Source organism: Vigna unguiculata, chromosome 2, assembly GCF_004118075.2.
Source record: "Vigna unguiculata cultivar IT97K-499-35 chromosome 2, ASM411807v1, whole genome shotgun sequence".
NCBI classification, from domain to species: domain Eukaryota; kingdom Viridiplantae; phylum Streptophyta; class Magnoliopsida; order Fabales; family Fabaceae; genus Vigna; species Vigna unguiculata.
In genome coordinates this window covers 15,834,280-15,895,227 of record NC_040280.1, presented here as the reverse complement: position 1 = coordinate 15,895,227, position 60,948 = coordinate 15,834,280, and the positions used below count along the sequence as shown (strand labels likewise).

At 32.5% G+C, this 60,948-nt stretch overlaps 2 protein-coding genes across 2 annotated transcripts; one reads left to right on the top strand and one right to left on the bottom strand.

Annotated features, from left to right (window-relative positions):
* The first annotated feature begins 23,312 nt into the window (after nt 1-23,312).
* On the top strand, nt 23,313-27,684 carry LOC114174301 (SUPPRESSOR OF GAMMA RESPONSE 1). Its single transcript, XM_028059126.1, has 6 exons — nt 23,313-23,480; nt 24,255-24,396; nt 25,538-25,724; nt 25,804-26,294; nt 26,884-27,261; nt 27,340-27,684. The coding sequence occupies exons 1-6, from the start codon at nt 23,473-23,475 to the stop codon at nt 27,391-27,393; spliced, it is 1,260 nt and encodes a 419-aa protein (XP_027914927.1). The 5' UTR covers nt 23,313-23,472; the 3' UTR covers nt 27,394-27,684.
* Nucleotides 27,685-42,430: 14,746 nt separating this feature from the next.
* LOC114174210 lies at nt 42,431-43,096 on the bottom strand. The gene has a single exon (XM_028058999.1). The coding sequence runs from the start codon at nt 42,840-42,842 to the stop codon at nt 42,699-42,701; it is 144 nt and encodes a 47-aa protein (XP_027914800.1). The 5' UTR covers nt 42,843-43,096; the 3' UTR covers nt 42,431-42,698.
* Nucleotides 43,097-60,948: the final 17,852 nt, after the last annotated feature.

Sequence of the window (60,948 nt, the reverse complement as noted above, 5' to 3'; positions counted from 1 at the left end):
AGGAAAGGATTATTCATCAAAATAATTGAAGAAAGTTTGAAAGAAGAATCAAGCATTCGTAGTCCAATGGTTAGGATAATTGCCTTCCAAGAAATAGACTTGGGTTCGACTCTCGGCAAACGCATTAAAATATTATAAATTGGTAATTGGTTTCATCATGTTTTGATATTTTATGATCTTTTTTACTCATGGAAAAAACAATACATTTTCGTTAACGGATTTCATGTCTGGGTTTCTTTTCATTTCTTTTTTTTAGTCATATATCTTTTTTCCTTTTTCTTTCTTCTGAAATTTTGTAATTAAGTTGTTTATACTTTTTTTATAGGTTGTAAAAATTATATTGTTGTTTTGAAACCTTGTATTATTTAGTTTAAATGGCTGACAGTTCTTAAAAATTGCTTTGAAAAGCCTAGTGTGGATAAAGACATAACTTTTCCTAAGTGGGTTATTACGAGATTAGGTGTTGTTGTTGTTGCTAGGAAAGTTGATCATCCTCTATGTAATTCAGAGGAATTATTTATTCATCTTTTGTGTTTTCAAGAGAGGTGTTTTCTAAACTTTTAATTTCTTAATTTGATTGTACTATGATTATTATAGTGATTAAGTTAATCTCTTTATTTAAGAGATTAACAACTGGACGTAGGATCTTTTGATCCGAACTAGTATAAATATCTATGTTGATCTTCTTCCTTATACAACGAAATATTTTTTTAGTTATAATATATTTAATCTCTTCAAATTTATAAATCCCTTCAATTAACATTTTGACATCACAAAATATTTTTAAATAAATTTGATATTTCTTTTTAAAATAGTAACTAGATACTTGCCCATGATTTGTGACGTAATCTCCAAATTAATATTTTTTATTTCTTTGATGTAGTATGAATATTAAAGCAACAATTAATTATTTTCTTCGCTAATGTCTTTATTTGAAAAGTTATTAAAAAAGGCCAACACTTACAAATTAAAAAAACAGAGTCATTCAAGTGAAAGTTTCAAATCTATGATGTAATTTTCATTACTATTTTCTTAAGTTGGGTACTGACTAAAGTGTAGTTCCCTGTATAATAATCATATGTATAAATTTAGAAAACCTAACATCATCACTATGTTTTAGCCTTTACTTTGTGCATAAGGAATATTCATTAAAATAATTGAAGAAAGTTTGAAAAGGGCATCAAGCGTTTGTAGTCCAACGCTTAGGATCATTGCATTCCAAGTAATAGACCTGGGTTCGAGTCCCGACAAACGCAATGCAATATTATAAATTGGTAATTGGTTTCATCATGTTTTAATATTTTGTGATCTTTTTTCATTATGGAAAAAACAATACATTTTTGTTAACGGATTTCATGTTTGACTTTCTTTTCTTTTATTTTTTATTAAGTCATATTTTTTTTCTTTTTTCTTTCTTCTGAAATTTTGTAATTAAGTTGTATATACTTTTTTGTTTAGCTCTTATTTTTAAAGTTTGTGTAATTGAGTTCCTAAGATTAGAGGTGTAACAATTATACTGGTGTTTTGAAACCTTGTATTATTTAGTTTAAATGGTTCTCAATCTCATGAAGAAAAGTGAGAGGAAAACAAAGTTGGCTACCATTTTTGTATCAAGAAGGTTTTAACAAAGTATCCATTAGGCCTGAATTTTTACAAAAGTGCTATAAATTATTAGTTGCCAAAACATAAGTACCAAAAAAAGATCAACATTTGAGGTAAAAAAGTTCACTAAAATTAAATAGTTTAAGACATCAAAAAGGTTTCCTTATTTCACATAACATTAACAAACTCCTACATTGCACAACTAAAATTTGTCTTGAAATTTGGGTGTTGGCAAAAGAGGAAGATTTAAAGTTAAAACGATTTTGATGATGAGAAAGAATTTCAAGCAAATTGGAAGATATTTTGAAGACAAGTTGATTGATGTTTAAAGCTTTCTTGTAATAAGTTAATTATGTTTTTAGTAGCTCAAATTAGCTTAGAAATGGCAATCAGCTCTAAATCTTTCTAGGATCCTTTAATTTTCGTAAAATTCACTTGATAATCGATTATCACTTAGGATAATCTATCATCCTAAGCTATGTTCAATTTTCAGAAAACCCATTGAAATAATCAATTATCCCTAGCAGTTTGAATTTGTCTTTCCAACTTCTTGACCTAGGTTTTGAATTTCTTTAAATAGAAATTTTTTCGTCTTGCACAATTACCTTTTTAAGAATCAGAGTTCAATTGTTGTGACCGCAAAGTGTTTATCTGAGAGTTCTTAAAAATTGCTTTGAAAAACCTAGTCTGGATAAAGCGATAACTTTTCTTAAGTGGGTTATTAAGAGATTAGGTGTTGTTGTTGTTGTTAGGAAAGTTGATCATCCTCTATGTAATTCAGAGGAAGTGTTTATTCATCTCTTGTGTCTTCAAGAGAGGTGTTTTCTAAACTTTTAATTTTATCATCTGATTGTACTACGACTATTATAGTGATTAAGTTAATCTCTTTGATTAAGAAATTAATAACTGGACGTAGGATCTTTTGATCCAAACTAGTATAAATATCTATGTTGATCTTCTTCCCTATACAATGAAATATTTCTTTAGTTATAATATATATAATCTCTTTAAATTTATAAATCCCTTCAATTAAAATTTTGACATCACCAAATATTTTTAAATAAAATTGTTATTTTTTTAAAACCGTAACTAGATACTTGTCCATGATTTGTGACGTACTCTCCAAATTAATACTTTTTTTTTGTTTTTCTTTGATGTAGTATGAATCTTAAGCAACAATTAATTATTTTCTTCCCTAATGTCTTTATTTGAAAAGTTATTAAAAAAGGCCAACACTTACAAATTAAAGAAACAAAGTCATTCAAATGAATGTTTCAAATCTATGATGTAATTTTCATTACTATTTTCTTAAGTTGGGTACTGACTAAAGTGTAGTTCCCTGTATAATAATCTTATGTATAGATTTAGAAAACCTAATATCATCATTATGTTTTATCCTTTACTTTGTGCATAAGGAATATTCATTAAAATAATTGAAGAAAGTTTGAAAAGAGCATTAAGCGTTTGTAGTCCAACAGTTAGGATAACTGCCTTCCAAGCAATAGACCTAGGTTCGACTCCCGACAATTGCAATGAAATATTATAAATTGGTAATTGGTTTCATCATGTTTTAATATTTTGTGATCTTTTTTCATGATGGAAAAAACAATACATTTTTGTTAACGAATTTCATGTTTGAGTTTCTTTTCTTTTCTTTTTATTGAGTCATATATCTTTTTTCTTTTTTCTTTCTTCTGAAATTTTGTAATTAAGTTGTATATTTTTTTGTTTAGCTTTTATTTTTAAAGTATGTGTAATTGAGTTCGTAAGATTAGAGGTGTAACAATTATACTGTTGTTTTGAAACCTTGTATTATTTAGTTTAAATGGCTCTCAATCTCATGAAGAAAAGTGACAGGAAAACAAACTTAGCTAAAAATTTTGTATCAAGAAGGTTTTGACAAAGTATCCATTAGGCCTGAATTTTTGCAAAAGTGCTATAAATTATTAGTTGCCAAAACATAAGTACCAAAAAAATATCAACGTTTGAAGTAAAAAGTTCACTAAAATTAAATAGTTTAAGATTTCAAAAAGGTTCCCTTATTTCACATAACATTAACAAACTCTTACATTGCACAACTAAAATCTATTTTGAAATTTTAGGTACCCTAGAAAAATTTTAATCTTTGAATGTGTTTTTATTGGGTTTTTCTTTTCCTATTTGGCACTTGCTAGAATATTTATTATGACTCGTCAATGTCAAAAAGACTAATACAAAATAGAAATAAAGAAACATATAATGCTATTTTAAATTTAAAATTATTTATGAAATACATATAAATATATTCCTTTTAATTATTAATATTGATCCTCTTTTGTTAGATTAAGCTTAAATGTTCTAATCAAAGCACAAGTGAATATACGGAACAAACATTTTAATCAATTTTTGGAAGAAAAAAGCATAAGAGAGTACATTATTCCAAAACTATTGTACAAGATTTACATGGATGAAATGATAACTCAAAAGGTATCATGCCTCATGATCACACACGAAGATCAGTTGCTATGGCACAGAAAGTGTGGCCACATAAGCTTGAGACTAGTCTAAAGCTAGAGAAATAATGCCTCGTAAGAGGCTTGCCATATATGTCCTTCAAAGACAATCTTCTATGTGAATCTTGTTTCAAGGGTAAGCAAGTTCAAAGTTCTTTCAAAAGCATGAATGATGTTTCAATACAAAGTATAATGATTTATTTTGTCCAACAAGAACTAAGTCTCTAAGTGACATAAGATATGGTCTAGTAATTGTTGATGATTATACCAGATGGACTTGGGTTAAATTCTTAAGAAATAAAGATCAATCTTATAAATTCCTTTTCAAGTTTATTAAACAAGTTCAAAATGAAAAAAGGACTATCAATTGTTTTTATAGGACTTGATCATGGGGGAATTTCAAAATGGAAATCTCTATGAACTATTTGAAAGTTTTGGCATTACTCATAATTTCCCAACTCCAAGAACACTGCAACAAAATGATGTAGTAGAAAGGAAAAATATAACTTTGCAAGAAATGGCTAGAACAATGTTAAATGCTAACTCCGCACCAAAACGTTTTTAGGCAGGAGTATTAACAAAATTTGTTATTTACAAAATAGAGTTTACTTAAGACCTTTAATTAAGAAGACTACTTATGAATTGTGGAAAGATAGAAACCCAACATTTCATATTTTCACCATTTTTGTGTGCAATGCTTTATACTGAATACAAAAGATAATCTAGGAAATTTAATTCCAAAAGTGATGAAGGTGTTCTTCTTGGCTATTTAGAGACATTCAAAGCTTATACAATATTTAATCTTCATATACGCACTATGTAAGAAGCCTTACATGTGAAAGTTAATGATTTTAAGCTTGATAAGAAATTATCTAAGCTAGAACAATGTTCTAGTTTTAAAAGATAGGTTACAAAGAATACTATGACAGAATTACACTAGTAGACAATCCTTCACCAAACGAGAAGGAAGTAAGTGCTGAAAGTGACTCATCAGAAGGACTAGACACTCCCAAAGAAGAAAGGGAATCCTATTCTCACATGCAAAAATTACCATCCATCTAAAGAAATCTTAGGTGATGCCAAGAAAGAAGCCACAAGATGATTAAAGCTCAAAACCAAGAAGCAATGATATCTCAAATGAATCTAGAAATAAGGATGAAGCTTTAATAGATGAAAGTTGGATACATGTAATGAAGGAGGAGCTAGACAAATTGGAAAAGAACGTACGCCAAAATTATCAATAGACAACTCTTTATTTGTTCATAGACTACGCTTTTTATGCGCTTTCTATCGGAGCGATCTTTATTAATAGAGAGCGCTTACAACATTTCTCCAAATAAGTCCTCTCTATCTGCACATTAATACACAACGCTTCTTTGATTAAGCATTGTGAATTGAATATCAATAGACAATGCTTTCATTAACAAATGTTGTTTATTGGTTGCGTTTTTTTTATAAGTTATTTCATTTTCATTCATTTAAACAAATGTGTTTTACAATACACATCACTTTGAACAAAAAAGGCTCTCTATTGGGTTGATATTTTTTTTTTAGAATTTATTTTATTATTCATTCATTCCTTCTTAATTTTAGTGTTTTATTTGCATAAAACTTATATGATAGCTATTACAATCAATCAAAGGTGAAACAAAATATGATTTAAAAAGTATACGTGCAATGCTAGGCAAGTTTTCCTTTAAAGATAGTAAACAAACTACTATAATACACTTATACCAAAATAGTCTAGCAACCACTATCAAATCAAGTATCTAACCTAAAATGACCCAAGTAACCAACCAATATCAACCTTTAAGAGTAATAAAATTTAATACAAGCTTAAACTAACAGACTAATTCCATGGTATATATGAACCTAACATAGTCTTAGAATATTCCCCAACCAATTGATCGTGCAATAAAAAGAAATTATAGTTCTCGCCAACTGGATAAAACATTAAAATGAAATATAGATATTCAAATTAGCATGAGAAATGACATAATTTTATAAAGATGCAAGCATAACATACAAAGCTATATAAGCATTTACTAATGAGATAAAAATACCAATCTTCCCTAACTTTAATGATTTGATTGCCAGAATATTTTTGACATCTCCCCTAACTAACAACTATACACATTTCTTTCACGTATGAGTTGCTTTCCCTTATTAATGCTAAAGTGGGTTCATCTAGCTTTTCACAAACCACACAATCAATGAGTAAACATGCATGAACACATACTAGCCTTTCTTTTTTATTTTTTTATTTTTACATTCAACATATGATATGCTCTCTCATTCATTAATATGCAACATTGTGAATATAAATGTGTTGAAAAATTCAACATTGCATTGCCTCTGCCTCTTCTTCTACTACACAATAGTAAGAAAAAGGTGCAATTTCATTGCATATATAATTTTTGTAAGGAAAATAATTGTCAAAGTGAATTGATAACAAAATCTTGACATAAACTTATATTTCCACTTGATCATAAAAACTAGTACAACAGGTTTATAGTCAATATAATTGATTAAAATAACTGAACCACAAAAATTAAAAAAAAAATTATGTTTGAGTATATGAGTGTACGTTTATGGAAATTATAATACCATAAATTGAAACTTTTTAATTCCAAGTAACCGCAAATAAAACTCTTGTTTGAGAAAGGAAAATCAAGTACTCACATTCTTATTAAAATAAAATATTGATATGAAAATTGGTCTGTTCAAATCTCAAATGAACATTCTGATCATATTTTGTGGTGAAACAGACACTCAACTTGTACCAAAAGTACTTCAGAATTCATCTATGTATTTATGATACATACATTCAGTGCTAAAAAAATATTCTAACAATTACCAATTGAAATGATAATAATTACTCATTCATAAACACAAATTTTAACATAGGTAAGTTGTAGAAAATAGTATTTGATCCAAATTTGACTTCTTTAGAGTAAGAAGTGAACTTTATAAACATATTATAGTTAACATCATTGATTATAAAATTCACTTAATCAACTGCTATTATTACACTTTTTTCCCCATTGCATAAATTCCTCCACAAGTTACTAGCTCATTGTAGACAAAATATGAAGACTGAAAAGCATGTCACTAAAATGACTCTAAGTATAATAGATGTAAGAGAAACATGAGTGTACCATATTAAAAAAAATTACAACATGTGATTGTGACAGTGAACTCATTTGACCTGGTGATTGGTTTCAGTGTGGTAGTTTCAAAATTATGGAAGAAATTCTCACCAAACTAGTCTAAATCGAACTCCAAAGCTTCTTTCTTTGTACAATAGAATAGCTCTGCTTACTCACATAAATAGAACACTATGCAAATTCACTCCAAAGTTTGTTATAGTGGCTAGGTTCAATTCACTATGCAAGTTAAAAACAAGGACTAAAATCAAAGTCTTTTTAAACATAAAATTAATATAAAAAAGAGTAACTAAAATCCCTCCCTCCCTCTAACTTGTCCACAAAAAACAGATCACATGAACAACTGTGAAAAGCTACCAACCACATAACAATGTCGACCTTTAGATTCTTCATCAATTCCAATTGACCCACTGCTTGTTCACCTCTTGAATTGAATTTCAAATAGAAAATTTCACAAAAGTGTCCACCCTAAGCCCCATAAAAGTCAATAATCTCAAAAAGGTAGGCATATGACAAGTTCAATCGTGTGCACTCCTTTTCACCCTTTCCCCATAAAAAAATTGACTCAATCAAAAATTTCTCAATAATAGAAATCACATTACATGGCGATAAAATGTTACCAATAGCTTTAAATGGTACTTGTAGTTGACCTCACTGTTGGAGCTTTCAGCTTTCAATGTTTACAACACAAACACACATGAGTGTTGACGAAACACAGATGAACACAAGTGTTGACGAAACACAGATGAACACAAGTGTTAACGAAACATAGACGAAAAGCATGAGTGCGGTAGAAAGGAAAGAACATTGATGAAAATAGAATGGGCACAACAAAAATAGAATGGCGCTGATGAAGAAGGGAGTGTGAAGGCGTCGTGCATGAGTGTTGCGAAAAGAAGACAAAAAGCACGAGTGCTGTAGAAACGAACATTGATGAAAATAGAATGGGCGCTAATGAAGAAGGGAATGTGAGGGCGTGATTTTTTTTTATTAATAAAACAAGCAAAACAATAGACAACGCTTGATGAATTACATGGTCTTTGTTAGTATCTATGTACATGGCACTTATCTCTCCAAGCATTCTCTTTTCATCTACTAAAATTAAAAAAAAATAGATAGTGCTTATTCAAAAAAATGTTTTCTAAATTCAATTAGCTAGCGATTTTTTTATAAAGCACTCTCTTTTGGTTCCGTGTTTCTATAGAGAGTGCTTTTTTAATTAAGCACTCTCTAAAGTGCACTGTCTATTGATAATTTTGGCATAGTGTGTTAATTGCTAGGAACCTAAATTCACATGTTGTAAGATACATTCAAGATTTGAACCAAGTTTTAAACTAAGCAAATTGGCTAGAAATCGAAAGAACAATTGCATTTACAAGCAAGCATCAAATCACAAGTTGGTTATTTTGCATGTGAGAAAGAAAAGTTGTTGCAAATTAGCTATGTGAATTTTTAAGGAAAGAATTAAGCTGTTCAACCTGCTGCAACACGTTGAGATCATGAATGGACACTTTTAAAAGAAGAGGCAACCTGCTAGAGATGGCAACGGGTCAGGGTGGGGCAGGGACGAGTTTCACTATCCCATACCCATCCCCGTAGAAAAAATTCATCCTCATCCCCACACCCAAACCCAACGGGTATCAAACTTTTGTCCCATCCCCATCCCCACAGGGTAACGAGTATAATCTTGTACTCATACCCATACCCATTTTCTAACTACTTTGATATTAATTTTTATAAAAAAAAAAATTATGGTAAAAGAAACATAATATTATCAAATATTCAATATTAGGAGGATGATTGTTTCTTCCATATCAAATACTTTGAAATAAATTATAATTGTTTACATTTTAGATTAGAATACCAAATAAAATTTCATGGGAACCAAAACGTTTGTTAGATTTGCAAACTACAAACATTAATGAAATTTAGTTATAAAATTAAAAACTATTTAAAAAATATAAAAGGAAAACAAATATTCAAATTAAAATATATTTTAAATGTTTGTTAACTTCAATTTTTTAAATTCTAATGAATCTCTTTTTTATACACTAATAAAAGTTATAATACATCACTTGATCAAAATGACACAAAGAACAAATAATAAACAATAATAAAATTTTGATATAGATTTTATATCTTTTGAACTCCAATATCTATTGGATAATGACAAAAAAATATTCATGAGAATTACATTAAATTTTTGTATTGTAGTAAATAAAAGTTATTTATACAATTAAAGTGAAAAAATTACAGTATGATTGATAATGAGTCAGAAAATAAAAAATAATTAGATAGAATATATCGAAATATTACTCTACATGATGAAAATAAACAATAAATAAAAATATTAAAAAATTAACAAATGTGTGTCTTAGAAATAATTTGAGAGACTATTGAAAGAAATCGCACAAAGGAAATCAAATGTATAATTAAGGGTGTGATAAGATGAAAAATACCATAGAGATCTAAGTAAACTTTCTATTCCTGCGGAAAACAAATAAGAGATGTCAAACACGAATGTTACCTTACCTCAATCCGCAATCTCCTCAGTAGGCTCCTCTTCGGCTGATGTATGCTATCCTCAGACGTGTCGGCTACCACCGGTCCAAACCCAAGAGGGGTTACCTGCGGAGAAGACTCTGACGCTCAAGTCAGCAAGGAATTCCTCAAAAAGTCAAATCTCGTGATTAAGGGATTAATGAATGCGTACCTTTAATTCGTGGGGTCCATGCATATTTATAGATTATTAATTATGTCTGGCCACGTCATGGGTTGGGCTTTTGATTGGGCTGTAGATGGGCCTGAGCCAAGCCTAGGCCCCATATGTTGATTATTGTGGGTCTTAGTGGCCTGGTTAGTAGTGTTTTAAGTCTATCAAGTTCTCGTTTGATTTTCTTAAGTTAGCGGCTTAGGCCGTTTACTCTTGCTTGTTCGACATACATGATGTTCGTTTGCGTTCTTGAGGGGTTAGTCAGGTTAGGCCGCCTAGGTGTAGTACACCTTCCAAATATCAACACATATACTCAATGGTTAAAAAATAACGAAAAATATTTTAACGAAACAAAAGAGTTCTTCAAATTAAACAAAAATTAATAATAATAAGTAAAGAATTTTTTTATATTACCTTCAATTGAGAGTATTAAACATTCTCATGTGAAAGGAAAATATATAATAAATAAAAATATTAAAAAATAATAGAAATATTCAAATGTGAGGCATAAAAAATTTTAATTGACATACATCATTTTAACATAATTACATAAAGGTTATGATAAGATGAAAAATATATTGAAGATTTGAATGAGTTTCATAACAAACAAATAATTAGAAGAAATAAAAATAGAAAGTATATATATATATATATATATATAGATATGTATATATACATATATATATATATATATATATGTATATATATATATATATACATATATATATATATATATATATATGTATGTATATATATGTATATATATATATATATATATATATATATATATATGTATATATACATATATATATATATATATATATATATATATATATATATATATATATAGGTTACTTAATTAATTGTGAATATTTTAATAATTTAAACGGGGACGGAGATATGGTAGGGACATAGATATTGCGGGGACGAGTATTATGGCGGGGATATGTACATCCCCATACCCATCCCCACACCCAATTGAAAAAGTCGGTGATTCTTCATACCCATACCCATACCCAATCAATGTAGGGATTCCTTGTCAAAACGGGGACGGGTCTGGGCAATACCCACGGGGGCGGGTTTATTTGCCATCTCCACAACCTATTATGGCCAGTCAAATAAAAGAACTCCTCACATGGAAACCTGGAACCTGCTTCACTAAAATAAGGAGCATATCTCAAAGTTAAAGAGAACTACATATGACTTGATGTAGGAGGTTTTGTACTTATAATAGTAGGCTAATATGTAGTGCACCTAAAGAGGTATAAAATGTGATTTTTTTTCTAAAAATTGAAGTACTTTTGGATGGTTGATAGAAGTGAAGCTTGTATGAGAAGAAGGAAGACATCAAGGAGTTCAAGAGCTTGGAACACACACTTCATAGTGTTTCATTCTACTTTCATCAGTGCTTAGGATTTTATTCTTGAAGTTTCAATGACTCCTAGTCTACAAAGTTAGCTAGAGGAATTTGATCTTCATGTTTTGTTTTGTTTTTATAGTTTTAGTTGCTGAATTTGTAAACTGTGAACTACATAACTAGCTTTCAGGTTATGAACTTAGTTTGTTTTTGTAGTTTTGTGATTTCTTCCATCTATATACTGATTTTGTTAATTTCCACAGATTGAAGTTGTTAAATTCATCGCCTCATCTTGATTTTAAATCATTCCTTCATCTCAATTAATATTTTTCCTTCAATTTGATAGTCAATATTATGATTTGGTGACCATATAATGGCCAATTATTCATTAAAGATGAACAAAGAGATTCTTGAACAACAAAAGCATAATTGAATTTACAATGAATTTGAAAGTGAAAGTTGATTGATAGTTGATACCGCTTTTGCACTTTTCCATTCGTAATTCACGAATTTCGTGATTGTTTGTGTGTTGTAATTGTGAGGTTGTGTTGTTTCTATGCTTGTTTTGCTTCAATAAACTTCAAGGATTCAATTCCAATTGCATTTAAAGTAGAATTTAGTGAAATTCATTATGATAGTTTAGTTTATTAATTGGGGTTCAGATTTCAGGACTTTTGTAGTGCTTGATTTTACTTTGAATTAATGGTTCTCTATGTTGTTATTAGTCATATATGAATGTTTCAAACAATTTTCAGCATCTAATTGTACATACACACATCTCTATTGTATTAAATTCGTGATAGAGTTCATCTCATAGTTCGTTTTCGAGTTCATACGCATTGGAGTTTGAATTTGCATTTGTAATCATGTTCAATTGATATTAGGCATATATGCATGTCAGAAGTTACGTAACCTTAGTTTAGAATAATTCCATCTATGTGCATTCAATCATTTCATCAAACATCTTTAGGAATTAGGTTTTTATATAGGATTTTTGTCGAACGGTTTACATGCATATCCATTTCATTCATTACACTTTTACATTCAAACATATGCATTTCATTCATTGTTCATGTTAGCATTAGTTTAGGCGTTGCACCAATAGCTTAGTAAATTCTACATCAAATTCATTCTTAGTTTAGAATACACAACATAGTTTAGGAATTTTTAGATTACAATTAGTAGTGTTTCACCACTCAATTCACAACACATATACTTAAAGTCGTTTAATCACTTATCTTGTCTTGGACTCATTCTTGGTTATCCCTATACTACATTTAAGGGGAAACCATTATTTGTATGAACTTGAGGCGACTTAGGTTTTGTCAAAAGTTTCATTCACTATCAAATTGAAAATAAAATTTGAGTTGAGATGAAGAAATGAAAAAGAAACATGATTAGATAATGGATTGGATGAGATTGATCAGTGTAAAATAAAAGAAACACATCATACACGGAGTACATCATGAAAAAACACAAAAACAAACACTAAATTCCTAATCTAATCACTCACTATGTAGTTTATAGATCATGAATCAACAAACAAAGGTTAGAAACGATAAACCTGAATCACAATCTTTCCTAGCTAATTTAGTAATCCAAGAATTCTTGCAAACTTCGACAAAAAATGTACAAATGAAGGAAAGGAAATGGAATTTACAAGTTGTGTGCTTTCGTCTTCACTTTCTGTAAGACCTAAAAAATTCAAATAATTAAATAAATAATTATTTAATAAATGCGAGTAGTGGTAACATTTATGGCATTTAATGTTAGTTTTAATAACGTGGAATAGTACTAGTGCAAGTGGTTGAGAGTACTTAGTCATGTTAAGGGACTTAGGTTTGAGCTCTGTGTATGCCAATTGTGTGTTATTTTAATTATTTATTATTTTGATAATATGTTTGATCATGATGAGTGATAATATAATCCTAGGTTTATAGGAGAGATAGAGTGAAAGCTAGTTGTGGAAGGAGCAAGAGTAGGTCATCGTGGAACAAAAGTATACTCGAGGAATTTTGCAAATTTAAGCAAGGAAACCAAGTTAGGGGAGTTGTACGATTGTTTACACTAGTTATTTGTTGAATTTATTTGACGTTTCAAACGAAGGGACTGAAAACATATTTAACCCTTGATTAAATCTATGAAACATTCTTGTTATAAAATGTATACATCTAATTCAATTTGCATAAATGATTTTAGCAATCTAGTCATCTAAATTACAAAGATATCTAGAAGAAGATCATTATGCTCATCACACCAGAATGAGGGTTTCACTAAGCAAACACCTCCAAAGTCATCAAATGCTTCAAGGTTGGGCCATCTTGAAACCTGATTATATTCCTACATGAAACGAGTAGGAAGCACATCAACATTCTAAAGGTTCTTCACTTCTCATGGTTGAAAGTTGAAAACCTAGACAATATCTACAAGCTACTCAAGCACCAAAGGCCAAGAACTTTCTTGGAGTTGTCAAGAGATTTTTATCCAAACATGGTAAAGGTATTCTATACTAACCTTCAATTTGATCAAAATGAGCTTAAGTCGTCTATCAAGGGAGTAGAGATGAGTATTACATAAGATGTTTGGAAATTTGTGGATAATCTAAAATAAAAAAAAAAAGAATACAAGCAAAGGAAATACACAAGTTATGGAAAACTACAATAAAGTCCAATCCTACATGAAGTGTTTGAAAAGGCATGACAAAATTTATGGTTTTCATGTTGGTAATACAAAAATAGAAGAAAGTTTTCTTGCTTTCATTGTAACTTAGTAGTTGACCCCTTGTGGCGATAATCACTTCAGTTTAAATGAGGGTGATTTGGGGTTAATGTCCTGTATCCAGAACAAGATGAAGGTGGATTGGACCTTTGTCATTCATATCACATGATTAAGTCCAAAAGATTATCTAATTTTAGGTTTCTCTATATGGTGTTAATCTAAAAATTTCTGCAATATTTTGGAGTTGATCTTGAAAGTGAGTTGAAGGAGACCATTAGGACAACAAACTCCATCTCATGTTTCACATTACACAAAATGATTTTTACAAAGGACAATAACAATTGGCCCAATAATAGTTGGCTTGAAGAAGATGTTGCTACTATTGGAACCAATAATGATGAAGTTGGACCAAGCAATGTTGCAGGAACAAATGATGATGATATTGGTGGTCTACTAGTCATTAGCTTAATCCCACATCAACCACTTGAAGGCAGAAGTCATCCCTGCACACCATTTAAATGTCATGTTCATGGTTTACTTCACTCAATGGTTGCTGCAAATGTTGAACATCACACATTTTCCAATGCCCTTTTTCAAGATCCAGATGAGTAGATTACTCAAGTTCATGAGCTCTTGGATGATCTTTATTACTGAGACAATCCAACTTATTAGTTGGCTCATAATATTTGAACGCATCTTTCATATTTTGTTAAACTAATGTTGAAAGAATCACTACAAGAAAACAATAAATTACTGATGGGGATTTACCAACGAAATTATCTGTCAATATTTGTGATTTATCAATGGATTTAAAGATGGATATGTCCATCGGTAATGGTAGAGGAGAACACTTCCAACGAAATTATCCATCGGTAATTAAAGATGGCAAATAAACTTGTCTCGTGGGTATTGCCCGAACCCGTCCTCGTTTTGACAGGGAATCCCCGCATTGACTAGGTATGGTTATGAGTATGAGTATGGGTATGGGGAATCCCTAACTTTTTCAATTGGGTATGGGGATGAACATATCTATCTCGTCCCCATACCCGCCATAATACCCGTCTCCGTTTAAATTATTAAAATATTCACAATTAATTAAGTAACCTTATATATATATATATATATTACTATCCACTTTCTTTCTTTTACTTGTTCTAATGGTTTGGTTTGTCATGAAATTCATTCGCATCTCCAATATATTTTTCATTTTTACCATAACCTTTATGCAATTATGCTCAAATGATGTATGTCAATTAAATATATTTTATTGAATATTTTTATTTTTTTTAATAAATTTATATACTGTATAATTTCCTTTCACATGAGAATGTTTAACAGTCTCAATTTAGGTGTTTGATAGCATAAACCTTTCATTTACTAGGTAATATAGAAAATTTATCTTCTTTACTCTATTATTACTAATTTTTGTTTCATTTTGAAGAACTCTTTTGTTTCGCTAAAATAATTTTCGTTATTTCTCAACCATTGATTTTTGAAAATTTTTCTTAGATCTTTAAGGTATTTTTCATTTTATCATAGTCTTAATTATACATTTGTTTTCCTTTTTGTGATTTCATTCAATAGTCTCTCAAGTTGTTTCTAAGACACATATTTGATAATGTTTTAATATTTTTATTTGTTGTTCATTTTATCATTTAGAATACTATTTTGATATATTTTATATAATTATTTTTTTATTTTCTAACTCATTATCAATCATACTGTAATTTTGTTACTATAATTGTATAAATACATTTTATTTACTATAATATAAAAATTTAATGTAATTGCCATGAATTTCTTTTTATCACCATACAAAATCTATGTTAAAATTTTATTATGATTAGTTTAATATTTGATTTTCGCATGTTTTTTATCAAATGATGTATTATAACTTTTATTAGTGTATAAAAAAGAGATTCATTAAAATTTAAAATATTGAAGTAAACAAACATTTTTAAAATATATTTTAATCTGAATATTTGTTTTCCTTTTATATATTTTAAAAAAATATTTTTAAATTTTATCAACTAAATTCCATTAGTGTTTGCAAATTTAATAAATGTTTTGATTTTCATGAAATTTTATTTGATATTCTAATTTGAGATTATACAATTGTAATTTCTTTCTAAATATTTGATATTGAAGAAACAACCCTCTTCCTATACTGAATATTTGATAATATTATATTTCCTTTACTGTAATTTTTTATTATTTTATAAAAATTAATTAATATGGAAATAGAAAGAAAATAGGTACGGGTATGGGTACGAAAATATACTCGTTACCCGGTGGGGATGGGGATGAGAATGGGACAAAAGTTTGATACCCATTGAATTTGGGTATGGGGATGTTGATGATTTCTTTTATGGGAATGAGTATGGGATAACAAAACTCGTCCCGCCCCCGCCCCATTGCCATCCCTACTAGTAATTTCAAAATTGAGAACGTTACCGACAAATGCTTTTGTCCATAAATCAGCAGAATGAAATTAACTAAAATTTCAGAATCCCTCTCCTCTTTCTCCCTCAAATTGCGTCCTCCTCCAAAACCCACAACAATTGCCCCTATCTCCTCCAAAATCCATAACGATTGTCATTGCAACAAAATGGTCATTTGTGAGCTCTTCATCCTGTCGTGACGTTGCCCACCCTATTGTGACCCCGCAGTGAAGTTCCCCACCATGTCGTGACACTACCCACGAAAATTCACCACCCATTTTTTGAATTGTGGTACAAATGTTGTGAGATGCCATCATTCATCCATCACAAGTTTCTGGCAACGTTGTCGGCGTCACTCGTGGTGTCTTTGGCAACGTAGCCTCTTTCTCCCCCACAACATGTTCTCCTTCCTTTCTCAAGAAGCAACCAATTCTAATTTGGTCAATTATAACTAAGGTTCAAGAAGCATCCAATTTTGTTCGTTTGTTTCATTTTATTGGTTCTAATTTTTTGAATTGTGCCTTTTTTTTGAAATAATTGATTTTCTTTGAGTTGAAGGCAGAATATATTCCTGGGTGGATTCGGTGCATTCAGATGCATATAAAGTCTTTGCTGGAATGAATAAAGGAGTCCAAGGTAGTGGAAGACAATTGATTTTACCCTATTATGTCCTATAATTGATTTTACTGAGTGGGCTGGGACATATATATGCATTAATATCAATTGATAAACATTATTGGATGACTATTTTTTTTTTGTCAATGGGGTAGTGTTTTAGGTGTTTTTGAGTAGGCTTGTTGATTGGTGGTAAGGGTTCTCCGCTAAAGCCTTGAATGTAAAGGTGAGTTGCTTTTACTATTTGATTTTGATTTTTGATCTCTATTTTATGCTTTGAATCAGTTGTTCCCATGATTTAAGATAATTAAGCAATTTCAACCTTGTGAAGTACATGTGAAAACTGTTTGAGTTCGGTTTTAAAGTATTCATGATCTTGCATTTTTTTATGATATACACAATAATTCATAACTCATGTCACATAGCTTGTACACCTTTTAAAGTGTTTTACATTTATTTTATATAATGATTTTGTCAAACACTTAATTAGGTAAACCAAGTGAGCTAATCGTGTTCAGTGAACTAGTTTGCTCTTGGTTAAGACCCACGAAATTTAATTAATTAAATAATTAATTAATTAATAAATGCGGGTGGGAAGAGCATTTATGACAATAAATTCTGATTGGTATGACGTGGTAAAGTACTAGCTCAAATGGTTGAGAGTACTTTAATTGTGTGAGAGCACTTGGGTTGAAGTTCTAAGTATGCCAATTGTGTGTTATTCGATTATCATTGTTTAAATAATTTGATTGTGCATGTCAATTAAGAATATAATATTTGAATTACATTAGTTGGCATTAAATATGAAGTGGTTGAATGATTGGGCATTGATTTGGAAATTTCATGGTTGTGGGTTCAAGCCTTAGGGAACTTAAATTAAACTTTATTTTTGTTAAACTGAGTTTTTGGCTTGAATATGAAAGGGTGGAGAAAATCCTAGTGTAGTGGACAGCCAAGGGTGGCTAGAAAAGCAGACCATAAGTAATCATGAATAGAAATTATGTGCCTTTTTATGATATTTTCGTTTTAGTGTAATTATGGGTAATTAACACACCATTAATTGTGTTTGGTGTTGTGTGAGGAAGCATAAGAGCAAATTGGTGAAAGTGCTAAGAAGACTTTTGTTGCCTTAAAGAAGAACTTTGGATTTCTCAAGGAAAATAGCAAGGAAACCAAGTTAGGGGAGCTGGACTCTGATTTCTTTATTTGTTCACATAAGTACATGAAAAGCATGACAATTTGAATATATGATTACTGTTTCATCTGTGATTTTCTGATTTCTGGAAATTTTCCTGAAACCGCCTGGTGGGCTATACATAGCCGCCAGGCGGCTCATACCATTTCGTGCATTTTTGGGTTCCTAGAGGAGGAACCGCCTGGCCGGGACTGTGCCGCCAAGCGACACATAGCATTTCAGTCACTTTTTCTGGGTTGTATGCAGCGCCTGGCGGTAGAGAGTAGACCGCCAGGCGACGCGAGCAAAATGGCTCGAAATTGATGTTTCCTGTGATCTTGGTTGTTTTTGATCGGGGGAAACTAAGTTTAATCGGTAAAGGGTGTTTTAATGTTAAATGGTGATTTATTTCACATCAAAGGGCGGGTGATTGAATGAAACAGTGAAGTAAGACTTTTACGGTTGGAAAATCGGGAATTTGTGGTTTAAGGAAGGTTCATGGGGTAATTGTGATAGGAAAAAGGTTAATAACGTGAAGGAATGTGAGTCTTTATGATGATGAGTAATTTCAAGTGAGAACGGGATGAAAATCTCTAAGATGGGAGGGTGAGAGTTGCAAGGGAAGGTGTCTAGGAGAATCTGGGTCTGAGGAAATTAAGGTAATACAAATTATTATTAAGAAATGTTATTAAATTGAGACCTAGGGGGATTGATGTGCGAGTTATACTAGGAAGAATTGGAATAGTTTAATAGTGCTGAAGGAAATTGATAATAATTGGTCTATGGTAGAGGTCGGGATTAGTATCGTAAATTGGTATAAGTTTTATGACTATATTTAGCCAGTGAAGGATGTTCTTGATGTATATGGGACTAATTGACATTAGACAAACCTTGGATGTGTTAATAACAAGTAAGGAAAAAATGGTGTGGTACTATTTTGGAGAAATTATTAGGGATCATGTTGTTAAAAGTAAGTGTAATTACTTTGGGTTGTAGCAGCAGGAAGAAGTGGTAGTAAGAGTAAGTAGTTTTGCATCTTGGGTCTACGATGAAGCATATTACTTGTTGTTAGTTAACTTGGAGGGTGTGCAAGATCTAGAGGGTGAAATCTGGTATTGAGTTAATTTCTGATATTCAAAGTAGGAAATTGGATAGTAATTTAGCCACTGGGAAAGTGATTATACTATATTAGTGGAAGGCAGCGTGAGATTTGATGCTAGGAGTGAAGAGTCAAATCTGTGAAGGAATACTCAGAAACCAGAAATGTGTCAGTTCTGATACAGCGCCTGGCGGTGGTTACAGACCGCCAGGCGATTGCGACAACGTTAGTGAGATCTGGACGAATTCTGCCTAGCGGTGAAGAGGGTATCGCTAGGCGGTTACAGTGGAAACGGTGCGTTCGTATAGGGGATGCGCTTGGCGGTGTGAATTGTTCCGCCAGGCGGTGTTTACAATTATTGGAAATTTTAAGGCACTTAGCGCTTGGCGGTACGTGTCCCCCGCTAGGCGATTTGGCGGCTGTAAGTCCTAGTTGTTGGACTTTGTAGGCATGATCTACGAGACTTTTGGTGATGCTTCAAAGGTAAGATTGCTAGGTTCCTTGAGTTGAGTTCGGAACGTATCCTTTGAGTTGAGCTCGGGATAGGGGTTAAGCACGTAGCATTCCTCGAGTTGAGCTCGGAATGGCGGATGAACACGAGGAACCCTTGAGTTGAGCTCGGGTTGGCGAGTGTTGCCGGTGTGAGTGTGCTGCTTGTGGCCAATACAAATGGGTCCAGATAGATTGCCCTCCTCAGCAAATAGCTGACGAGTTTGGTAGTCTTGGGACGTTACGAACTATGTTCATATTTGGGAACTCCACCTGGCGTTACAGTGTATGATCTGTAGTAATGGTTTCTCGCACGTGCTCTATCGGTTGTGGCCGATAGGTTTGGCAGCAAATTACCTTGGGGTAATCACTAAAAGAGGTAGAACACGAATGATCTGGTTGTGGCCAAGTGGTACAGAATAGAGTGAAAGACTTTATTTTGGGTCTTTGTATGAAATATATATGTGACTACCTATATGTATATCAATATGATTATATGTTGATTTTATTAAGCTCATCCTATCTGCTTGTGTTTGGCGATGATCGTGTGCGCGGTACACGTGAGCAGAGGATGTTGGTGCAGGTGGTGCTGGTGATGCTTAGACTCGGAGCGAGGATAGCATGGGAGTCTTTTTACTTTTTATGTTTTGAAAATAAAATTGTAAACTCTCATGAGACATTTTGGTTATTATTTCAGCTTTATAAACTTTGGTTTTGGAATTTTATTTGGCAGTAATAAAGTTTTAAATTTCCTGCGTTTTTTTGGGAAATGAGGAATTATAATAAATATGACTTGTTATTTATTCGATTTTATTTTACTTTATTAATTCTGTAATATCATGGTAGGATGTTACACAAGCTCCATTTAATCCTTTTTTACTCCTCTTTTGATTCCATTTAGCTCTATCAATAAAAGTCACACAAATTAGTCACTATAATCCAATAAGAAAGACCTAAACCAAGCTATTTGAATGACTAGTTTTACTAAAAATCTAAAACTACTATTAGAACTAAATTCTAATTAACTAAGACTCTAAGTGAATAACACTACTTCAATGTAGTTAAACTATAATGATGTTAACTGTAAGGCCCACTTATATCTGAACCCTAATGTTTAAGGGCTGCCCCAAATCAGTTGGGCCTAGGGCTGGCCCATAGGGAGCCAAAGACCCTAAACTTGCCCTAACACCCTCATTCACTGCACTTTCAGAAAAAGCAGCCTCCTTCTATTAGAACAGCAACGCTTCTCTACTAGGGTTTAAAGCTCACTCGTACTCAAGTTAGCTCAACCAGTTTTGACTCCATGTAAGTTGATTCTCAGCTCATACTAGTTCCTTTCTAAGTCTTATTTTTTGTACTTCCGCTAGAGGTTCACTATGGTAACCTCGCCTTCTTTCTGTGCCGCTGTTCCAGTTCGTAAATCTGCTCATGGAGCTGTTGGGTTCATTGGCTTAAGGGTCAAAGTCTGTTATTAGCCTCTTTCCAGGTACGAGAAGTTAGGGCTTACTGGTTTAATTTGATTTTTGCTTGTCTTGCTATTGTTTCACGATTCTTGGGCTTGTGTGCTACTGTGAATGTATAGGATGCCTGGTTATGCTGCTTAGATATGTATGTATGGTTGTTGTAGGGAGAACAGTGCGCGAGATCTGATGTTTTCGCACAAGTGAGCCTGTCTCGCCTAGGCGAGACTAGTAGAAACAAGCCCAGGTTCGAACTTGAGCTCTCGTTCAGGCGGAGAGCTCTCGTTTTGAGTGAGGTACTATCTCGCTCAAGCGAGAGGGGCTCTCCAAAGCGAGAACGCGTGGGAGCTTGAGGCATGTCACTGTAGTTGTAGCCTAGGCGAGGAACCTCACCTTTGGGCGAGGGGTGGCCTCGCTCAAGCAAAGAGGGCTCGCCTAAGCGAGAACTCGTAAGTCTTGCAAGGCTCTCTGTTGGCAGTCTTGCCTAAGTGAGTACCTGTAGCTTGAGCGAAAGATCTCTTTCGCCTAAGTGAGAGTCCTTGGCTTGAGCGAGACTGGTGCGGGAATTTGCTCCATGGTTGTTCTTTTCATGTTTTTGGTTGTTAATTGTAAGCTTGGTTTGGGTTATCCTATTTAAAGTATGAAGTATACGAAGATGCATATAAGATCTGTTTGTATGCGCTGGAATGATGATTTTGACATGATCTTGGCACGTGACCTGTATGAGATGGTTGGTTATGAAAGTGTCATGGAATTGGCATGAGAAATGATTCTATATTGATTGATGGAACATGATGTTGGTATGGTTAGGACGTAATCCCACGATAGTTTCGTGGTGGTGCCTCATTGGTCAGGGTGTAATTCCATGAATCTCTAGCTGAGATCTCATGGTGGTGCCTCAGTTGGTCAGGACATAATTCCATGACCCCTGTTAGTGGGAGTTCATGGTGGTGTCTCATTTATATAATTTAGTAAGGATTCAAGGTAATGATTTCATCCTAACATTCTAAAGAGTTAGTCTTACGTAGAGCATAGTTACTCTAGTAAACACTGTAATAATTAGCTCAGTAGAGCAGGCCACCTCAAGTGCAAACATCCGCTGCATCCGACTAATTATATGTATCCAGATGAGTCATGTCTTAAGTCTTAGTGTATTGTTTGCAAGTCATAATATGATTGGTTGACGCGTGTATCTTGGACTATGAAGTTGTAAGTAACTGTATGATAAATCATGTTTTACTCTAGCTTACCCTTTGCTTGTTTGATTGTTATATGTTTGGTCTGCTCTCTTTGTGATGATCATCAATTTATTGATGTGAGCAGATGCAAGAACTCCTTTTGGTCAACAGGAAAACGGTGATTCCGCTGCATAGCCTCTCTGGGTTGGATTCCAACTTTCTTTTAGGGCCATGGCCCATGTATCGTCTTGCTTTTGCACTTTATTTTGTATAGTGTCGACCCCTTACACTATTTTGGTTACTGGCATCGTGGTGTGCCTAAATTTCTATCCTAGTTTCTTTTGTAATGTTTATATTCCATGTCTTGGCTTTGTATATTATTCTGTGTGACATTTCATTTAATTCAGTTTATCTATTAAATGTGTTACATATTTACTAGACTAACTTCCCTAATGAAATTAGGCTACCAATACTAATTCACCAAACTAAAGTCCTAATTACTATTTTAAAATAAAATATTATTTAATTATTTATTTTGTTAGATAAATAAATAAAATATTTTTTATTGTTAAAAGATAAAATTATTCTATTAAAAATAACACCAAATCTAAACACATCCGGTTGACTTAGACTAAGATTGCCTCCAAATACATAGTGATTGCATAGTGATATGAAAAGTCAGTCAACAAAAACAACTTGGAGAGACACTACTTTAATGATGATTATTGTCCTTATTTTTTGTATTAATTTAATTTAATATTTTAAGACAATTCGCATTCACATATGACAGTACGGAACTTTCAAATTTTAAAGACACATATAAAATTCTACGAAAAAGAAACTTTGATGAAGATAGGAAAAACTATTAAATCACTCTTTATATGGTTTATTTCCTCTTAAATTACGCGGTCTCAGACTCTTGGAAAGCAGAAAAAAGATTTTGAACTGAATCATCCACCCCTCTCCCATGGCTGGGTAAGTAACCTTTCTCTTGCTTATCATGTTCGATTATTGGTTTCTGCTTTTCATTAGGATCTTCCTTTTGGAACATCACAGTACAAACTCTTTTTGGAGCAATGTTGGCTCTTTTGATAGAACCCCATTATTATGATCTAAATAGGGTTACTTAGTATCATATGAAAAATTATTTCTTTTTTTGTGTTCTGGTTGTGTTGCTTCATCTCTGTGGTTCTCCTCGTTCTATGATGGGTAAAGGAGTGTAAGTTCGTACATGGGGTTGGTTTTATGCGAAAAATCAAAGCTTTTTTGTGTAATGGTGGAGTTTCTGGTTGGTGGGTTTGTCTCTCCATAGTTTAGTCTTCTATAATCGATGGAAAATTGGAAGGTCTTACATGAGGTTATGTGAAGAAAGATTTTTTTTTTTTCGTATTCTGGTTGATTTTCAGTGTTGGGTTCATCCCTAACTACCGTGGTAATAGTTCTAAGATTGAAAGGCAAACGAAAGATCATGAAACCCATTAAAAGTTTATCTTTCTTTTTGGGTTTTCTTTACCTTTTTGATTTCGACCTTATTATTTGATTTAACTTCACCAAATTGGAATAAAGAGATCATCAACTAGTATTTGCTTGTTTGTTGTAAGCTTAAAAGGAAATAGCAGTCCACTGCATAGTATGTGTCGAGTTCTGATATTAATTAAATGCTTAAATCCACAGAATGGCCTTATGCAGTTTTTGCTTTCACAGCCAAATAATAGACTTTTTGTCTTCATAATGCCCTTGGTTATGCAGACCGTCATGGTTGGTTGACAAAAGTAGAATTGCGACCAAAATAAAATGTGCATCAGGAACGTGTGATCCTGGAAAGATTATATGGAGCAGCAATCCTACAAAGCCTTGCCCAAATTGTCAACATGATATTGACAACAGTGATGTATGTGCAGTTTATTTTTTAAAATTTAACTGTTTATTTCCTGATTTCATATCATCAGTAGCTCGGTACATTTTCTTTTGTCAGACATTGCATTTATTTATGTGGACTCCATTTTTCGTGTTCATTTTCAACCTCCCTTTAGTGTACTTTTATATACTTTAGCATGAATAAGGATTTTTAATCATATTTATGCAAGTTTTGTTTGTATTTTGTAGTGATTCAGTAAGATCGGTTTAAATATTTTTATGTAACAAAAATGGAGTGGCTCTGCACTTATTCCCATGTTGAGGCTTCCATGAATAGTAACTACGTGAGATTGGAGTTGCTGTTTTAACTGAACTGAATATAAATTTAAATGGGAAAGAATTTGAGTTTTAACTTATTACAGGGAATAGAAATAGCAACTTATGTTCCATGTTAATTTCATTAGGAGTAAGTAACATTCATGTTCTATTTTATCAGATAAAGTACAAGTTCTTTGCCCTTACTTTCAGTTTCAAACTATTGCAGCATAAGTCTATTAATTTTGGGTACGAGATATGCTTATTTGCTGCTATTTCATCTTTTTTGTGTTGAATATCATTTGGTTGGACGTAAAAGTGCTCAATGTACTTATTCTACACTAAAGTGGTCAAGGTTATCATGCAAAAAAATCATGGGTTATGATTGAGTGTATGAAACCAACATCTCTGAGGATTGAAATAGGGCAATATATCAGGTCAATATTGAGCATACAATGAGTGATTGACAGCTTGAAACCTACATTGGAAGATTGAAAATAGAACATTTGAATGACTATAAAGGATGCTTTTTGTGGTGCTTAGTTGGTTTCTTTACATTTAGTAGCATGTAATGAAATGTGGTAATGTTATCTATACTTCCGTGGGTTGAGTTGGGTTGGAATTTCCTAACTCACAAACTAAGTCCTAAACGATCTTTGTTACTAGAGTATTTTCCTTTTGTTCTTTTCACTTTTCATGCCACATATTTGAATTCCTAGAAAGATGTCGTAAAATTTGATTTAGCATTTAAAAGTTAAAACATAAAAACATAACGAGGTTCATCGCTTAATCCTATGGTGCAAGTCTAACAATTGAGTATGAATGCTTTGACATTTGAATTTTTCTTTTACTTGTGATAGGTAGCACAAGAGTGGCCTGGCTTACCAAAAGGTGTCAAATTTGATCCATCTGATCAGGAGATAATCTGGCACTTGCTTGCAAAAGTGGGGGTAGAAGGTTCCATACCTCATCCTTTCATTGATGAATTTATTACTAGTCTTGAAGAAGATGATGGGATTTGCTATACTCATCCTAAAAATTTACCTGGTTGGTATTGCGAATTTTCCAAATTTTGAATTCTAAATTATTTTTCAATCAATATAATAAGCTATGATGAAAATTTTAGGTATTAAGAAAGATGGAAGTGCTTCCTTCTTTTTTCATAGAGCAATCAAGGCTTATAACACTGGCAACCGAAAGCGTCGAAAGATAGCAAGTCAAGATTTTGGTGATGCCCGCTGGCACAAGACTGGAAAGACTAAACCAGTTGTCTTGGATGGGGCTCGAAAAGGCTGGAAAAAGATTATGGTTCTGTATGAAAATAATATAGGAGGAGGAAAAGTTGAAAAAACTAATTGGGTTATGCATGAATATCACCTAGGAGCAAAAGAAGATGAAAATGATGGGGAGTACATTTTCTCTAAAGTGTTTTACCAGCAACAAGTGAAATTAGGTGATAAAGATGACCAAGATGTTACTGAAGCAACTGAATCAACAGAAGCAACAATTGTGAAGGTGGTTCCAAACACTCCCAAATTGGTGACACTTGATCCTCCTAGCAGCAAAAGGCATTGTGCAGATCTGGACCATGTACAAGAAACACATAACAGTCTACAGGTAACACCTTCAACCATATTCTCTTGTTATCAAATATTAGTTACGTATTAATATTTTGCCATGAACATTATTATTATTGTTTGTTTTGCTTATGTTATCTGTAAAGGACATGTATAAAGTAATAAGATGATGAATGTACCATTTTAAAATGTAGGTAGATATTTGTCCTCGGTAGAAGTTTTTTACATTTACAAAGTTTAATATTTGTTTTCCTGTTAGTGACCAAATAGGTCATATAGCATGGTAGTGCTCTGGTATCATGTTGAGAATAGGGAAATTGAGAAAGAATATAATTGTCATGATTATAAAACTATGTAGTTGATCTTATATAATCAAGATTATTAACAACATTTTTTTTATTTATTTTCATATTATATCTTTGTTATTAGGGGATATTAAATCTCCTCTCTTTATTGTATTGATTATTTTTTCTCAACATAAATAAAGCATACGTGCAGACTCAAAATGACACATTCCAAAGCTGTGACTCAAAGTATATGTATTGATGTAGTTTAGTGAAATTGTGAAATACCACTGGCTGAAATTGATTATTCCTTTCCGTTTGTGTTCTGCTTCGTTCATTCCAAAGCTGTCTGAGATGGATTGCTTACATGAAATTGAAGATGATTGCCAAGAACTTGCAACTGAATCTCAAAGTGATGAAGGGGTGGAAAATAAAGAAAGTAATGCTGAGGAAGGCCAGAAATGGTGGGACAGCGAGTCACAGAATATGTTGAGTTCGCAACAACTGGTTGAAGCTCTGACTTTGTGTGACGATATCCTCTACAGCCAGTCTCCCAGTAGAGATGGAAAACATGAAGATCATAATGGCCAGCCTGGTCTTGGTGTTTATGCTGATCTAGGACCAGAATGTCTGAAGAAGGATATTGAAGAGTGTCAACGTCTTGTCCTTGATCCTTCAAATATAGTGAATGATAACCCTGCAGAGATTCGACTAAGTCAGCTGGTACTTTCGTGTTCCCAAATATTGCGTGAAATTGAAATAATTTTAATGTCATTCTAATGCGTTTTCTTGTTTTTGTAGGAATTTAGTTCACAGGACAGCTTTATTTCCTGGGGATACAAGGCTGTGAACTAATTTAGTTCTTCACCTCGGCTTGGGAAATACTTTTTGTAACTACTTTTTGTTGTGTCCTACCTTAATTTTGGGCTAAAACTTTTCCCATTTTCGCCGAAGGGTTAAACTCAATTGTTAATCGTTGTGTGATTGGACTGTAATGAAAGACAATTAACTTTATTGCTTGATACTTTGATCAACTGGTGCTGTAATTGTACCTTGTTTTGGCTTGTTGGAGTTATTGTAAGAAATAATAACTCATGTTCCAGGATATAATGATCCAAGACTTTATGCACGCTGTTAACCATTAAATATGTTAGAAAGTATATTATTGATTGTCACAAATTCAAGACATTTGAGTTTTGCATCGTAGTAAACATCCACCCAAGGACATGCAACTTGAATATGCTAAAAAAAGTGTTAGAAAGGTAGCCTAATCGACTCTAGAAACTTGTCACCTTCAAACTACTGTAGCAGAGTTGATGATGCTACACAAGTTATAAATGAATGCGAGGGATAATTGCATTGAACACCCTTTGAGTTAATTTTTAAAGATGTTCTGTGTGTTATGGTTCGAAATAAGAGTAATATTAATATTTTCTGTTTAAAATTAACAGTAGTTAAAGGAAGGCTATGCTAATTTTTTAAGACAAGCAGAGTAAGTAAATAAATGTTAATAAGTCAGTAAGTTCTTACAATTCGTATAGGGTCTATAGAGCTAATAATATTGCTACTAAGAATTTTAAGTTTCTATAAACCTGTTTTAGGAACGTAGTAGTAGTGACAAAAGTTAGTGTATCAAGGACTTATTTTCACGATCAAAGAGAAAATTTGGTTAAACAGATTTCATACAAGCTGTAAGCTGTGTTTATCAACTCTCTTAATGAATTTATTTCAGAAGTCTAAAGTTGGCTAGCTCTACCTTTGACTGCACACACTCACTAAATTATGGGGCAAATTGAAATACAAAATATCTTATTTCAGAAACTGAAGTTCTGAACAACCAGATCCTACACATTTAGTTCTGACTTCCATCACCACAAGAAAATTAACCTGCTAATTATTCCTATTTTTAACTCTACCGACTTCCAAGTATTACAATTTATCATAATAAACTAAAATAGTTTTTGGACATTTCAATTTTTCTTCATAAGCTTTTTCCAAACAATTGAGCAGTAAACAAGTTCTTTCAGTTACACAATTAATCCGAAGGCTTTTTTATGAAAAAGTTAGTTAATATACCAAGTATCTAACAAAAAAATGAGCATGAAACATACAACTTTTAGCTGTCTAATAAGTGAATTATTTTGGCTAGCTGAAGGGTGACAAGTTAATAAAAGAAAAATGTTTGCCTCTAACATTCTACCATCTCTACACTGTCCTGCTTTTGTTAGTGTTTTGGGATGTTATAGCATCTGTATTTCATAATGTACGTATAATGCAGTATGACTAGTCATATGCTTGCTTTATATTTGTCTTGTCTTAACTCATGCATTTGTGTATCGAAAACAGTCTTGTGTCTTTTCTTTTTTAATTTTCAGTAGCTTTAGCTTATTTTAGCTTTCATTTCACTTCAAAACACAAATAGAAAAAGTGTAAGGTCCATCCACAAGAAAACTTGGACCATTTTGGAACTGATACATCCGAATCAGAATGAATTACAACTCACACCAATCTTTCAACATGGCAACAAAATCTTGTAATCTTGCAAGGGTTTGTTCATGAACTGTCCAAAGATTCCTTGATGGACCAAAGCTTAATGCTGGCTTTGCTGTTCACTAGTCGGCACAGACAAATAGGGACATGAAAACCTCTCTGGCTGTGACAGTGACGAGGCTCACTCTTTCAACTAGATTGTATTATCCATTGTACCTTATCCAAAATTCACAACAAAGTACTCCAGACATGGTAGAGTAGTCAAAGGAATCATCACATATTTCTCCTAAGTTTTGTTGCTTAACCTTACTCTTCCCTGTTACTCTACAGTTTTCAATAAAGTTTAGCTTGGTATTTGACAACAGCATTTCTTTTGTTTTGGTTACAAAGAGGTTCATAACCTGGTGTGTGATGGAAATTACGCAATAAAGTGCTGGTAAAGTGGTACAGGTGAATCCTAGAACCATTCAATTCTCTTAGGATTTTACATAAAGTTATTGGAGGAAAATATGTTATGATCATTAAACTGGGTAACTTTGAAAAGGGAATATTAGCCAGATATTTACATTTAGCATTAAGTCCTATTAAATTTGGAAATTTTGAATTGAGTTTTTAATACATCAAGTATTAAATAAATTTAATTTTTTCAATTAAATTCTATTCTTAATTTTTTATGTTAATTGTTAATTAAGTGATATGACTGTTAAAAGGCTGATGTGATTATTATCTTATCATGTCACTTTATTTAATTGTCATTTTATTATTATTTTATTATTTTATAATTTTATAATTTATAATTTTAAAAAATTATAATTTTATATTTTTATTATCTTAATTCAAAATTGTATAATTATAAAATTATGATTTTATTATTTGAATACAAATTGAAAATGTATGATAATTTTATATTTTATAAAATTATAATAATTTTATTTTTGAGAAATTTTCATAAACTTCTACCTTGATAACAATGTTTTGGAAGTTAGTTTTACAATTTTCCAATGCTGGATATTAAACTTCATTAAAGTAAATACTCATAAGTGATAATAAGGGAAGTTAGTTTTGAGGGGAATTTTTATTATATTTAAAATATGAGAAAATATAATTATCATGCTTAATCTTTTTTTAAAATAATATTTTCGAAAAACAATCATTTTTAAAATATATATTTAGGTTATTCTCTAATTTAATGATTATAAAAAACTTGTAATAGGACAGAAACAAAAAATTAAAATTTTTAATTAAAATAAAAATCTTAATGCATAACAATAAAAAATCTATTTGATTAAATAAAAGTATTATTTAAGAAAGTTTGTATAAATTGAGTGGATATGAAAAGTAATATATACATTTGATTGAAAAAATTATTGTTACATGTAGAGATGACAAATAAACCCGTCCCCGTGGGTATTGCCCGAACCCGTCCCCGTTTTGACGGGGAATCCCCGCATTGACTGAGTATGGGTATGGGGAATCCCCGACTTTTTCAGTTGGGTATGGGGATGGGTATGGGGATGTACATATACCCGCCATAATACCCGTCCCCGCCATATCTCTATTCTCGTTTAAATTATTAAAATATTCACAATTAATCAAGTAACTCCTATATATATATATATATATATATATATATATATATATATATATATATATATATATATATATATATATATATATATATATATTTTTTTTTTTCTTTTTTTTTTCTTTTAATTATTTCATTTGTCATGAAACTCATTCTCATCTCCAATATATTTTTTATGTTATCATAACCATTATGTAATTATGTTAAAATGATGTATGTTAATAAAAAAAAATATTATGCCTCACATTTGAATATTTATATTATTTTTTAATATTTTTATTTATTATAAATTTTCCTTTCACATGAGAATGTTTATACTCTTAATTTAAGGTAATATAAAAAAAATTCTTTACTTATTATTATTATTATTAATTTTTGTTTAATTTGAAGAACTCTTTTGTTTCATTAAAATAATTTTCGTTATTTTTCAACCATTAAGTATATATGTTGATATTTGAAAAGTTTTCTTAGTTCTCTAAGATATTTTTCGTCTTATCATACCTTAGTTATACATTTGATTTTCTTTGTGTGATTTTTTTCGAGAGTCTCTCAAATTATTTCTAAAATACACATTTGTTAGTTTTTTAATATTTTTATTTATTGTTTTTATTTTTATCATGTAGAATAATATTTCGATATATTCTATTTAATTATTTTTTATTTTATAACTCATTATTAATCATAATGTAATTTTTTCACTTTAAATTCTGTTTGAAGTGGTTAAAATTATATATATATATATATATATATATATATATATATATATATATATATAATGATATTTAGGAATAGTATATGATAATTCACTACAAGAAAAACATGAAATGGCGACTGATTTAGTCAGTAACCCATATCAGTCACTATTTTTCGTCATTGGTGGTAGTAGTTGATTTATTGTCTGAATCAATGACTAAATTAGTGACTGATTCAATGATCGAATCGATACTTGATTTAGTGACCAATTTAATTACTAATTTATTTGTAATTTAATAACAAATTTTTTGGTCACTAATGATATTTCTATTTAATTTTAACCACTTCAAACGTAATTTAATAATTAGTTCTCTAAGGTATTTTTCATTTTATCATACCTTAATTATACATTTGATTTCCTTTGTGCGATTTTTTTCGATAGTCTCTCAAATTATTTCTAAAACACACATTTGTTAGTTTTTTAATATTTTTATTTATTGTTTTTTTTTCATCATGTAGAATAATATTTCGATATATTCTATCTAATTATTTTTTATTTTATAACTCACTATTAATCATACTGTAATTTTTTTCACTTTGATTGTATAAATAACTTTTATTTACTACAATATAAAAATTTAATGTAATTGCTATGAATATTTTTTTGTCACTATCCAACATATATTGAAGTTCAAAAGATACAAAATCTATGTCAAAATTTTATTATTATGTTTATTATTTGTTCTTTGTGTCATTTTGATCAAGTGATGTATTATAACTTTTATTAGTGTATAAAAAAGAGATTTATTATAATTTAAAAAATTGAAGTAAACAAACATTTAAAATATATTTTAATTTGAATATTTGTTTTCCTTTTATTATTATGTTTATTATTTGTTCTTTGTGTCATTTTGATCAAGTGATATATTATAACTTTTATTAGTGTATAAAAAAGAGATTCATTAGAATTTAAAAAAATTGAAGTAAACAAACATTTAAAATATATTTTAATTTGAATATTTGTTTTCCTTTTATATTTTTTTGAAATATTTTTTAATTTTATCAACTAAGTTCATCAATGTTGTAGTTTGCAAATTTAATAAATGTTTTGGTTCACATGAAATTTTATTTGGTATTCTAATATAAAATGTAAACAATTATAATTTATTTTAAGGTATTTGGCATCGAAGAAAATCCTCCTAATATTGAATATTTCATAATATTATGTTTTCTTTACCGTAATTTTTTTTCTTTTATAAAAAATAATATTGAAGTAGTTAGAACACGGGTATGGGTATGGGTACGAGATTATACCCGTTACCCGGTGGGGATGGGGATGGGAAAAAAGTTTGATACCCATTGGGTTTGGGTATGGGGATGGGGATGAATTTTTTATGCAGGGATGGGTATGGGATAGCGAAACCCGTCCCGCCCCGCCCCGTTGCCATCCCTAGTTACATGATATTGTTACGCATTAAGAATTTTATAAAATTATATATACTTTCAATTTTTATTCAAATAATAAAATTATAATTTTATAATTATACACTTTTAACTTAAAATAATAAAATTATAAAAATATAAACTCATACCTATTATAAAATTATAAACTTATAAAATTTAAAAATCATAAATTTTAAAATTTAAATTATAAAATTTTAAAATAATAAAATCACATGGTCTGACAATTCAGGAAGATGACATGACATAAGCATGTCAACTCCTTAATGACCACACTATCCAATGAAAAAAAAACATATTAACAACAGCAACTCACTTAAAAATATTAAATTTGTTTAATACTTAATAGAGCATACAAATTTATTAAATTTGTTTTCAAATTTACTAATAACTTAAAACATAATTAAGTCTTTCCATCTTATAGAAATATTTTATTTATTTATTTATTAAGTAAGAAGAGAAGATCATTAAAGAGAATGTGAGTGAGAGTTCAATTTTGTAATTTTCATACTTTCCATCAAGTATACAGATAGTATGTTTTAAAATTAGGTATGGAAATAAAAGATAAAAATAATTATGTACTGTATCCATTCTTTTTTGTGTTGAACTAATGGAATTGCTAAATAACATATTGTGACTTAATAATCAATTTTATTAAAGAGTGGTTTAGTTCTTCAAAATTAAATGCATAATTTAATTAGTTCTTGTTTAACATTAAAGATTTAAGTTTTATCAGGTATGTCTATTTAACCAAATTAATCACTTCAATATTTTATTCGTCACTTAGACTTTTAATAAAGAATTTCGTGTCACCACTTTGCTTTCTAATCGCTTGCGGTGATATTTTATTTTTTATGTACTAATTTGATAAAAAAAAACGAAGAAAAGATTAAGATAATGATATTTTAAATATTAAAAGACCTAATTCTGACAGTTTAAGTTGTTAAAAGACCAATATACTTGGAGATATACACTTGAGTTTATTCGTTATTATGATTTAGGTTCTTTATGATCTTTGAGATGATGGATTAAAAACTGAGTTGGCTTTTTTCCATAAAATCTAAAATCACTCTAAACAATACATGTACAAAACTATAGTAAGTTTCATCAGCATAAAAGAAGAATATTCCAGATTCCAATCACCTAAATTTACCACTAACCAAAAGTGATCATACACATACATATCATGCCCCCAATTAATGAGTTATTATTTTATTAGTATATTTAGACAAGTTTTTTCATACACAATCTTAAAAGATAGATAAAAAATTTAAAATTATATATAAATTAAAATTTATAAAATTTTCTTATGTAACTTTTTTTTCACTTTTATTTTCGAAATGGATAATTAATTTTATCTTTTGAAAATAAATATTTTTACTTTTTCTCTTAAAGCTTTTATAGAGAGATTTATTATTTATAATAATCATATTTGACCTGATTAATTGTTGAGAAAAAAATTGTTGTCTTGCCAAATAGAATATCTTCACGATCAGTATTCTTATTATTGCAGGCTGAGTCATATCATATTATCATTGGCAAAAACGATAGGATGTTATGTCATTCATTTATCATTAAATTTGTTTGTGCTCACAAGTGTAACATAAATTATGTTATCCTCTATTAATTAATTATAATTCCAATAACTCAAACTTGTTTATGGTAGGGTTGAAAATGTATCAGTCATCGTGGTATTGTTTGATTTCGTTTTTAACGTGTAATTTTGTAACGTCTCATTTAATTATTAAACGAAATTAAAAGAAACGTCACGTGATAAAGTATAGCAGTGTAGTCCTAGGGTCCTTAACGCAACCCCTACAACCTGGCACACCACGATGCCAACATAAAACAGATACAATTCTAATAAGGTGTGTAGAGTAAGAAATCATAAGACGATACAGGGGTCGTAGCCCTAAGGAAATCATGGATAAAATGACTCCAGCCCAGATGGCTAAGCTACTGAATCACCACTCCTTTGCTGACCACGAGAACCTCGCCCATCTGCTCCCATCAACCAAGTTGATGATCATCGCAAGGAAGAACAGCCACATACAACACAACCATGCAACAAAACGGGTAAGCTAGAGCCAACACATACTCATCATACAGTCAAATATATTTTCATCATCTCACATCCATATAACAACCAAACATGTTATGACTCTTCATTCAATACACTACGACTCGACTCGACTCATCCGGATACGTATAACTTGGTCGGATTCAGCGGATGCTTGCACTTGTGGTGGATACCTCTGCTCGACCCTGAGCTGCTCGATCCTGAGCTATGTGTTACAAGTGTTACGATGAATCAAATCTTCCTCACCACAAGGTTAGCCCTTACTGGATTTCAGGCCTCCTGCTACTCTCACCACAGGAGTCAGTCCGCTCTAGGTGAGACTAACTGGCTCCTCAGAGTGTCAGGATGCAACCTTACCTTGAATCCTTACCTAGTTATACAGATGGGGCACCACCATGGACACCCACTAACAGGAGTCATGGGATTACATCCCGACCACTGAAGCGTAACCCCGAAGATCTCACCTAGAGACCCCAAGGAATTACACGCTGACACGGACCAACGTTCATAAAACAACATTAGGAGAACATCAAAAGCATGTTTACAATTCCATACCCATCCATGAGATTTATTCCTCATACGCATCACATTTTGAATCCATACCACTGATCATCACCATCCCATGAGTCTAGGGTCTCATCTCATGTCAATACCATGTTCCTTAAATTTCAAACCACACATTCATTTCGCATGCTAAGTCTCATACCAACCCATCATCCACAATTCATGAATCATGCCAAAAATATACTTCATGCTCCATTATATACAGATCACTCCTCATACAATCATACTCAACCAAAACAGATCATTCAGGGACCAATAGACATTCAAACACAACACAGTCTCGCCCAGCACCTCGCTCAGGCTGAGGGGTCTCGCTCAAGCGAGCCACCCCCTCCGCCTAGGCGAGGGCACAAGAACAAGAGCATAAGCAACGCGGGATCTCGCTTAAGCGAGATCCCTCTCGCTTGAGCGAGTTGCCTGCTCGCCCAGAAGTCACAGCAGGTCACCTGGGCGACCATTCGTGGAGGAAAAGGCTTAGGCGAACCTTTGTTAATCTCGCCTAGGCGAGACTAGCTCGCTTGGGCGAGTTTATCAGTGCCCGCCACTGTTTTCACCTGCAACAGATGCAAAGACATACCGCAAGCAACAATCCCACCGTATCATACATCCAAATCAACAGGTAAACACAAAAGAGAATCACCAAGCACACAAAACAGCATACTCGCACCAAACAAACAGAGGATCCTAGCTTCCCGTACCTGGAATAAGCTAGCAAACGACCCAACACTCCCTCGACACCGAACGCACGAGCACAACAGCTCAAGAAGCGAATGGAAGAACTGAAAGGATAGAGAAACAAGAGCACGATATGGGTTACTTGGAACCCTAGCTGTGAAAGGAACGAAAAAGGAACAATGGAGACGAGAATGGCTAGCATAGTACTTACATGGAGTAGAGGACAGCTCCGAACTAGCTTGAAGATGGTAGAAACCTAACCCTAGCAGAGCTCTTTGTGAGAGGGAGAAAAGGGTTGACGACTGGATCTTTTCTGAAAGTGAATGAAATGTGGAATTAGGGCAACACGAAGGGTACTTATATCATGGGCCAGCCTTTTAGGCCCACTGCTGCAGGGCAGCCCTAAAGATTAAGATGGCAAAATAAAAGGGGCCTTACAAATTTAGTATTAATTTGACACAATAAATAATATCTAACTTTTTAATACTTATTTATTTTCATCTCAATATTTATCTTCGTTCTTTATTAAAACAATTTATTACTTAATTTAAATATTTTATGTTAACTTTAATTTTGTCTTTTGTTATGTAATTTATTTATAATTCACGTTTGATTATTTTACTATTTTTTATATATTTATCCAACTGTTATTATATATATAATCATAATTTATTTATTGATCTTTGGTATTGGTAAAAAAAAAATTGCATATTATTTTGACATTAACTAATGTCATATTTTATTTGCTCAGACTTTTATATTTTGCAAACAAATTATTTATTAATAATTGAAATAGTAAAGAGACAAATTTTCACTTCCTGAAAAAGATAAGGATGAGACATATTTCACTAATTACATATAAAACTAGGAATAAAGCTAAATTTTATATTGGAAATGAAAAAGTGGAATAGTAGTCACTCTTGCCTAATAGATGAGTATTCTTTACTAAATAATCACCCCTAACTAAGACATGTAGATTGTAGGAGTGATGGCAAGGGATCACAAGGTTATTCACTAGAGAGGGAAGTTTTTTGTTGACATATAAAATATTTGATGTTTTCTTTTCTAGAATGCCAAATACAATATTTGATGCTTTCTCTTCTAGCCTGCCAAATGAGCACAAATAGTGTTCGTTGTGAAGCATTTTGTTATCCTAAAAATTTCAACATCATTTATGTACTATACATCACACATTGTATTCTTTTGAGTTTCTTTGTATAAGCTTTGAAGAAAATAGATTTTATGAAACTATTTTTGACCATTGAACAACTTTATCCTTTTTTATGTCTTCACTTCATCTAAAGAGCTTTATATTGATGGATGCATTTAATGCACTCCATGCAAATAAATTCTCTTTTCTTCTTTACGCAACATCCTAGTAGTTGGATTTAGTTATCTTCTTCTCAGATCATGTGAACATCCTAAATTTGTTTGAATTGCAGTGTCATACAAAGTAGACAATTCTTCTAGAGTTGACAATTCCTGGTTTAAGAATTTTTTTGAAGAAAATCAACTTTAGCTCTTTATCCATGAGATCTTTTTATATGACTTGTCCTTTTGCTAAGGGATATCTTTGGCGAACGAAAGTAGTAGGAATTTCCTACAACATAGGATAATCATTTATGTGTTTTCATTAAGTATAAGATTAGCTTATTTCTACACACTTATCAACTGAGTACATTTGTGTCGTGTTAGATGGAAAATAAGACTATACAATGTTGTATCATTTGTTAGACAAAACACTTGTATCTTACAAAATCTATTGTTGAGTTAAATCATAGTCTTTTGGACGAAACATGATCATGTTTCAATACTTAATTGCTTTTACTTAATCAAAATCATAGGGTGTTGAACTTTTTCTTTACAAATATATAAGTCCATTGGTGATTAGTCTTGAAAAACTTCAAATATTTTTCTAGATGCAATCATGAATGAAAAGATATCTTATTATATACTTAACCTTAGAATGTTGGATAGGATTTTTTGAAAGATTGGTTGCACTAGTATTGTCACAATATACAATCATATTGTTTTGGATAGTAAAGTAATCCTCTAATTTGACTTTATCCATAGAAGTTAAGAGTAGCAAGTTGTAATTAAAATGTACTCTACTTTGGTTGTGTCTAATGTGTTAAACTTCTTTAAAATCTTCTTAATATACTTTTGTTGATAGATGATAACGTCCTTTTCTCTTTACTCGATAAAAGACTAAAAGAAAATTGAGTTCGTCTATCATACGCATCTCGAACTCTCCTTACATTAACTTTGAAAATTTCATGCAACAAAAATATCAATGTAAAATGGAATAATATTTTTTGAATAATTATTTTTATGTCAATCTTTCTCATTCATACAATTTATTACATATTATTCGAGATGAAAAATAAAGTCATATGAGTTTATCCTAATTTTGACAATAAATTCCTACATTGATAAGGTAACGGTATAGGGATGGAGATGGGTATGTACATATTTGTCCCATCTCCATACTCATCTTTATTCTCGTCCTTGTCCTAATATCTATTGCCTTTTTAAATTACTAAAACACATATAGTTATTAGGTAACCTAAAAAACTTATCTTCATTATTCTCTCGAATCCTTTGATGGCCTTCTATTTGAGCTTGCTCTTTGCATAATTGATGAAGTGTCTTGGATTGGAGGAAGCACGAAGGTAAAAGATGAAGAGGAATGTGTATGGTTTAGTGTTTAGGTGTTTTCCTAGAGAGGGGTGAGGTTAACTCTTAAGGAAGAAAGCCTAGAGTAGTCTAGAAAGAGGAGACTGGTCTAGGGTGACTTCAAGAGGGGTAATCCTTTATTTATATGCTAATGATTGAAATTTAGGACTGTAAAAGGAGATGAAGTAATTCAAATTTGAACTCTACAAAATTGGCTCCAAAGGAGACATGCTCCAACTATGACTTACTATGTGCCATGCTCATGTTTTTCACAATGCAACATCTGTAAAAAGGGAGTTAGAGCATGCTCAACATCGTACTGACTAGTTTAGGGTTCTCTTAGGCCATATTAACCCATTTGAAACCCTAGGTAGGTTACTTTGACCTAGACACACAATAGGCCCAATCTCTGAACCCCAAAAATACACTACAAGGCCCAAGGCACAAAACAAGTCCCTAAACAAAGCCCAAATACCCTACATTACTTGGCCTAAACATAAGGCCCACACAATAAACCAATTCTACTAATTTATGTTAATCTTGGCCCATGAGAATAAAAGTTTGGGCCCACTCAGCTTAGTTGAAACTCAATCTTCATGTATGCACACCATTTCTCTTGTCGTTAGTCCATTTGTCAGGGTTTTCCATCATCCTTAGTTTCGATTCATTTGCAAAACCTTTATTTCTTTTTTTCATTGATAAATTTTCTTCCTAAACTATTGTTTGACTTATTCAATATTCACGAAGCTCACTCATATCTTAAAGGTACTTCACTTTTATTATAGTCTTAACTACACTTTTTTTGTGGTTTCATTCGAATGATGTATAATATTATAGGAAACCGAACAATTTTATTAAATTAAATAGTTTTGATAATATACATTAGATTATTTTTACTCTTATAAAAAATTTATTTATTGTTTATTTTTTTAATTTTTTAATTTTTAATTTTAAGTATTCTTTCTTATCTATAAATGTTTTTAATTGTAAATTTCAAGTATTTTTTCTTATAAAGATAAATGTTTCCTTTCCTATAATGTTTTTTTGTTAAAAGATCATTTAATTAATATTTAAAACAGTAAAACACGAATAGAAATGGAAGTGGGAATATAGAGATAGTCAAACCCCCAAAGGCTATGCTTACCATCCCTCCTTATCATAATAATGGATAGATAAACATAAAGTTTTATAAATCATTGTAAGAATGGTCTTCTAAATTTAGAATACCAAACAGAAACCTACCCTAAATTTTACAAATTAGAAAGATTCCTAAATAATTAAATTTGTAAGTAAAAAAAATACATAATTAAAGAGTTGAGAGAATTTTGGACCAATGCATCTAGTTATAATTAATAAATTTATTTTTTATTAAAACTCAACTAAGATATGTTTTAAAAAACTTAAAGTTAAATAGATGAAAACAAAATGCAGTTGAAAAAGATTCTTAATTGAAAGAGATTCATGAAAAAAAATAATTTTCAATAAATTGATCTATAGTTTGCACTAAATTCATGTGACCTGAAAAAAAAAAAAAATTGAAGACAGCTCAATCCTTGACCTTATGTGCATTATACAAATCATTAGATTTTTTTTAGTGGTTATGATCCTCTCGCATGAGGAGGCAGTATGGTGTACAACAATGCACACGTGAAAGTGGGGCGTGGAACCAGGTGACTCAGAGAGGCCCACATCACAGATTTGACCACAAAAGCATTGCATTTTGTTTCTTTCTTCCGTAAACAAAATTGGTGGTGTCTGCTGTTTCCAAATTTCTTAATGAGTAATAACACCGAAAACACATAAATGTTGAACCATTCTCACACTTCAAATAAAGGTTTGATACATGTGTTGTTAGGTTCAAGACATCATGCTCAATTCACATTCGTATTATTAACAAGATTGCATGACAACAATATCTGAACATCACTTATTCTATACCTTCCTAGTGCATACCAGATGAAGGTCTTGTCTTGGTTGAGCACATTTCATGTTTCCCTGTATCTAACCATCAAATTTTTTTCCTCTTAAAGAAAACAAATGTTCAAACATATCAGGGTGATATTCTTTTAATTAAGAACACTATCTAACTATTAATTATTGCTTATTTGGTTAACTTGTTAGGTTGCTACAAAACGAATTTATATAATCTCCTTAAATGAGTTGACCAACTTTATGGATTTTTTCATTCATGATAGGTATCATGACAAGGGTTTGGTGTAGGAATATTTTTAATTCATAACTGCCCTTTGATCCTATTTTAAATACTTTGCATTAAAGTTAGTGTTAGATTAATTAATTTGTTATTTTCATGTTTTAGTTTCTTACACTTAGAAACTATACTTCTAGTTCCAAAGTGTTCAATTTTATCCATTTTAATACCTGTAAGTTTTATGATTAAGATTAAAATGAATTGAAAACTTTATGGATGAAGTAAAAAAATGAGAAGTTTTTAAAGATAAACATTATGCAGTTAGAGAAATCTAAGAGTAACTAAATTTGAAAAGTATATAAGAAACCTTTGAGCTATAGTATTTTTAGTCAATTCCATTAGAGCTAAATGGAATATTTTTTTATCTTATTAAACTACAGGGAACAGTTTTATTTTTAGAATAATTTAAGGGCTGAATGATTAGAGCAGTTACTAAAAGAGTGACCCCACACTGAACCATTCTATTATTTCATTTTGGTTTAACCTGCAAGCACTTTATGGATATGACACTTAAGGAAGAGGGAGAAAAGAAAGTGTAATCCCTATGAATGCCTAGCAGTTTTCACAGTCATCAGCAAAATCTCCCCACTTCAAATGATTAATAGATAAAATCATTGTGTCAATATTTCACATTTATCTCTAAAATTATGCACTTTTTATTTAAGTAGTCTTATTTTATCACCTGAGATCATTTTACTTCATAGCTTTTGCATCAAAAGTTAAAGGATACAAAACTCTACTTTTACTAAAAGACTTCCTCTACTCCCAATCATTCATGAGCCAAAACTCTTCTCTATTCATACCTAAGAAATTAAGCAACTAGATTAGGACTATGGACAAGTTTGTCATATATATATATATATATATATATATATATATATATATATATATATATATATATATAAGGGTGACTGCAGTGAAAAACACCAGGGTAATTCAAACACAATTATTTTTCCTTTATATTTATTTTGATTGAATATTCAAATAGGCTAATCTGAATTGGTGTTCCAAACTTCATTTTCTGCAAATTTGTCAGGTAATCTAAGAAAACTAACAATGTTAAAAGACTAATGCTGGTTTTGGAAGATATGTGTTTGATAGTCCTTTTTATGAAAGTTGCAACCATAACAAAATAGCAAATCAAAACTTTCTTTTTATGAAATTCTTGCTAAAACCAGAAAAAGTCTAAAAGATTCAGCCTAGAAAGATGTTTTAGGGGTACTTGATTCCTAATTATCCTTTTTGTGTTAACTCTTAGTGATCAATACCATGTGTATTGGCAATATATAGTAGTATATTGTTGTAGATTCTTAAAATGCAGAGTGACTTGATCAGATAAACATATATCTTTCACGAATGCTTTTAATCCATGATTCTCATGGTTATGCTAATGTTGAAGGAATTTGGAAGAGATGAAGTTAATGGCTGTTACAAGTTAATCGATGCAAAGAACAAAGAGTTGAACACATGATTTGTTGACATAACTTTGATTATAATCCATGCTATTCCGATATACATATATAGCTCAGCCATGAAGACTAGCAACCCACAGTACAAAACTTGTTATACTCTCTCCCATGATAGCTCGCCGATTCTATTTACACTCCACCATGAATCAGAAGGAGAAAGAAAGAAAAAAGGGAAAAGAAGGAGAAAAAGAAGAAAAGAAATGAAACATAGAAAGAAGCATTCTTCCATTTCCATGGAAAGTTGGAAGTGTTGAAAAACTAGTCATGCCAACAAAGCAGCATGACAACACATCTTCTTATAATGTATAGCCTGGCCCTTTGCTCTCTGAGGGCTCCTCCAAGTCCTCTGTTTGATGATATCCTTCTCTTTGATCCTGCCATGGAAGAACTATCCATCTTCATTTCTTCAGGTTTTTTCTTTGCTCTTATTGAGCTTGTAAGCTTAAGTGTGAAGTTGTGTAACTTGAGAGAGTTGGTTTAGAAATGGTGTTAGGAGGGGTTCTTAAAGAGGTCTCAGGTGTGGTCCTAACACGCGTTGGTCTAGAAAAGAGGCAGCGATGGGGCATGAAAGAGTGTGCAGTGCCTCCAAACCCACCAGACAGACACCAATGGACCCCACCTCACCACTTTGGAATCCATACCCCAATAAGGGGGAATTGATAAAACAAAACAAGAAATTGAGCCAAGCTTCTCTTTCTTGCATTGCCATGTCTCACTCTATATTCCTATGTGTAGGCAGGCACTACCCACCAGCACAATGGGTCTCCCATTACAAAAATAGGTATTGCAACCTCCCCTCAATTTCTGCATGCTACATTATTTGTCTTCTTGTTCATGAGGACATGAGCATTATCTTCTTATTTTTTTATAATGCTTCTTCTTTTGTTTTCTTCTGTCTATCTTTGGTTGGATCCACATAATCAGGGAAATGACTGGTGGATAGGGGGTTGGTTTAGTTGAATCCTACATAACAATTCATAACAGAAATAACCATTACAGAGTGCTTTCATTTACCTTCATAGTGGACTCTTATGAAAACGGCATGTGTAAAAGTAGGGTTAGGGGCTACTACTATTATCACCATCAAAGTTTGCACTTCCTTAGTTAAAGTAAAATTATGTCTATCCAATGGTACAAAGTCCTGAAATTATGCATGTATTAGGTGATAACTCAAGAAACAAGAAACCGAATTTGATGAGCCTAACTCCATAACAAGGAAAACTTTATTTTCTTGACCGGTGGAAAGGAGGGTGTACTTCTACGATAATCCAATTCTCTAGCCCTTGTCAATTTGATTTTTAGGTTTTACTCTTGCAGTTACAGAATGTTAAAATTCGACCCCATCATTGATTACTTGAATAATCTTAAGAGTGTGAGATTATCATAACTTGAACATAACATTTACATTTAAATTTTACTATCTATGACTATCCTTTTGCAACAACTTTTTCTTGAGATTAAAGATTAGAAATACTACCATGACTATGACAAACTGATGTAAATATCACTTACATTAAAAACTCAAATTAAAGATCTGGAAATTTGAAACTTGAGTTTAGTTATACTGAGACACGTTGGCGATGGTTGGTTGCTGGCTTAAGGGGGTGAATTTTGAATTTAAAGAATGGCGCTTGGAGATTTTTGTTGATATTACTTTAAGATCAGTTGGAAAAGGCTGCAAAATTGATTTGCAAACCAACTAAATATGCGACATGATTCTGACAGTTTAGGAGGAGACAGCAAGAATATGGGAGCAACAACGAAGTTTTTTGCACGAGAATAGGTTGAGGCTTTGAATCCTAAGATCCTTTACACATGATCACAGTCCAACGTTCTCTTTCTCTTTTCCACTGTCACTTCTCAACAGAAAACTCAAAATACTATAAGGAGAAAGAAAGGCAATCGGAATTTAATATGGTTCAGCATCCCTTGCCCCAAAAGGAAAATAAAATAAGCCAAAGTGGGTTTGCATAAGCCACAAAGCATTTTGCTAATGAAATGGATCAAAATGGTAAAAGTTGTATTTCTCCACTGCAACATCACATAGGGGGCATGAAAAAAAGTAGCCAAGCCTGAGGACGTAAGTTTCAAGCCTTTGACTAAGATTCCATAACGTGGGGGTATTAGAATATGAAGGCACACAAAATTTTACATTAAAGAAATCAAAACTTAGGTAAGTGATTAGTTAAATTATTAATAATTAAGTACACTTAGGTAAAGGCAAAGAGGAGCATCTACTTGCTCTGCCTCGTGCTCTCCCCAAGCCACTTTGGATGCCAACCTGTTTTAAATGGATTGTTTATTCAGTTTTAAGCACTTATTATCGAATTAGGGGCTTGTCAGTGATATTTTTGTTGCTTTTTTTTTCAGCCTCTTCGTGTCATGGGACAACAAAGGGAATGAAATACTGAAATGGAGTCTTATATTTGATGCTAATTCTTTGTGATACATAATTTATTTTATTTAGATGTAGTAACGGATCAATTTCATTTGTGTACCCTGTGTCGATATAGCCCGGGGGCAACACACCACAAAGTCCATTAAAGTAAAACTACTGGCAACTCCGAGAACACGAAGCAAGTACCTCAACCTCCTTAGCAACAATATGAAACAATAACCGAGACTCTCAACTAAGAACATAAAGGGCTAATGTACATATATTAGCCAAGTATGTCCCTACAACTTGAAGGTCAAGAACGTCTCGACCTAAACCAAAAGGATAGACACGTGTGCTACTGCTACAATATGAAGTAACCAAAGCAAAAGGACAAATCATTCGGTGATTAAAAATAAGTACATTAAGAAAACCCTAAGACTACCTAATCTTGTATAATCTAAGCCCAACAATCACGGTTCATCCAGGTGGTATAAATAGCCATGTTCACGAGGTATGTGAGTGATCTCATTGATTGCAATCTTCCTACTATTTGATGTAGTAACTAACTTGAACGTGAGAGTGTTGTTTTGTAGGCTTCCTCGTCGCTGAGGCTTCTACGCCCTCACCGGAAGAGAACATTTATACAAGAGTAGTGAAAATGACTAAAAACTTAAACGATAGACTAAAGAGTGGACTCAAGTGTTGACCTAAGACATCTTAACCCATACAGAAGATTTTTGTCCTCTAAATATATGAATAATCTGTTTAATCTGGTATATATGTTTGTCTTGCCAAAATTAGTGTTGATCTTGTTTGTCCAATATTGACTTATGAACTTTTAGGATACTTTTAAGGAAATAATTTTAAAAATATATTTAATTGTATAGATCTTTTTTTAAGCTTTAGTTTATCCATTAATAATTTTATATGATAAATTGAGAAAATTAGTACTTTTACTTTTTAAATTATTCAATTATAATTAATAATTGAATTTTGATTTGTAAGTCTTCTTAATTTAATTTAAATTTTTATTTGTATTATTCAAGAAACACAATATAAAAATTATAATCACATATTTTATTTTATTTTTAGGTTAAATTACTCTTTTGGTCCCTCTATTTTACAAGTAATATCAGTTTGGTTTGACCAGATAGTGTTAAAGTCAACGCCACGTGTCAATTTCTGGGTTTTTTTGAATTTCTGAATTTTTGATTTTTTTTGATTTTTTTTTTGAATTTTTGAACTTTTGGTCCCTCTATTTTTTTAACTTTTTACACGTGTCACTTCAGAGTTGTACCACGTGTCAAAATGACTCAATTTGGTTCCTATATTTGTTTTTAGTTTTAACATAATCCAATTTTTTGTAAAAATGAAGTAATATTGTCCCTCCTTAAATTGTTACTTTTTTATAAATCTTATGGTGACTAAAATTAACGATTTTTATTAAATATTTTAAATTAACTTTAAATTCTATACAAAAAGTTAGACTTTGGTTTTATTTTGAACTTGAAATTTAGTTCCTAAACTTATGTGTGAAGTTATTTGATTTTTAATCTTCACTAAGTTTGTATAATATGATACACTTGATGCCTTTATATATGATGAAAAAATTGTTAATTTTTTAAATTAAGCTTGGGGTTTAACTTTTTTTAATAATAAAACTAAAAAAAACTTGTTTAAAAAATATTTCTACAAATATTTAATAAAAATGTCAATTTTATTAAGAATATCATCATAAGATTTATAAAAAAAAATTAAATTGAGTATCAATTTAAGGAGGGACAATATTGCTTCATTTTTACAAAAATTGGGACTAAATTGAAACTAAAAACAAATATAGGGACCAAATTGAGCTATTTTGACATGTGGCACAACTGTGAAGTGACACGTGTAAAAATTTAAAACAATTTTAAAAAATTTTAAAAATTAAAAAAAAAAAACCAAAAATTGACACATGAGGTTGACCTTAACACCGTCTGGTCAAAATTAAGGGCAAGGACAAAATTGAATCAATTTTAAGAAATTGAGGACCAAATTGAGACAACGAAAAACTTGAGGACCGAACTGATATTACTTGACAAATAGAGGGACCAAAAGAATAATTTAACCTTATTTTTAATAAAATGATTTTGATATTTTACACATAATATAAAATAATGTGATGAAATCCTAATATGGTGCAAAATTATTTTCAATTTTTGAGAAAATTAAAAGATATTTCAATCTAATTAATTGATGTTGAGTTTAGAACGACTTACCACTTTAAATTAGAAATTCAAATATAAGAATTAAAAGTTGTAATTAAGAATTTTCAAAAAATTCAAATGAAAATTATTCAATTCCAAAATGAACAATCCTAAATACAAGAGTATACAAAAAAATGTTTTATATACTATTTTTACTAATGAACCCGTCATTAATAAGCTTAATTCAACAAGTCTCTTAAGAATTAATCAATTTCTAAAATAATCTCTAATTACAATAACTAAAAACAATTGAGGTCCAAGCTTCTTAAAGAAAAATCAACCTTGAATTTTTCACTTTAGAACGTACAAACATAAGCAGTAAAAGAATTTAAGCTAAAATAATAAAGAAAATCTATCAAAATTGAGATTTGAACTATGTCAAAGACAAAGACATCCTAAAGCAACACAAATAAGAGAGACAAGTCTATTAATGTTCATATAACTCTTTCCTATGCAACAAAATAAAAGGAGACAAGTTTGTAATCATAATTTGAAATAGATGAAGAGATCATAATTTTGCAACTTTCTTTAAGAGTTTCTTTTCCCAATCGTTTCACTGGATGATCTTCAATGTAACTATTCTTCTTGTTCTATTTTTTTTTCCAACATCTCTCTTTCTTAACCTTTTTTTTCTTTCATTTATTTATTCTCTTTTCTCTTTTTAACTTATTCTCTTGTTTTGCTTTTTCTATCATTTATATATTCTATAGTTTTCACAATCTTTTTTTTTTAATTTGTTTCAAGTATTTACAATAATCCTTGATGTAAAACCCACTCTAATTTTGTCCTAAAATTTAAGGGTCTTTCTTAGTCAGTTGGGCCTAAGGCTGGCCCATAGGACATCCCAAAACCCCCAAACCAGCCTAATCCTCTCATGTTCTGCCCACTTTGAAAAATCAGCCACCTTACTCCTCTTCTCTTTTCCCCTCAAATAGTGCTCTGCTAGGGTTTGAAGCTCATTCAGATTCAAGTCAGCTCAACCTCATTCTCTGCTCCACCTCTTGAGTATGCTCCTGGAGCTATTGGGTTCGTTGTCGTAGGTGCATGTGCTTTCCACTAGCATCTATCCAGGTGAGGGAAGCTAGGATTTTTCGTGCTTTTATAAATAATGTGCCTGTTTTGGTTCTGTTGGGTGCTCTTGATGATTTGATGTGCTTTTGGTAGTGTGAAAATAATATGTGTACTATTTCTGGATGAATTTTTGGCTTTGCATGTGTGAGAGCAGGTGACATCTACTATGCTCGCCTAAGCGAGCTATTTCTTGCCCAAACGGGAAGCTCTCGCCTAAGCGAGGAGCTTTCGCCTAAGCGAGAATAGCAGTAACTTGCCCCTTTGGTTTCAAGTGCTCGCCTGAGTGAAGGCCTCTTGCTTGAGCAAGAACTCAAAGTACTCTTTGTTTTCAATCTCACTTAAGAGAAAGCTTTTCGCTTGAGCGAGAGAGCCCTGTCGCCTGAGCGAGAGCTCCTTAGCTTGAGCGAGATTGACAACAGAGTTATTTGAATTCTTGTATGCTCCCATGATTGATTTGTTTACCCTTTTAAAGCATGAAATATGATGCCAACGTTTTATACAACATGCTTGTGTTTTTCTTAAATTTTTGTTGTTTGGGATTTCGTGTTTTTACATGTTGAAACCTGTGAAAATCTGTCAGTTTAGCTTAAGTGAGAGATTTTAGCTTAAGCGAGATCAATCTAGCTTAAGCGAGATAAGTCTAGCTTAAGAGAGAATTGCTACAGAATTTTAATTCCTTACTGTAACTTAACTTGTGGATTGATTCAATAACTTTTAAAAGCATGAATTGGGCGAATGGGTATGAGTAGAATGGTTTATGGTATGTGATTGATAAGTTTAATAAGACCTTGGCATGTGACTTGTATGGGATGGTTGGGTATCAAAGTGGCATGGTTTTGGCATGATAAATGATTCTATATTGATTGTTGGAAGCATGATGATTGGGTTGGTTAGGACGTAATTCCACGATAGTTTCGTGGTGATGTCTCATTTGGTTAGGACGTAATTCCATGAGCCTCTGGGTGAGACTTCATGGTGGTGCCTTAGTTGGTCGGGACGTAATTCCATGGCCCTTGTTACTGGGAGTTCATGGTGGTGCCCCATCTATATAATTTAGTAAGGATTCAAGGTAAGGTTGCATCCTGACACTCTAAATACTTAGTTAGTCTCATATAGAGCGTATTGACTCTTGTGGTGAGAGTACCAGGAGGCCTGAAACCCATTAAGGGCTAATCTTGTGTGGGGGGTTGAGACATTGTAACACTTAGCTCGAGGGAGAGCAGCTTGGTAGAGCAGGGAAATCCACCACAAGTGCAAGCATCCGCTGAATCCGACTAATTATATGTATCCAGATGAGTCATGTCTTGAGTTTTAGTTATTGATTGCATGTCATAACATGATTGGTTGATATTGGTATCTTTGGTTATGAAAGTTGTATGCATTGGTATGATAAAAATCGTTTTCTACTCTAGCTTACCCTTTTTGCTTGTTGTATGTTCTGTGTGTGTGTTCTCTTTTTGTGATGATCATCAATTTATTGATGTCAGCACATGCGAGAACTTCTCGTGGTCAACAGGATAATGGAGACTTCGCTGCTTAGCTTTGGGTTGGATTCTACCGTCCAAGTTTCTTTTAGGGTTGTAGGCTATGTACTTGTGTGCCCCCTTGGGCAATTATTTTGAATAATGTAGACTCTTACTCCACTTTGGTCATTGGCATCTTGGTGTGCCTAAATTTCTATTCAGATTTCTCTTGGTTAAATGTTAGGAGTAGTGTCTATACTCCAGACCTTTGTTTCCAATATTATCTTGTGAGACATTTCCTTTAATTAGTGTTATTAATTAAATGAGGTGTTACACTTCAGGTCTTGATAAATAATGATAGATCTTAACCAATAGTTTTGGGATAATCAAAATAATACACTTAAAAATAGTTAATTATTGTCACTAATAAAACAAAATTAAATAATTAGATCATTAACATTGTGTTTCATAGTATGTGAAAAAATTGAATTTTTGATGTTTTTATCTTCACACTTAGCTTTTTTTTATCACTTCTAAAAAATAATCTATTATTTTATTCTTCATAAATATACTTAATTAAAAAAAAATCTATGACTAAAAAAATAATTATCAAAATCTAATCAAATATTAAGATACATAATTAAAATGAGACTCCGAAAAAATACATAATAGCTAACTTTTTCTTTTATGTTCATAAAAAGATTATTATACAAAACTCATGATATAAAAAAATACAAATATAATATTTTAGAATCAAGTGGTACAAGAAAGATTTTTTTTTCAAAATCAAATAAAAATAATAAGTTTATTTTCAACTTTTTATTTCTTTACAAACAAAGAAAGAATATGTTAACATCAGAAGATGAAAAAAAGGATAGTACATCAAGAGGAAAATGGAGAGAAAATAAAAAAAAAATCTTAATGAGTTTTTTATTATTTATTATATTTAACTTTATATTTTACTATTTAATGCCTTTTAGAACAAAGCTAAAAGTGTGTTTGGATAGAGTAATTTAATGAGGCAATTCATTTTTTTTTGAAGAATTTAGATTTCTTTGTAATGAAATGCTTTGTTTGGATACAAAAATTAAAAAACATTTCAAATGCAAGCATTTTTTGGAGGGATTTCAATTAGCTAAATTAGTAGAAATTCAAATACCCTCGTAATAAGTGGAATTTGAAATTCTTCTCACTCAAGCTCACATTCTAGACTCTTTGGTAGGCCCGATGACACAAACGAGGTTGACGATCCAGACAGATCCAACGACCCGAATGGACTCGACGATCCAGACAAGTTCGACGACCCAGACGGGTCTGACGACCCAGACGGGCCCGATGACCCAAACGAGTCCGACGACCCGAATGGGCTCGATGATCCAGACAGGCCCGACGACCTAAACAGGTTCGTCGACCCGGGTGGGCCTGACGACGCAAACGGGCCCAACGACCAGGATGGGTCCAACGACCCAAATGGGCCTTACGACCAGAACGGGCCAGATGACTCGAACGTGGCAAACTATTCGGATAAGACCAATGATCTAACGGGCCCGACAATCCAGACAAGTCCAACGACTTGAACAGGCCCGACGAGCCCGACGACCTAGATGAGCCTGACGACCCGGACGGGCCCTACGACAAGGATTGGCCCAACGACCCAAACGAGCCATTCCAAACCGTCGGGCCCGATGACCCGGACTGGCCCGACGACCCGGACGGGCCCAACAACCTGGACGGGTCCGATGACCTGGATGAGCTCGACAACCCGGATAGACCCTTCCAAACCGTCAAGCCCGATGATCCAGACGAGCCCGATGACACAGACGATCCAACGACACAAACGAGCCTGACGACTCAGATGGGTCAAACTATCCGGACGAGCCCGACGACCCAGACGGCCTGATGGTTTGGAAGGCTCGTCCGAGTCATCGGACCCGTCCAGGTCGTCGGCTCGTTTAGGTCGTCGTCCCGTCTAGGTCGTCGGGCCCGTCTAGGTCGTCGGACCCATCCGTGTCGTCGGGTTTCCAAATTTATCATGAACTCAAAACATAATTAAGCCTAAAATAAATATTGTTAAAATTAAATTTTATCTCACAATAAATTTAAATTTTTTTTCCAAACAAGAAATTGAAATGTAAGGTATTTTAATTTTCTTATCCAAACAAATTATTTAAAAAATGAATGAAATTTAATTACAAGCAATTCAAATGCAAAACATTTCAATTTCTAAGCATTGTTGAAATGTTCCATCCAAACACGAGGTAAAATTTAATTCTTATAAATTATCATTATACAAAATTTTTAAAGTTTGCGGAGCATGTAATAAAACTTAGTCTGATTCTTGAACTTATTTTTTCTTTATTTGTCCTTTCTATTATCGTAAATTTTGTGGTTAAACTTTATAATTTTTGAAACAAGTGAATCAATATATACTGACAAAACTAAAAATGTATCAAAGAGGAAAGCACTTTAAAAACAAGATTAATCCAAACAATATTCATTATTATTGTTATAGAAAATTCTGAAACAAAGCAAACTAAACCAAGCATTTAAATAATTTAAACTAGAGAATTCAATTAAAAATAAATCTATCTCGAAATACAAGCACAATATGTTTTATTATGTTGTGTTTTTAATTTAAATAAATTCTAAAACATAAATGCTAAAACATAGTTCCTAATTTTGTAATCCCTACACAATCTCAAACAATGAAGATTATTTAAGAGGTTATTTCACAAAAAATATAAAATTTAAACCTTGTATAGAGTCAAGAGAAATAAGAACGTAAAAGAAACTAATGTACAAATGACTCCCAATCAAAAAGTGTGATAAAAGTGGCAAGTCTTTATCAATAATTTTGGTAGAATCAAAATTTATATATTTAATCATCGTTATTAATAAAATAAATATAAATAATTGGATCATTAGTACCATATAATATAATAATATAATATGTGAATATTTTGAATTTCTATTATTTTCATATTCACAATTAATATATCTTTTATCACTTTTAAAAAATGAATTCTTTTATTCTTCGTAAATATACCTATTTAAGAAAAGAAAGATTAAGAATAAAAAACTTATCAAAATCTAATTAAATATTGAAATATGTAATTATTGAAAAGGAAAATATATGATAGTTAAGTTGGAACTAAAATCAGGTTATGAAAAAACATAATAGTTAACATTTTCTTTAATGATCTAAAAAAATATTATTTGAAAAGATTCATGCTATAAAAAAAATATGAAACTAATATTTTAGTATCAAGTGAAACAGGAAAGGATTACTTGTTTTTTCTTCAAAAGTTGAACAAAAAAATTTGATAAATGAAAACAAAAATAAGGAATTTGTATTTAACTTTTTTTTAAAAGAAAAAACATCTAAAAGATGAAAATCAAGAGGCAAGAGAAAATGAAAAAATAAATATGTTAATAAGTTTTTTTATACTTTATTATATTTAATTTTATATTTTGTTATATATTAACATTAAATGCTTTGTTAAAAAAAAGTTAAAAACCTTCCTAATTTAATTCCCATAGATTCTCATTATAGGTATACAAAATTTTTAAAGTTTGGGATGTTAGCACAAATGACTTTGATGCATAGAGATTTGAAGAAGATATTACATAGAAACTTGATGAGGTTATCAAGGATTTATGGAGATTGATGAAGACTTGACACAGTGATGAAGACTTGAAGAAATAGTGTGTTGATCAAGCTTGAAGTATGCTTAATCTGACTAACACGTGAAGAATTTGAAGCTTGAAGATTGGAGCTTAACTTGAAGATTATTTGACATAGAATAGGTGATGAGATATATCTAGCCAAGGGACCTTCAACAAGAGCTATGACTAGGAAGATACAAGAAGAACGGGTCTCAACTAAGCAAACTTTGGATTAGAATTATATTATTACTGTTGTCATACAAATCAATATAAGTTCAAGAGGTAATTTGTTCCTTGTCATGTTATAAGCATGATGATATATTTATTTTATTAGAGCTAACAACAAATATCTGAAAAGCTTACAAATGTTAGAAAAGTATATGGATATGCTCGGGTCAATGGGTGAATAATGGAAAAAACAATTTCTATACTGTTATGAAAGTTTCACCTCCATATGTTAAATCTGTAAGACCCACTTATTTTATTCTACCCTAATTCTAAAGGGGTTGCCCTAGATTGGTTAGGCCTAGGGCTGGCCCATAATGAACCAAAGACCCTAACCCCAGCTAACACTCCCATTTTTGCCACTTTACAGAAACACAACCATCTTGCCCTCTCAATCTCTTCAACAGTGCTCTGCTAGGGTTTTGAGACTCATTCGATTTCAAGAGAGTTTGACTCATTCCCCCATCCACGTAAGTATTTTCAGTTCGTACTCTTCTCCTTTAGTTGGATTTTTGTGATTCTAGCTAGGGTTCACCATGGTAACCCACTTGGAATCTGTTTCCGCCATTTTTCAGCTCCTCAGATCTGCTCTCAAAACTGTGGTGCTCGTAGCTTAAGTGTCGAGGCTTTCTGCTAGCTCTTTCCAGGTAAGGGAAGCTAGAGCTTTGTTGTTTTCAAGATTTAGATGGCTGTTTGGTTGATTTTACGTACTGGGTGATTGATATATGTTATTGGTTGCGTGAAAATGTGTTGATTGTAATACTGTGATGATGTGAATCTATTTCTGCGCGCGAGAAAGTAGTGAGCTCTGCTGAACTCGTCCAGGCGAGCGGGTTGGTCGCTCAAAACGAAAGCTCTCGCTTAAGTGAGGAGCTCTCGCCTGAGCGAGAACAGCAGCAACTCACCCCCTCTCTGTTTCGAGGGCTCGCCTAAGCCAAGGCCACTCGCCTGAGCGAGAGTAGTCTCGCCTGAGCGAGTTGGGCTACCTTGAGCGAGACCTCGACGTGCTTTCTGTTTGCAGTCTCGTCAGGCGAGAGCGGGTAGCTTGAGCGAGGGGTTCCTTTCACCTGAGCGAGAGCTCTTTAGCTTGAGTGAGATTGGTAGAGTTAAGTGTATATGCATATGTTTCACATGATTTGTTGATGTGTGTTTTAGATAGTTCAAGTTATGATGCCATATATACTCTATATGATACATTGGGGCTGGAAGCCGATGTGTTTGGCATGAGCTTGGTATGATATATGCTTGGATAGTTGGTTATTTATATATATAAATATTGGCATGAGATTGATATGCATGTGAACTCCATGATTGTTTGGTGAAACATGGACAAAGTGTGGGTAGGACGTAATCCCATGAATCTCGTAGTGGGAGCTCATGGTGGTGCCTCATATAATGGGCATAATCCCATGGACCTTCATAGTGAGAGTTCATGGTGATGCCTCAATATAAGGACATAATTCCACAAGGGTATCGTGGTGGTGCCTCAAGGCCAGGACGTAATTCCACGAAGGCCTTGTGGTGGTGCCTCATTGCTAGGATGTAATTCCACGGTTTCGTGGTGGTGCCTCATTTTATGTATCTGGATAGTCAAGTCTTGGAGTCTTTAATGGTTTGGTATCTTATGTGTGGATGTCTGTTATTTATGCCTGACTTTGAAATTGCATGTTGAGTCTTATGATATAAGAAATTTTTTCACTAGCTTACCCTTCTGCTTGTTTGCATGTTTATGTGTGGTCCTTCTCCTTTGCGATGATCATCAATTTTATTGATGTGAGCAGATGTGAGAACCCCTGGCAGTGGTAATGATAATAGGGATGTCGCAGCTTGATGGTTATGGATAGGTATCGGGCTCACTATGGAGCCCACAACTGATAGAGTTTTATTAGTTTAAGATCCTCTTGTTCTAGGCAAGACTTTGTGCTACTTTTCAAACTATTGTACTTTGTTTATGCCGTGTGTGACCTCTTTCTATTTGGTATGGATATGTTTGGTGTGCCATATACCTCCATATCCCAAACTCTATACTCTCTGAATATTTATGTATGCGACGTCTTATTAATTCGAGGTTACCCAATTTTTGGGACGTTACAAAATCCATGGTACAAAGTCTTGATTTCTATATAGGAAATGAATTGGTAGGAAATAAAATAATTAAAAAAAAATTAACATTACTTTGTAATACATTAAATTGATATATATATATATATATATATATATATATATATATATATATATATATATATATATATATATATATATATATATATATATATGAACTTTATGTATATTAGATGTGTAATAGATTGAATTAAACACGTTATTAGTTATATTTATATATTATGCTATTATCAGTTAGTTAGTTATGCGTATTATTTTTTTGACGTTATAAGTTTTAATGTTTGTAATTTAAAAAATAGTTAATTATAACTTTAAAAACTATAACAATAATAAGTTAAGTATTTAACTTTTTTATGTGTATACATAATATTTTTTTAACATTATTTAACATTATTGAATTGTGTGTTTTTTACATTGACGGAGTGTGCTTTTGGGTGGTGCTTCATTGTTTCTGTACACTCTTATATTAAAGGTCTTGAGGCAAGGAAAATCAAATGTCATTTATTCTAAAATAAGATATGTTTATTTAAGATGTTATTTTCTATAATGTATGTTTATGCCTTGAATATTTATAAAAAGTACAAACTTCTTGTGAATGGTTGTTTATTACTACAAGAGTCATAATACAAGCATATAAAAACTCTTCAATATTGGTTAAGTAATAAAGACACATCCACATAAACATTGGGTATTTTTTTTGTGGTTAGTTGGTTAACGTGGTTCTTTATCTTCTTCTTTTTTTATTAAAGGTGATGGATAAAGATTGGACTAAATATCTGAGGTTCAATAGAGAGTATATCAATGGTGTGGAGTCTTTTCTAGATTTTGCATACACAAGAGGAGGGGTTGTGGGACAAGAGATTTTATGTCCTTGTGCGAGTTATAAAAATTGTTGTTGGGTAAGAAGACATATGGTATGATCATTTAATAGACTTTGACTTTCTACAAGGATACAATGTTTGGGTTCACCATGGAGAAGACATACATTCACTGTTCCTACCAAATATATACTAATACCCAGGAGAATACAATATATTCAGGCCAAGGAGTATTAAGATCACATGTGTCCACTAGTCTTCTACCTTCTATGATGTCCACTACCGAAGTGTCCTCTCCAGGTGTGTGGAATGATCTGGGCGGGGAGCCTTCTATGTTGTCTACTGTCGAAGTGTCCTTTCTAGGTGTGTGGGATGATCTAGGCGGGGAGTCTTCTATGTTGTCCACTGTCGAAGTTTCCTCTCCATGTGTGTGGGATGATCTAGGCGGGGAGCCTTCTAAGTTGTCCACTGTGGAAGGGTCCTCTCTAGGTGTGTGGGATGATCTAGGCGGGGAACCTTCTATGTTGTCCACTGCTGAAGTGTCCTCTCCAAGTGTGTGGGATGATCTAGGCGAGGAGCCTACAAAGCCACTCTGACGCTCAAGTCAAATATATGATATGAGACAGTGATAACAATAATAATGAACAATGTTTTTTACCTCGTGAGTAGTGCCTTATATACTACCTGAATGGGCCTAGGGTTTGTGATGTCCACTTGCTTTAGGACCTTCCTAATTAACATTTATTAGTCTAAATCCTTTTCTTATCTATTAATTTTGCCAACGAGGATATGTACTTCCAACCACTTATCGTTGTACTTGCATGGAGCGTTATTATCCCCTTTAAGGTAGTAGATACTTCGTCCTTCATTTATAGTGTGTGGCACTGAGGTATCCTCTCCACTTTTTATTTAGACATTAGGTTCCCTTTGATTCTTGTTCGTGCCATATTTCTTGAACTGAAGCATCTTCAACTTTTTGGTTTGAGATATACTCCATGGTCCGGGGTCCGAGGTGTCTTCTCCTATCCACCACGTACACTAGTCCCCTAGAGTTAAGATTGTATTGTCGAGACTCTAAATGTGCTTTTAATGATAATTTTTGGTTTCAATATATTTTGTTTTGCTTATGCTTTTGGGATATTTCACCTTTTTACAGTTCTTCTCAATCGAATATCCTGCGAGGAAGTTGAAGGGCTTTAAGGAGTTTAAGTGGGCTTGGGCCCTTTAATGTCACCTTGCATAGGGAAACGTGACGGTTGCCACTATGTAGCCATTGGATCTTCTTAATCTAATGGATGGGGTGAGATTGGCTCTGACTCTTCCTCTCCTATAAATAGCTTTGACCCCCTAGGACCCCTTGTGGTCGTATTTGAAGTTGAGCCATTGAGATCGTGATTTAGGAAGGTATGTCTTCGTCTTCTTTGTCTGATAGGTCAACTACCAAGATCCACTCGGATCGTGCAAGGGCATCTTCGACCCTTCCCTCCACTAGCAGTAGCACACCCTCTTTTGATGAGGAAGGAGTGGTAGGTTCTCCTTCGCATTCAGGATACGAGTGCGTTGATAAGGGTATGCGTGAATACTTTTCAAAGTATCAATCGTCTTCATCCATTTGCAAGTTTGCCGAGGCATACACGATTTTGGATGAGGATAGTCCGGATGAGGCGGTGTCTTTGGATCAGGTTGGTCATGCGGATAATGCCTGTGATGGGCGATGGGGTATTCAGATGAATTCTTTTTTATGTATTTTGTGTTACTAACGAGCCTGCATGTACAGTTTCCTTTCGATGAGTTTAGTGTCGGGGTGTTACGCATCTTAAACGTGGCGCCTTCCCAACTTCACCCGAATGCTTGGGCCGCTTTGCAAGCCTTTAAGTTAGTTTGTAGGGTTTTAGGCTTGAAGCCCTCCCATTCGGTATTTTTGCATTATTATAGTACACAGCCTAAAGAGCCTGTGTGGTAGTTATTTTTGTTTGGACAACCTAGGATAGGTCTGCTAGCCCCTTACTCTTCATCCTTTAAGAGTTATAAAAACACCTTTTTTAGAATGGTGGTGAATCCTCCTGGTCGACCTTATTTCTTTGACGGTGATGTTCCTAAATTTCCCTTCTATTGGACGCGTAATCCACTACATGGCCTCGAACTATGTTGTTTGTTGAGGATTGTGAGATTCTTAACTTGCTAGATACCCTTCCTCGACGGCTTCCTACTAAGCGTATTGTGGCTATATTGAATTCCCCTCGTCCTACGGGGATATGTTGGGTATGTGTCAACTTTTCCTGCTTTATGTTCTAATGTTAACTTATCTTACTTTGCGTTTGTCTTTGGCAGCTTTCATGGCTTCGCATTAGGGTGTGGGTGTTGGTCAGAAGAGTCGTTTTCAACTGCTTCACGAGAAGCTGAATGCTCGCAAGAATGATGAAGATGCTCTCGTGGGCTCCAGTTCTAGTGTTGTTGGGAGGAATAGTGCAATTGGGGGTACTCCTCGGCCTCCAACTACTACGGAAAAGAAGAGGAAGAAGACTTCCCAGAAAGGTGGGAGCTTGTCTCGACATTCCTCTCCTAAGCATGTCGAGTATTGGAAGATTGTGCCTACACTCGTTTAATGGGGACTGATATGCAAATTTATGATGGCATGAGTATCATTATCTCCCAACAAGAGCCTGACATCATTACTAAATCTCCTTTGCCGACCTTGATGAAAGCTTTCTCTGAGTATCAGTCTCGGGCGTTAGTGATTGGAAGGCATATAGATCATGAGTTAGACAAATCAAGTCATGTGGAGGAGCTTGAAGATGAGGTATCATCATTGAGGGCTGAGAAAGAAAACTTGGTTTCTGAGGTGAACAATTTGCAAAAATAGCTGAGCCAAGCTCTCAATGACAGGAATTCTTGGAAGAATCATTGTCTGGAAACCGAGGAAAAGGAGAAGAAGAGCCTCAAAGAGATTGTCGTGTCCAAATGTGTCGTGGAGGAGCTGAAGATTACTAATGCTGAACTTGATAAAGATGTGTGGTAGTTACGAGAGAATGTGGTTGGAGAACATGAATTGGGTTTCAAGAAGGCATTGCGGCAGGTTGCTCTTATATTTAACGTGCCTGTTGATGATGAGCGATTTGATGTTGGTAAGGACGTGTATCAAAAGTCTTTGGTTCAACTTGAGGACATTCCCTCCCTTCTTGAACATGCCGAGGATACTCCCTTTATTCCCTCTAGGGAAGGTCGCGAAGGTGGTGCAGACGGGGCTGAGGGAAGAGATTGGCTTGTTAGTTTAACAGATGTTTTTTGTGTTGTCACTGGCTTTGTAAGCTTTTTTTAGCCAGATGGTGTGCAACTTTGGGATATGTTTGTATATGACTAGGTTTAACTTGTGGACGATGTATGCTGACCTTACTCATTTATGTTGTATATGGTGTTTTTTTTTTTAATGCAGTTTCTGTTTTGGTGTTATTCCCACATTTAAACCTGCAAATTTTGTTTAGCACCCAGCACAGACCAGAACAAAATATTTTATAACACATCCACAATTCAAATTCATTTAAAAGACAATTACAAATCATTTACAATCCAGATATATGTCCTAATCAATACTATTGTACATTTCAATTATATATTTGGCACATGCTATCCTACCAAACTTTATGGACATTGCGAAAATTGCGGCAGGACTCTTGAATGTCTACAAAATAATAGATTAAGTTAAGTTAGTATATAAAAAGAAAATATTGCAAGTTATAATTCAAATATATATTATCGTTTCCCAATGTGTTGTAATACGAGCATGCACAGTGGTTGTCATCCATTGCATTATATAGTAACCGCACTCATATGAGCCGGTTTGTCTATTATACTACATTATATCAACAACGTTACAATTAATTAAGGAAGAAAATCAAGCAAACAATTATAAAGATATGGATAGAAATATCAAACCTGGAGAGAACACCATACAAGACCTTTTGCCTTAGCCGTTGATCTCCCTAACAACATGTTATATGCAGCAATTGAACTATGATATAGAGAATAAGTTAGGATATTTTTATATAACATGTCATATTCATAAGATATTGAGGTTCTTACCAATCTATCACTTGTCTAAGATGGTTGGGGGGAGAGCGATGCAAAGAGCAAAACCACACAGCAAGGTTCTCCCTTAGGGAAACCACAAGTAACTGCCAATGACGCGTGATAAGAAAATAAATTCCTTGTTATGCATTAAAATGACTGATTATATTCATAAGTTAACAAAAATGACTTACCCAGTAACATAAGGGACAAAATAAATTTCTTTTCCACGTTGAAAGCATTTGGTCACATATGCTTGGATGTCATCAAACTTGTTGCCTTCATGGGTGAGTTGGGGGTCTATAAACCCATATAGATCATTCAGCCCCATAATTTCAGTGACACCAGACAGATACCTAAACCAAAAATTGATTTGATATAAGTAAATAGATAAATATATAAAATAACTATATATAATGACTAAAAGACTTACATCATCCATAACTGAATAATGGT

Coding starts and splice junctions, on each gene's coding strand:
- LOC114174301 (XM_028059126.1), top strand. Junction 25,725..25,803: donor TCATCCTAAAAATTTACCTG/GTTGGTATTGCG, acceptor TGAAAATTTTAG/GTATTAAGAAAGATGGAAGT. Junction 27,262..27,339: donor AGATTCGACTAAGTCAGCTG/GTACTTTCGTGT, acceptor TTGTTTTTGTAG/GAATTTAGTTCACAGGACAG.
- LOC114174210 (XM_028058999.1), bottom strand. CDS start 42,842: ATGAAGATGGATAGTTCTTCCATGGCAGGATCAAAGAGAAGGATATCA.